The sequence below is a fragment of the Lissotriton vulgaris genome, unplaced genomic scaffold (assembly GCF_964263255.1).
Source record: "Lissotriton vulgaris unplaced genomic scaffold, aLisVul1.2 SCAFFOLD_4724, whole genome shotgun sequence".
NCBI classification, from domain to species: domain Eukaryota; kingdom Metazoa; phylum Chordata; class Amphibia; order Caudata; family Salamandridae; genus Lissotriton; species Lissotriton vulgaris.
Genome location: NW_028248322.1, coordinates 76549 through 148637, shown reverse-complemented (window position 1 = coordinate 148637; position 72089 = coordinate 76549).

The window sequence follows — 72089 nt, the reverse complement described above, 5'->3', positions numbered from 1 at the left end:
GGGAGTGTTTGTTGGGCAATGATGATTTTGAAACTTCAGCTTGGGCTGAGGTGGAACTAAGGACCCATGAAGCAATGCTGGGCATCACTGCAGATGTGTTTGCTGTGACTAAGTCACAGACCAAGCTTGCTAACACTGGACAGGTTTTGGATCCTGAAATACTGGACCAAGGGCCTTCCAAGAGAAGGAGCAGGAGGGGTAAGGCTGTGTCTTCCCCCCAGACTCAGTGTGAGGATTAGTCTCTTGAGGGATGTGATTTTAATCCCTGTAAAGGAACTGTCTCAGATAAACTTGAGCCTGATCAGTTTGAGTTCTTGGAGACAGGGGGCCCTTTCAGGGCAGACTTGAGTTTGAAGCAGCAAACCTGCTATTCGCTTGAACCCCTCAGACAGCAAACTGCTGCGGACACTGCTGGGAGTGTCAGTGGATCCTAATAGATCTATTGGGATGAGGGTCTTCTGTACTCAGAGGGTAGAGACCCCAAGCCTGGTGCCACCAGGAGGTTAGTCAAACCCTGAAGTTTAGGGGCTTCCTACTCACCTTGGCTCATGACATTCCCTTAGCAGGGCACATAGGCCAAAGTAAGACTTGGGACAGGCTTGTCCCTCACTTTTACTGGTCTCACATGTCGGAGGACACAAAGGTTTTTTTTCACTCCTGTACCACCTGTCAAACCAGTGGTAAGTCAGGTAGTACCACAAAGCCCCCCCCTCATACCACTACCTGCAGTGGGGATTCCCTTCCAAAGGGTAGGGATTGATATCACTGGTCTCATGAACTCTCCGAAAGCATCTGGGCACAGATATATCTAGTGGTGGTGGATCATGCCACTAGGTATCCAAAAGCAATACCGCTTAGAACCACCACTGCCCCTGTGGGGGGCAGGGCCCACCTGGGATTTTTTTCCAGAGTGGGTTTCCCTAAGGCGGTCTAAAATGACAGGTACAAACTTCATGTCAAGTTATATCACTGCAATGTGGAAGGAGCTTGGAGTGAACTACAAGTTCACCACACCCTATCACCCACAATGCAATGGGTTAGTTGAAAAGTTCAACAAAACCCTCAAGGGTATTATCATTGGCCTCCCAGAAAAGCTTAGGCGAAAATGGGGTGTCCTGTTGCCCTGCCTTCTCTTTGCTTTTAGGGAGGTCCGACAGAAGGGGGTAGGCTACAGCCCTTTTGAACTTCTGTTTGGTGAAGTAGGGATGGGAGTTACCTCTAAAACATTCTAAACAAGACATAGTGGACTTTGTACACGGTCTTTGCTCCAGGATGGCTACATACATGAAGAAGGCCAGTAAAAACCTTGAGGCAAGTCAAAAAATCTTGGCATGGCCAAAAGACTGTTCTGACTGTTTATCAGGCAGGGCAGAAGGGGTGGGTGTTGGAGTCTGTGGCCCCACCATCTCTCCAGGAGAAGTGTAGTGGACTCCATACCATTGTTGAGCAAAAGGGAGAGGTCACCTACTTGGTACTCCCAGGAGCCCCCGTAGGGTGTTCCATGTGAACAGGCTCAAGCCATACATTGACAAGACTGACATGGGCTTCCTCATTGCGACTGATGAGGGACAGGAGGAAGAGAGTGACCCACTCCCTGACCTCCTCTCACAGAACCCTTATTATGAATCTGTTGATGGTGTTGTCTTGGCAGACAGCCTCATTGGTCAACAGCAGACTGATTGTAGTAGAGTCCTCAATCAGTAAATGCATTTGTTTTCTCTGACACCCAGTCAAACCACCTGGTGTACCCATGAACTGGACACAGGTGAGAGTCTACTGGTCTAGAGAGCAATTTACAGGCAGCCTGACCATGTCAGAGATTACATCAGGGCAGAGGTCCAAAAGATGCCAGATGTGGGAGTAAGTGAACCCTTAGATAGGCATTGGGCTAGTCCGTAGTCCTGGTACCTAAACCTCACTCCCAGGGCCATATTCTCAAGAACGTGTGATAACCATCGCAAAAGTAACTTAACGCAACTCCCAACATTGCAGTTTATTGCGGGAAAATTATGTGGTGTTAACAAAGCATTCTCAACACGGTGGCACCATGCGATAGTCACCAGATATTGCATCAAATGTCCATGTTATAACCAATGTCACGCCCCCAAAATGCAAAATGCAAACGCAAAAATTCCTGCAATGAGGCCAATTGCGATACAAAAATCAGCGAAAACTAGCGACAGGCCTGCAATTCATGTGCGTCATGTGGGAAAATCACCATAAAAGTAGAAAAAAAACTGACAAACAAATGCCAAACAACAGCGAATCACAATGGATGGTGCTGGAGCAACTATGGTGGAGAACCAGAACCGCACAAGCCCCCCGGAGGACCTGACTGGGACCTCGGGGTCAGGGAAGGCCAAGGAGAAGATGAGTAGGAAGAAGTGCTTCAGTCCGCAAGAAACAGGATCCTGATAACGGAGGTGGTCGACCACATCAACAACTGTTTGTCACCTCCACTGTGTCATGGCAACAAAAAAATGTACTACGGCAGTCCATCGTGGACAAGGTGAATGCAGTGGGAGTGCTGAAGAGGACAATGGAAGAGGTCAGGAGGCCCTGCAATGACGTCAAGTGCAAAACCAAGCTATAACTCACCAACAACCAGAAGGCGGCAAAGCAGACTGGAGGTGGCAGTCCAGCACCACAGTTGGAGCTGGTAGATATGGAGGAAATGTTGTTCACAGTCATCAGTTGGGAGACGGTGGCAGGAGTCGGGGGACTGACACTGCTCAACACAACCGGACACAACTGCACCAGGGTGAGTAAAGACCAGGGACTGGGGGGACGGGGGGAGATGGGCACAATGGCACACATGCACAATCAAGTAGAGCAAATCTGCAGACAAACCATGACCCATACCCCCAACTCCCACCAAGAGACCAATGTACCCAAGTATGCAACATCCCAGCACTGCATAAGCACAAAAGTCAAAGGCACATCACATGAAATAGAGAAGGGTCAGTACAAACAGAGGTGTAAGGGCAACTTCCCAAATTGCAGCACACACACAGAACAGGCAGAGCACATCAACACTGACAACAATGTGGCACAAACCGCAACACATCCACAACAGAACACAGGACACAACTGGTGCCAACTGGGTGTAGACACTGGCCAATCAGAAGTAAAATTGCAGGGAAATGTGAGTTGATAATGTACAAGTACAAAGACACACACGTCTGTTGTCAAAATGTCCACTGTCCCCCATCAAATAGGCAGCTCCTCCCAAACAGCCATGATGTACACAGTTATGCAGTCTGTATGTAAACATGGACAATGCAACAACATACATGTGAACACAATGTTAAACTGCATCTCCCCTTAACATTGCAGAGGGAGAATCAACATCTTCTGCAGATCATTCCGACCCTCTCTTCTCTGATAACGAAGAGGACCATCATAGCTTCGACTTTGACGCCCTCCAGGAGTTCATTGACAGCCTCCGCAACACACCTCCAAGAGCAGAGCAGCTCAGCAGCAACGAGGACAGCCCACCCCCTGCACAGACAACACAGCATGCAGAACCCACCACCATGGCTGCCTCCCAGGACCCCCACGAAGATCACATGGCCTTCCAATGGCATGTGTTGGGGTGCCAGGAGCAGCTGGCTTAGCAGGTGCGGGTGGGCTTCGACCGCATGGCAGACAAACTGGATGCCATACGTGGGTGTCTAAGACCCATCCGTCACCATTCACAGTCCCTAACAGACACCCACAGTCTGCTCTATGCTCTCCAATGGACCATGGCTGACATCGCTGGAGCCCTGACTCAGAGACTAGAACAACTGTCTAGTCAGAGTGACTCCGCCGATGTCAGCCTGGAGTTGGGACAGATGCGGAGGTTAATGAAGACCATGGAGCAGGCCAATGCGGAAAGAGCAACTGCCACGGCTGCACACCAGCGAGTGGTAGCTGGGTTCTACAATGACATCAAGACCATTCTCATGGCGTTGCTGCCACAAGGCCTGGCTCTGATGCATGCTCCTGTTACTACCACATCCACATCTCTGCCCCCTGAAGTGTCAGTGCCACACAGTGGGGCAGACATTCCACCTCCGGCCTCTGAGGTGTCAATACCACAAAGTGCTGGTAACAGAACACCACTGCCCACACATGAGGCACATGGAACAGCAGAGGATGAAGTGGCGGATGAAACCTCCTTCGTGGTAAGAAGGACGCAGTAGCATTAATCTCTGCAATATGGTCGGTGTCAGATTGGTACTGCCCTCTGCATCATCATCTTCCACTGTCCCCGATGCACCCTGCGACACTCACCTTGGACCTCGACATGGACTGCTATAATCTGTTTGATTGCCAATGACACGGCACTCACACTGCGGACTGAACACTTCCTCTTCCTTTGGACTTGTCATTCCCTCAAGGACTCTGGCTCGCCCTCCGTGGGCTATCAATGTGAAGTGGGGTTTGCATGGCTCTGTGCTGTTCCAGATGCAACACTCCACCGAATGTGCATTAAACATTCTGAATCACACAGATGTGTCATATCCATGGTCTGTCAAGTGTGATATTATGGATGAAAATAGGGTCAGTGAATTACTCTTTCGTCCATTGGGCTCATGTCGTTGGACTGGGGTCACAAGTTGACACATTGTCGAATGCTGTCCGGGTGGCGCCAACGGCACAACAGCGACACGCGCATTTGTTACTTCCTTGTCCAGGCTTGTACGGAAATGCGCCAGGAGCCCCGGGGTCTATGTACAAACCCTTGTGCTGGACTGGCATATGCCAGACCAGCCAACTATACCTACGCTCACAGGGAGGGCCGGCACCCTACTTGGGCCAGGACTTCCCTGTTGTGATCTTCTGGTCACAGGTCACAGCATGCCACAGTCACTCCCTCATGGCTGGTGTACACCACACCACACCCATCCAGCACACGCGTCATAGGACAGGGCAATTAAAAGGGCCGGGCGCACATGCTCGATGCCATTTCTGACCTCTCTCAGGGTGTATCCATGTGGTGTGCATGAGGGAATGGGGGCCCAGGGGACTACGCCATCACATTCCACTTGCCCAGAGGTGACATGATGGTGACATGATGGTGTCTGCACCACGATACCCAATCATAGAGGGTCCATGACTTGTGGGGCACAGACTTGGTGGCACCGGATGCACTGCGGCTGGCACAGGCACACCGCCATGGGACTGTGACTTTCGGTGCAATGAGGTAGGGGCATGACTTGTGAGGCACAGACTTGGTGGCACTGGATGCTCTGCGGCTGGCACAGGCACACCGCCATGGGACTTTGACTTTCGGTGCACTGAGGTAGGAGCACCTTAAGTGTTGAGCGGGTGTGCAGCCTGTGATGAGGTTTTGTGTGCCCTGCTGGACCGCAGTGTAGGCCTGAGCCAGTGGGCAGCGCGGGCCTACCGCCACATGGCGTGGTCTCGCTGGTCACAGAGTTAGTTGCACCACAAGGGCCTGAACGGGTGTGCAGCCAGCGATGATGCCATGTGCACTGATATGTCCTCTGCAATAGCGTAATCATGATCCAGCACCAAATGTGAGACCTGGTGGGCTGCGTGTTGCGTGTTTATCTAGGTTCCTGATCGATACTGTGACCTTATGCCCCTATTCGTCTATAAATCCATTTATTCCCTATATTGGCATAACCGTTCAAGTGCGATATTCAGAAAGTCATCTCTGGCCTCACACGAACAGAGCCACATTCCAGAATAGTTCTCTGCCACTTCCTTTGCAACCAATTAGTGCAATTACAGAGCAGAAGTCACTATCTGATATTCCTAGATTAACACTCCGAGTTTTTCAACAAGATAAAAACTCAGCAAACCTGGAAATCCCCGCTTGCTGTGTTTTGATTAGTAATGGAACTCTAATGAGCAACTGATAGCTATCACTTCCTAGTGACATCTTTCATTGACGTCTTATGTCCAACAAACTTGCGTCAAACCAGGCACCTGTCAGGTATAAATATTACCAATGTTGCCTTAAGCAATTGCCTGTTGCTAGCTGTCTGCTGCTGCCCCCGCTGATAGCTGAAGCTAGCACCCTGTTGCTGCAGCCTGCTGCCCATCGCCCGAAGCTGCTGATACCATTATCACTGCTAAAGCGCGAACGATGGTGTGGTGTAACTAGGAGCTGAACAGCCGTCCCTCTGCGAAGACATCCAGCAGAAGCCAGCTGCCCGCGGACGCTGTCCCCCTCCTTCTCCTCGACGCGCTGAAGAGAGACGCTGCCTTTCTCGTGCAGTGAAATCCAGCTCCAGCATTTCTAGTCTGCCCTCGCGGGTGACTGGGATATCGAGTTTCCCCCTGAAGGAGATACCAGACCTCCATCATTCTATTCAGAGGTATGGTGTTGACTAAACCCTTAGATGAGAATTCTTGAAGCAAACCTTGGCAAAACCAACTTAACTTAAAGCTACTTACTTACTCCCCTTCCACGTGTTAGGCTTAGGTCAAGCACACTGGGGTAGGCTTAGTTAGAAGCACCAGTTGAGTATTTTAGCCTAATGTATATATGAATGTATATATGTTTTATTACTTTTAAACCATTGTATGGCTAAGAAACCATATCAATGCTTTTACAGTATTATTTCGCAATACTTATCTTACTGTATGTACTTTTTATAATAACAAGTCTTGCAATTGTGGCAATACATTTCTCTTGTACGAGAAGAAAGACTGTTCAATAAATGTTAACCCTTTATTGACAAACGCCCGTCTCTCTATTCTCTACATATCGTGAAAGTAAACTGCACTAATCTGATTGAGTGAAATACCTGTCTATTGTTTCACACGACCCTAGAGATTGACTCTTGATCTGAGGAGCAAAGTTGTCATGTTGCACGGTTGTTGGAAAGCTGAATCCCTTCTTGTCTGTGCCAGGGAAGCTGATCACTTCCTATACAGAGAAGAAAGTTTCCAGTGACCTCTGAGCTAGTTGGTAACACACCCAATTAAGTTTAGCATAGTCAGTGGAGGCCTGGAATATCCGCAGTTCCACGTCGATACTACTGTTTATGTTATTCCAATGCGCAGGGCCTAGTGGGAAACTAGGAACTACACTACATGGCGCCCAACGTTTGGTAAGGCGATAAACTAACGCAAGACGTTAGAGTAACTCAGTCGTGCATATTTCACACAGACCCCTTTCTCCCGTAAATACTCCAATAGACGTCTGGAGTGGGTGAAAGGTTAAAATCCGCCCGAACTCAGTAGGAAGAGATTCCTATGTAAAGCTCTGGTTTATTCAACGTTGAAGGATACAGTGTTCCAAAATATTGTGCACCTAATCTTTGTCTCCTTGGAGACCTACTCTGCAAACCTTGCATTTATACAATGCCAGGAGAAAACGGAACCACTGGGGCCGCAGAAGATGCGACTCAGCAGGGTCCCGAACACACTGACCCGGGTGCAATTATCATCCCGGTCCACTTAAGAACATCTATAACTTTAAAACATATAGAGAACGGACTGACACCTCAAGGTGGTAGAGTAATTTTCGTGATAGAGGCTCACGAGTATCGGCAGACAGAGGTATTCTATTCATGGATAAACTTTCCAGCGGCAAACGCTACAACAAAAGAGTTTCACTATTACAAAATAGAGGAACCTCCGGAAGAGTACGCTCCTTTCGAGGAGATTGAAATTCCACTTAAATTTCAAGAGCACCTGCTCTGGTTTAATGGCGCCCTAAAACATAAAGATCACATAACTAGGCTCGGTCCACTAGGTAGACCAGGAGCAACGTGGCCGGTTCTAGCCAGCTACACACCACACCCGGACATTGAAAAAATGTCAAAAGAAGATCTCTTAGTTAACATAGGAGAATTAACAAAAGCTTATAGAGAGTTAGTAAAATTATTTATTAAAAATAATTTAAACACTCCTAAAAAGAGCTGGGATGGAAATAAACAATCCACTCCCAAGGAAAAAGTTTTCCAGTCCAGAGGAAGGTCTCCTCGACGGAGGGAAAGAACTCCGACTCGAGAACGCCAGTCTCCCCAGAGGGAGCCCTCTGAGAAAAGATATAACCTTAGAAATAGGGATAATCTGAAAAAACCTGATAGATATCAAAGTATTGATACACGTCCCTCTCGATCTTTTCCACAGAAATCGGAAAGAAGAGGACGGTCAGACCCAGGAGAGCACACCAAGTCCAAAGACAAGGAACCTGCTCAGAGTAAAAAATCTCAATTTTCGAAAAAGAAGGTAGCCAGTATTAGAGTAATCAACCATGCCGAGAATACTGAGGACACAGTTGAAAAACGGGGAGTGGGCATTGACAAAGTTGGACAGTGCAGCAGAAATCAGTATAAGCGCGCAAGATCTTGATGAGTCATCTGGAGACAGTGGACACGAATGAATACATTCAGGTTGAAACTGCCGACACCAGACTTAGCGAGCCCCATAAAATATACGAAATAACATTGCGTATAGAGGGTGATAAGACTAGGAAAATAAGAGGTCTATTTTGGGATAAACTCTCAAAAGGCTATGATATTCTGTTAGCTGAAAAAGATTGGCCCCCAGAGTTTGTCAGGGAGTGCCCTCGTGGCGAAGAAGTGATTATGCCTGCCTTCTCGAATCACATTCCAATTCACAAAAAATATACATATGCAAGGAAATGGGCAGTAGCCCAGGCACCGGCATTGTATAAAAATCATGTAGGATGGGATGAGGACTCTCCTCCTCACAAAATCCAATTAAAAAGTGAACCAACTGCCCAACGGCAGTATCCCATAAAGCAAGAAGCTAAAAAACAGGTCAGGGAGATCTTAGATCAACTTGAGTACCAGGGGGTGATTGAAACCTGCACCTCTCAAATGAACAATCCTTTGTTTCCCGTCTCCAAGCCAGACAATTCATATCGTCTAGTTTTGGACTATAGACATCTTAATACATGTTGTAAAACATTTGCAGTACAAAACTCGCATAGTGCAGCCCTAATGAATAACATAGTTAGGAAAAAATATAAAACGACATTAGACATATCTAATGGTTTCTTTTATCAAAACATTGCACCGGAAAGCAGATATTTGACCGCTTTCTCAGCATTTGGGTCGCAGAAAAAATTCTGTCGACTCCCACAGGGGTTCAAGAACAGCCCAGGACTATTCTCAGCTAGGGTAACAGAGTTACTACAAATCTATGATGATGAGGCATTATCTTATGTAGATGATATCTATCTCACAGACGACGACTTGGATACTCACTTGAAAAGAGTGAACACCATTATACTTGGGTTCGCAGCAGAGGGTTACAAATTCAACTTTAAAAAGTCTCGAATTGCCCATCTGACAGTACTATTCTTAGGGTACGAATTATCAAGTGAAGGGAAAAGCCTAGCGGACAACTTCTTAGCGAAGTGCGCTGTACTCCAAGCTCCAAAAACGCTGAAGAATTTACAATCCATACTAGGTTTTCTGAATTTCGGAAGAACTTACATTCTAAATTACGCAGAGAGGGTTAAACCTCTCTACGAACTAATTAAACCTGATTTTAAACAAATCAATTGGACTCAAAAACACACAGAAATTTTGAGATCACTGCAAACAGACATGTTAGCAAAAACAAAATTAGATACACGTGACAACACACGTGATCTTGTAATCCGAGTCATCCCAGGAAGATGCGGATTCACATACCTAACCTCTAATGAGGGATAAAAGGTACCTATTTCAATTAAATCTCACTTGTACACACAAGCAGAAAAAACATTCAGTCACACAGAAAGAACTGTGGAAGCAGTGCAAATTGCATTAGCAAATGAACGAGAACTAGCACACGGCAAACGGATAAATATCCTTACAGCGGAATCCGCCTTCAAAGCGCTATTCAGCCCAGTAAACCTGCCTACAGTGTCACTGGATCCGAAATGGATACAGTGTGTAGATTCTCTAGGTGCGGAAGATGTGAAATACTATTTCGCCCCGCAATTCGAAGAACTGAATGATTTAGAATATGAAGAAGAATATCCTCTGCCAATCGAAATTCTACCTCTCCCACAATACGCCTGTATAATCTATACAGATGGATTTGTACAGCATTTCAACGTAGAGAGAAAATCCTACGATGCAGCATGTGCGATTATTAAAGGTCGTTGGCTGTGCGGTAAATTCAGACCGAAAGTAACAAAAACTGAATCTGTAAGAAACTGTTCGGTTCAGAGAACTGAAATCAGATGTTTAAAGATGGCGCACGAAAATGCAGAATTCCCGACACTTATCGTGTGCGATTCTCATTTTTGCGTCAACTCTTACCATAATAAACTGCAGAGTTGGATTGAAAACGACTACAAAGATGACACAGGTGCCACAATAAAGCATAAATTGCTCTGGAAACAGGTAGCTCTTTTACACAAAGAACTACAAAAGACTCACGTGATTCACGCACAGAGTCTTCAACGTGATGGCGTTCACGTTGCAGGGAATTCATTGGCTAATACAGCCACAGCGGAAGCAACTAAACCGGCTTCCGTAGCCACAAAAAAGCATACAGAAAAATATATAGACGGGGAAACCATGCTGGCAGTAAAAACGACCGTAAAAGGCGACTGTGCAGCACTACCCGTAAACTATCCACTCAATTATGCATACGTAATAGATGCAAACTCCGTTCCTTTTGCTCGAATCCCTGGAGTGGGGGACAGAGTAATTCCAAACAGGAGCAGGAGGGGCTTCCTCTTACTGGAAGCACACATGGGGTTGGGTCTGAGACATCAAAAAATTAAGGAGTCTTTGAAAGAATTACAATCAGAGTACTGGTGGCCAGGAATGAGCATAGATATTCAATGTTTTGCTCAAAATTGTGAAGACTGCAACAGAGATCGCAGTAATGAACAGGCCAGTGTAGTTTCAGGATCCCTGCTAGACAGCATAAGGCGGTCTATCTGCGCAATCAAAGAAGAGAAGCGCGTCCCAGTGTACACCATTAAGACAAAAAGCACTTAAAAAATGAGGCCCCCAGCGCTCGGCTGACGCTAGAACGGTTATAAGAGATTTGCGAGTCTTTATCGGCACATACGCAATTACCACGTTCCATTCTGACCAGGGTCCTGCTTTCAGCTCTCGAGCCTATAAGGAGGCCATGGCCAGCATGGGAATTGGGTTGCGGTATTCTTGTCCGTCGCACCCCGAAGGGAATAGTGTGGTAGAAAGAAAAAACCGTGACATAAAGCAATCTATAACAGCGAAGGTATTAGGTTCAGGCGCTGGGTGGGTCAAACATTTAATAAGTGTCCAGTCTAGTCTTAATAACTTGCCAAGAAATTCCCTAAAAGGTTTCAGCCCATACGAACTATTGTTCGGAATTAGAATGAACATTCAGGACCTCGATAGTCAGATGTCAGTGGTACAAGAAAAAACAACAGATTTTGACATCAAAGATCGTTTGGCTGTTTTACAGGAACTGAATGAAACAAGAAAATCCTTAAGCAACATAAAGTTAAAGCAACAGCCAGATACCACTGACGAGGCACCACAAGCAACAGCCCCAGCAAGGCCTGTCTGAATTCCAAAGATTGGGGATCTAGTCAGAGAAAAGATCGCGGTGAAGAAGGAATTTGGGCCTTCTTACAGAAAAGCAGAACCTGTCTTGGCAGTCACCAGAACAAGATCAGTAGTACTACCGCCCCTTGCTGGTAAAAAGGAGAACAGAGTCGTGTCCATCGACCTGGTAAAACCACAAGCATGTGGCCTATAATGAACAGTAGGCCCAGTGGACTCCCAAGAAACAACAGAATACCCAAACTTGCAACAATCCAAGAGGTTCAAACTGAAAGACTAATCACATTCGATCAGCCTGCAGTGCACAGTGAAGGACTATGCAATAATGCCATGGAACTCGTGCCTCTTGAGACACAGATTGAAACAGTTCGTCAAGAAACAACACCAGTCTACACTAATGTGGCATCAGAAAATGCTACGGAGAGACAGATTGAAAGAACAATCCCATCAATTGACAGAACTGCCTCTGGTTATTTCATCAACTTCGACAACTTCTCTGAAGATCAAAACAACCCCGAAGTGATGCCAGAAACAAAAAAGTATTCTAAAGAAAATACAACAGGACTCCTTCAACAAATCAAAGAATTATATCTGGATTTACCGTTGATTGAGCATTGGATTATTTCAGGGGTATTCATACTCCTACTATGCCTAATTTTAGTTTTAATTTTAGGAAAGTTTATTACAATTGAATGGACACAGCAAGTCAGAACATCAACCTAGTCCTGAAACCACACAGATCATCCCACGTGAAGAAAAGAGAACTGTCAACAGTAAATGTCACAGCAATTCCAATACCTGGTGGGGTAGTATGGGAGAAAACTGACTATGAGATATATGGTCCGGTCGAAATCCTGAAGTATCCTCATCAACTGAAGGTTTCCTTGAGTGACTTTGTAAAACCTAGTACATTCTCTGATGATTGGGACTTTAACAGTATTAATGACATGATGTCTGATTTAGTAATGTCAGCTAGATTCACAGATCATGATTATTTACAAGGTTCATCTAGTTATGAGCAGTTATTCTGTTACACACACTATGGTGATCATTACTTGCATAAATCTGCACAGCCTAGAAATGTTTTTATGTATAATCAATGGGAACATTGTGCTACGCCACCTAAAAGCAGTTCGAAAGCATTTTTTGAGAAATTCAAATACTTCTCAGGGTTTAACACCAGTAATGCAGAAACGTTTTATTACAAACTGTTAGATAAAACAGGAATGAAAACAATGCTGACAAATTCTAAATTGATATATTCAGAAGCATTTTATGACAAAATGATGACATTTGGTTTTGATTATTGGAAAAATAACATTGAAACAAAAACAATTTGGAGTACAAAAGATTGGCAGGTACAAGGCATTGAAGCACTATTTAGAACCTGCATGATACCAGAACAAATGTTGTTTTTAAATGACACTATACACCAAACATCCTGTCTTGGCCTAGCTAAGATCAAAGACCTTAAAACACCGTCTATACCAAAGCCAATACCTGAAAATACAACTGCAGATATTGAGTTAGACGTATCACAAATTTTACATTTTAACAGAACACATCCTGATTGGAAAAAGTGGTTAATCTGGCCTACTGACACAAACAGCTGTCAAGATAGATTCCTGAATAAAACACAGGGGTTAAAAATGACCAGACTAGACCCTAGATACTCCCAGAGACAACATCCAGGGATAATAACAACATACAGTGTAGGGAAACTCTGCCTTGAATGGCTAACATCATCCACACTGGCTGAAATTAAGCAACACTTGTCTTTACTAAAAGATGGTGCTGATTTGCGCGATTTCATTCTTGGACCACGCAAACAGCGTCAAAAGCGTTTCATAGCGACCAGTATCTATGCTGCGTACAACGAGGCTTGGAAAGTCAAACAAATTGAAACAGCTGAAAAAATACGAGAAATTGATCGTATTAATTTGGAAAAATCACTTTCTGTAGTAGACAATGGGTTAATGACTCTGTCTTCCAGAATATATTCGTTGGACAATATTGTATCCTCTGCCTTTGATGTGATAGACAGAGACTTGCTAATGTTACAACATGGCCAGTCGCAATTACGTTCTATTATACAATTAGGCTGGACGCTGCAAAATCTTCGTTCAGGCTATGTGCCTTGGCGTTTAATCAACACAACGTCATTATTTTCCATTTTTAACCTTACTGATAAACAGATCAGTTTGGCACAGAAAGGAGCAGACTATACAATCCTGAGCATCGAAAAACTCGAGAGATTACCATTGACAATGTCAGAGAGTCCTGTCATTGAATGGATAATACACGGAATTATCACAATTCCGATAACAACTTTCCGATTTAAAAAGTGCCTTGAGTACATACCTGCTGGCCAGTATGAACAATTGGGTAAAGGATATGTAAAATCTGAATGGAAATTACCATACACACATTCTTGCTATAGTGACAGCGACAAAAATGTATTTCTTAGTGGTGACAATTGTAAACATTCACTAAGCTGTATACTTTTGTGTCAGGGTATTAATTTACACGGAGCATGTGATGGAAATTCTAACAACCTTTCATGCCACCAGCTAGTCACACCTGCAACTCAGATAGAGCCCTTCTTTATGCAACTTGCAAACGGGAGTTACATTCTTAGAACGGATCACAGATGTTGTGGCCTTGTGCCAGGAAAAGTTATCTAGTAAGCGTAACATCCATGGTCAAATGCTGTATGCAGGCATTGTTCCCGAGTGGGCCTGCAGACACAGTGACTCCTATCTGGCCTCGTCTGAATCTCTATTCTATATGAATTGATACTTTAAGCAAAATGAAGTCTGTGCTTTTACAGACAACAGTGCCTATAACGTCATCAAAAGAGACGTATGATCTTCTAGTTGCAAGGACAGCTACTGAAGTTCATGAACTTTTATCAACAAATTGCCCCGTGCATTTCGTAGAAATGCTTAGCCAACTCCTTAACATGTCTAGTGCCACAAGCATCCCAGGCATATTTAAGTCGATTTTTACGGGACTGCTAACACCTTTTCAGGCAATTTTGGGAATCATTCCTAATTTTGTTCACTCTGTTTTTGGCGGCATACCACTATTTTTGGGACTTGTAGCAGGGATTTTATTTTTGACCCTCCTGCTTCGTTATGGCAAGCCGAAACTCAGACATAGCTCCCATGGGAATGGAAGAGACAATCCTAGCAATGCGCTACCGGGACAGGATAACTAACGTCCTTGGATTGGCCAGGCTGAGAGATCTAAACATGACCTGGTTCCTTTCATTCAGACCTATATGGCAGAACTGTATCTTACCGGTACTTCGATGTATGCTATGCGGAGATGAGTGCGTGTTGGACATCTGTCTTTCACTTCCATCAGCAGTACCAATGGACGTCGATACTTTGCTCAGTCCGATAACGGCTCACGCATTGTGTTGTCCCCAGCGGCTACCAATCCTGATGACGGCATTCGTTGAGACTCCTGTGCTACGACTAGGTGGTAACAGTGGAGCAAGTGACAAAAGCAACATCACCCAGGTACGACCATCTGTGAGCATTGCTGATCCAGCCTATGATGACAGCAATCATTCTCACACCTGCCAAGTTACAGCACTATCGAATTTGGTTGAACTGTCACCTGATTTTGTAGACCAATTCTTTGAGAGCCTGTCTGATACGATGTTCTCACCCGTACAGAAACAATAACTTTTGGAGAAGCTTTCCGACACACAGCGTTCCCATGAACTCTGAATTCGGCCTTCAGTTTTGATCAACAAAAACTGCTAACAGCGTTGGAACTCTATTTCCCCGTTCAAACAATAATTCTTTTGAATTGGACATTTTTTAATATTGACCTTTTTTTGGCACGAACAATTCTTTGCTTAACGTAAAAACTATTCTTAGAGAACAGAAGCTTCACAATCTATTTCTAAACACATCTAGAGACATAACAAACTTACACCAGCCTCTAGCACATGTTATTGCAATGCATTTATATGTGATGATTTATCTCGCCCTTCTTCTGTTCAGAGATACTTCATGTGTAATTCTTTTTGCATAATCGTTCATTGATTTCATGTGCAATAATTTTTGAATGATTTCTATGCTTCAAAAACGTGCAGTACCTAAATTTCACGTATTACAATATACGCCTATTTCGAATGCATTATGTATTTTGGGGTGGGCAATGTTACACATGCATCTAATTGCTCTAGTTTTAGTAATTTGATGGACATGAAAACGTGGAGTGGGTGTTGCGTGTTTATCTAGGTTCCTGATCAATACTGTGACCTTATGCCCCTATTCGGCTATAAATCCATTTATTCCCTATATTGGCATAACCGTTCAAGTGCGATATTCAGAAAGTCATCTCTGGCCTCACACGAACAGAGCCACATTCCAGAATAGTTCTCTGCCACTTCCTTTGCAACCAATTAGTGCAATGACAGAGCAGAAGTCACTATCTGATATTCCTAGATTAACACTCCGAGTTCTTCAACAAGATAAAAACTCAGCAAACCTGGAAATCCCCGCTTGCTGTGTTTTGATTAGTAATGGAACTCTAATGAGCAACTGATAGCTATCACTTCCTAGTGACATCTTTAATTGACGTCTTATGTACAACAAACTTGCGTCAAACCAGGCGCCTGTCAGGTATAAATATTACCAACGTTGCCTTACGCAATTTCCTGTTGCTGGCTGTCTGCTGCTGCCCCCGCTGATAGCTGAAGCTAGCACCCTATTGCTGCAGCCTGCTGCCCATCGCCCGAAGCTGCTGATACCATTATCGCTGCTAAAGCGCGAACGATGGTGTGGTGTAACTAGGAGATGAACAGCCGTCCCTCTGCGAAGACATCCAGCAGAAGCCAGCTGCCCGCGGACGCTGTCCCCCTCCTTCTCCTCGACGCGCTGAAGAGAGACGCTGCCTTTCTCGTGAAGAGAAATCCAGCTCCAGCGTTTCTAGTCTGCCCTCGCGGGTGACTGGGATATCGAGTTTCCCCCTGAAGGAGATACCAGACCTCCATCATTCTATTCAGAGGTATGGTGTTGACTAAACCCTTAGATGAGAATTCTTGAAGCAAACCTTGGCAAAACTAACTTAACTTAAAGCTACTTACTTACTCCCCTTCCACGTGTTAGGCTTAGGTCAGGCACACTGGGGTAGGCTTAGTTAGAAGCACCAGTTGAGTATTTTAGCCTAATGTATATATGAATGTATATATGTTTTATTACTTTTAAACCATTGTATGGCTAAGAAACCATATCAATGCTTTTACAGTATTATTTCGCAATACTTATCTTACTGTACGTACTTTTTATAATAACAAGTCTTGCAATTGTGGCAATACATTTCTCTTGTACGAGAAGAAAGACTGTTCAATAAATGTTAACCCTTTATTGACAAACGCCCGTCTCTCTATTCTCTACATATCGTGAAAGTAAACTGCACTAATCTGATTGAGTGAAATACCTGTCTATTGTTTCACACGACCCTAGAGATTGACTCTTGATCTGAGGAGCAAAGTTGTCATGTTGCACGGTTGTTGGAAAGCTGAATCCCTTCTTGTCTGTGCCAGGGAAGCTGATCACTTCCTATACAGAGAAGAAAGTTTCCAGTGACCTCTGAGCTAGTTGGTAACACACCCAATTAAGTTTAGCATAGTCAGTGGAGGCCTGGAATATCCGCAGTTCCACGTCGATACTACTGTTTATGTTATTCCAATGCGCAGGGCCTAGTGGGAAACTAGGAACTACACTACATGCGGAGTGGGGTTACATGATGCAGAGGGTGCCCTATCTGCGGGCCCTGGACTTGGGGCTTGCAGCGGCATGTGGTGGGTCCTCTTTTCTACACGCCGGTGGCAGAAGGTGAGCAGTGAGGCCTGGGTATGCAGGGGCGAGCATGCACCGCTGGGCGGTGGGTGGGGCTGGGGTGCATCTGCTGGGGTGCGCATGTGTGGGGATGCATCGCTGGGCTGCGGGTGGGGCTGTGGTGCAGCTGCCCGGGTGCGCATGGGCAGGCATGCACCGCTGGGGAGCAGGTGGGGCTGGGGTACAGCTGCCAGGGTACGCTGGAGCGGGCATGCATCGCTGGGTGGCGGGTGGGGCTGGGGTGCAGCTGCCTGGGTGCACAGGGGCAGACAGGTGATGATGTGTGCAATCGTATGTACTTTGCCATTCTTGTATCTGGACTTTGTTTCAGGTGATGGATGTTTCAGATGTGAGACCTGGTGAACTGCACTACATACCGGCACGTGGTTGGAGCCACACTGGTGGCAGCAGATTGTCAGTGTTGGCACTCTCTCTCCATGTCCTTCTCTTTTTTCTCTGTGTCTCTCTCACCCTCTCTGTCCATCTATCACTCTCTTCCCCTCTCTGTCCGTCTATCACTCTCTCACCTTCTCTGTCCGTCTATCACTCTCTCCCCCTCTCTGTCTGTCTATCATTCCCTCCCCTCTCTGTCCGTCTATCACTCTCTCTCTCTGTGTCTCCCTCTCTCCTTTGCTCTCTCTCTGTTCCTTGATGTGACCAGGACACACCCTCTTACCATGATTTTTGTGTTGCAGTTTGTGTCCTACGGATTGTCACGAGGGGAGCTGCCATGTGTCTTCTTTTCTGTTCTGTTTATTTGAATAAAGTTTCTGTTGTTGATTTGAAGGTGAATGTGTGATGCTCATTTTTGTAATGACACATGCATGTTACCAGATGTGATTGTGCGACATCAGGTGGATTATTTGGTACATGATTCCTTTTAGTTAATGTGGCATGCTGGGTAGGAGGGCTGCCAGAGAGGGTCCTGGGGGTGGTGGCGGTGGGCTTTGTGGTCCTGTTGGGACTCAGAGGTGCATGATTGTTGTATCCAATGCATCTGTTGGCCTTGAGTTGTGGGACTGGGCTGGGCTCCCTTGTGTGGTGCTGGCTGTGGTCCGACTTGCACCAGGTCAGAGCAGGTGTTAGTTTCCTGCTGCTAACGCACCTTTGTTTATGTTTTGTGATCTTATTGCTGACCTGGCTGGTCGTTGAGAATGTTGTGATGTAGGATGCTTGATTCTGGTCCAGGGAAGACATGGCTTGGTAGTTCGGTCTGGACTGTTCCCATGAGGCACAGGGTCAAGACTGATTTGCATATGGCCAAGTCTGAACTGGGGTGGCTTGGTGAGCAAAATAACGATGGATTAAACCCAGATCTGTGACTGGGGGTGAATGTTTTGCCATTGTGCAACATTTCGTCCATCATTTTGTGTGTTTTGCTGTTCACCCTATGTGGGAAGGGTATGCCAAGATGTGGTTACCGTGCTCACAACACCACTGGAGTCAAGCTATCCTGGCTGATGAAGGCTGATAGCCAGAAACCGGTCCTAGGATGCTTGATTCTGGTCCAGGGAAGACATGGATTGGTAGTTCGGTCTGGACTGTTCCTATGAGGCACAGGGTCAAGACCGATTTGCATATGGCCATGTCTGAACTGGGGTGGCTTGGTGAGCAAAATAACGATGGATTAAACCCAGATCTGTGACTGGGGGTGAATGTTTTGCCATTGTGCAACATTCCGTCCATCATTTTGTGTGTTTTTCTGTTCTCCCTTGAATGATCTCCCATCAAAGAGAATGCCCAAGAAGGTTCATCTCATCTAGGTGTCAGAAGGCATTTGATGATCTCAAGCAGACCATGTGCCCTGCTCCCATTCCTGACTACTCCAAACAGATGCATCTATGTTGGAGGTAGGGGCTGTGTTGTCACAACTTAATGCAGAGGGTCAGGATCAAACAATAGCAGAAATCAGCAGAAATGTTTGTCAGCTATAGAGAGGGAACCCTTTGCTGTAGTCTGGGCCCTGAAGAAGTTGAGGCCATACTTGTTTGGCACTCACTTCATTGTTCAGACTTAGTGGAATTGCCTAACAGTGGATGACTAGCTTCCTGTCCTCCTGCACTCAGACCGTCAATCTAGGACCCTTTCGGTCTAAGACGATGGACCTGACCAAGGGTGTCCCCCAGGGCTCTTGTTTGAGCCCTACTTTGTTCCACATCTATATTGCCCCCTTGGCCAACCTTCTAAGGTCCCATGGTTTCCTTCCCATTTCCTATTCTGATGACACCCAGCTTCTTTTCTCCTTCAATAAATCGTCCTCATCAGCTTTGTCCATTTTCTCTGAAGGAATGACTCCTATTGCAGATTGGATATAAAGTCGTTTTCTACAACTTAACGCAGGAAAAACTGAGATAATGCTTTTTGGGGATGCCTCTCTTCTCTGGTCACCGGATTGATGGCCAGTAGCCCTTGGCCCTTCCCCTAACCCCAAAACCCTAGTCAAAAACTTGGGCATTCACCTTGATCGTGCCTTAACATTAAAGGATCATGCTGGCCATACTGCAAGCACTTGCTTCTATGTGCTGGGCCTACTACGATGAGTCTTAGCGCTCTTGCCAGAATATACCCGGAAAACTCTCATTCAGACCATGGTAATGAGCCATCTTTATTATTGCAATGCTCTCCTGGTCTCTGCGAATGAGTCATCCCTTAGCAGGTTACAGGTGGTTCAGAACACTGCTGCTCAACTCATCACAAATTCTCTGTTCAAAACTCCGTCCCCTCCCTTGCTACAAAAACTTCACTGGCTTCCAATTTGCAAGCATGTCCAGTTCAAGGTTTGCTGCACAGTCTATAAAGCCTTGCACACAAAAGGTCCTTCCTACATCTCTAGGAAGCTCAATAACCCCTCAAGGACTCTAAAGTCATGCAGCAAATCACTTCTCAAAGTACCCAGGGTTAGGAAAGCCAGGCTAGGTAGGAAATCATTTTCCTACCTCGCTCCCCTGTACTGGAACCAGCTCCCCATACACCTGAGGCAATGCCCAGATTATCTGTGCTTCACGAAACTTCCCAAGGCCTCCCTGTTTTAACATCTTCCTCTGCCCGCCAGCTGCTTCACGCAAAAGTGTTGAGATACCGTTCCGGGGATGATTCAGGCACTCTACAAAACCAAGAAATAAAATAAATAAATAAACCCCTTTAATGCCTAAAACAGATGAAGGGTGAAAACCCTAAACTTTTAAGGTGGTCCATTTCCCTACAGGGGATGGATTATACAGAGGTACACAAACAAATGATGGATGGAATGCTGAGTAAATCATAAATTCACCATCAGTCAAGAGATCTGTGTTAAATCCATCATTCTTTTGCTCACCATGCCACCCCAGTTTAGACAACACAGTGGAACATAGACCTGGGAGTAACCATGCCAATGCAGATGGAATCTCCAGATATTTCCACTTAGAAAATGAAGACTCGACTGGGCAAAGTTAGTCTCATCTCCTTAAGATTGGGGGGGGGGGGTGCTGCGTACGAAAGTAGGATCTCCTTCTTATGGTTCCCCCCTCTTTTTGCTTCATGTGACACTGTTTTTGACTAGTGTGAGTGGGATCCTGGTAATCAGGACCCCAGTCTCTCTGCTTTCTCCCTAAACTGTATGATATGTACTTAGGCACACTCCAGATCGGATACTGGGGTACCCTTGTTAGACCCTAGTATATGGTACACATGTAGAACAAGCATTTCAGATATTGAAAAAAGCTTTTCCTGAAGCCCCCATCTTACGTCATCCAGACTCGTCCCAACCTTTTTATGTAGAGACAGAGGCTTCCCAAACGGATTTCGGGGGACTCCCTTCTCAAAGAGATCCTGATTCAGGACACCTGCATCCTGTAGCTTACTTTTCTAAAACAGTCTTGCCTGCTGAGCGAAATTACACAATGGTTGAACGTGAGCGATTAGCCATAAAGTTAGCATTTCAGGAGTGGCAACACTATTTGTTAGGGGCTCGTCACACAGTCACCATATATTCAGACCACCACAATCTTCAATTCTACTAAAATATGGAGGAGTGTGGCTCAATGGTTAGAGTGGCAGACCTTGATGCAGAGCTCTGGCCAGGGACCAGGGTTCGATTCCCGCCTCGGCTGGTCTTGGGCTCATAAATTCCTCTGACCGGATATTCTCGCCTCATTGCCTATTCTAATCATGGGTCCCACACGGCAACTCTGGGCAATAGCTTGCTTAATCTCCACAACGGCCCCAACAGTGTGAGGGATGCGTGGTTTAACCATGGAGCTGCCCAGGAGTGGACACGTCACTAGGACAGCCAGGAAGGGTTCCTGAGCAGTATGAGTACAAGTGCCGGGACACCCCGGTCTGGGGTAGCTGTGCGCTATACAAGTACAACACATTTACAATTTACGTCAAGGCCTTGACACCACGTCAACTCCGTTGGCTCTTGTTTTTCAATGAATTTGAATTTGTCATCACCTACAGACCAGAGAAAGAGCAATAGAAAGCTGACACTCTGTCCCGGTTAACTTATCCCACCATGGAAACTAAGTTAACCATGTTAAATCCCATAATTCCTCAACATAAAATAGTAGCTCTACTTACTCCTCAAGATTTCTTAAAACAAGTACAACAAGCACTATATACTGAATCATTGCCCTCTGAAGTCATAATAACAAAAGAACAATCATATTATGAAAACCGTTTATATATCCCTACGCAACCTTTACGTAATCTTGTTCTAAATTGGAATCATGACACATTTCTTGTTGGTCATCCTAGCTACAAAAAAACATTAGAACTGTGCCAGCGAGACTTCTGGTGGCCAACAATAATCAATGATGTTAAAGATTATGTTTAATCACTTTCCACCTGTACACATTTAAAGACTTCTAACGTTGCTCCCGCTGGGTTATTGCATCCCATTCCCATACCACTCATGCCCTGGCATACCATAAGCATGGATTTCATCACAGATCTACCTATATCAAATGGGTATTCTATCATATGGGTGGTGGTGGATTATTTAACCAAAATAGCACATTTTCATCCAAAAAAACATATGCCAACAGCAAAAGAATTAACCACTTTATTTATTCGGCATATAGAAGCAAACAGACTCCCGACCGCCATTGTTTCAGATGGAGGTCCCAATTTATCTCCAGATTCTGGTGTACTTTTTGTTTATGCTTGAATATTGATGTCCGTCTGTCCTCTGCTTACAATCCTCAAACTGACGGACAGATGGAAAGGATAAACCAAACAATGGAACAGACTCTGTGTTGCTTTCTTTCTACATGGACTAGTGAGTGGGATAAAGCGCTGCCTTTGGTGAAATTTGTGCAGAATAACACCATGTATTCCGTTACTGGGGTATCCCACTTCTTTTGTCTATTAGGCTATCATCCCTGAATGCTCTCAATTGGACAAACACGTAGTGTAGTAACACAACTCCCAGCAGTACGAGAATATCACAAAGACTTAATACGCATTCAGACACAAGCGCAGCAACATCTAGCAGAATATCAAAGGCAAATGAAAAGTCAGGCATATAAACATAGGTAACTAACTCCATTATATGCTATTGGGGATCAGGTATGGCTCTCAACCAAGAATCTATGGCTATGCGGGTCTCGCAAGCTACATCCACGATATCTGGGCCCATTTCCAATTACAAAACTGATCAATCCAGTCACAGTAAAACTGGATGTTCCTGCGGATTTCCAGATTCATCTAGTATTTCATGATTCCCTACATAGACCGTACATCCCCACCACTCGTGTTGGGCCACCACCACCCCCTATCAATATTAAAAGTGAATGGGAATTTGAGGTGGCTAAAGTTCTGGACTCTGAATGTGTGAGATGAGTTTTATACTACCTTATGGCATGGAAAGGGAATGGTTCCGAAGAAAATTCATGGGAACCCGCATCCTCTGTTCATGCTGGTAGGATTGTTTCACCTACAGTCACCCACTAAACAACGATCAGTGTTAGGATCTTTGAGGGGGAGGACTGTTAGGTCTGTCAGGGATACTTAATGCTAGGCTTGCGTGATATGTCAACATCCCCGTGGCCTGTTCACCAATAATGTTCTTTTCTGCTTTTAGTCAACAGTCTGTAATGTTTGTTCTTTATTTTGTCACATTTAACTGTTGCATTAACCAATGATTGATTTAGTTTTTTCCCCATTAATTGTATGAACAAATGCTTGTTAACTGATGTCCTCTACAAGAAACATTGGTTCTTTTATGAACCAAAGCGCTTCTATGAACTAGCGCTCATCGGCTTAATTTTCAGGAAGTCCTTCGAGAAGGAAACGTGACTTGCGGAGTCACATACATAAACACATGTTGCTAGGTTACGAGTGACAACACCCTAGTATTGACTATAGCCACACCCAACGCAACATGGCGCTTGGCTTTTTGCCTTCACCCTGTTGACCGTCTCTTTGGCGGCACGTCCTCTCTTTGTGGGATTCCTGAAGCGCATCAGGAACATTCCGGTGTTGTGTAATATCAGGTATCCCCTCGGGATCGTGTATCCCCTTCGCTTCGGCAGATTCCGGACGTCCTGCCTATTGGACAGCTCGGGCGAGCCCCCAGTAGCCCCGCCCACCCCAGGAGAGGAGAACCTCGGCTCAAGAAGACAGAACGAGCAGCGCGTCGAGCAGAGCTGCTCATAGACGGGTGATTCTTATACAGCCATTGAATCCCTTACGTCTTGGAGGAAGAAGAGGAAATAATTCACGGAGCAAATAATTCCCGGAGCTGAAATTAGCTCATATTTCGATTCTTTTCTGGGCCAAGTCCAACTGCTGGCTAAGGTTATTATTACGTTCCTGGATGCAGAGTTCTTTTAGGACGCAAGATTACAAAGTGATATACAGTAAAATCTTTATTGAAATGTTTTTCATGTTTATGTGCGCTAATATGTCTGTGGTATGTGAGCATATATTTGTGTATCTGGGAAAAATCATGTATGCCTTTGTGTTACTTTCATCGTGAGCTGTGGAGGGCACACATGTTTGTATATCTACTTACTTTAGTTCAAGCACATAGCTGGCAAGGTTTCAGAGTGCTATGTGTGACATTTTCATAATGTTAGTGTAATTAATGAGCGACACTTCAATGACAATGAGGGACACGTTCTCACGCGCAAAGTTAAGTAATGAAGACATGAAAAACATGTAAATATCAGAAATTACTCCCATTTAAGCAGCGAGAACCTCTACGGGCGACTGACAGATATTAAATTATGACGCCCAGTGACAATACCCGACTATCACAATTTCAGTGATAGTAGCATAGTAATGCAAGCAAAAATACACATGTCAATGAACAGACGCAAAGAAGAACTTACATACAACAAGAGGGAATTATAAACTTGTATAGTGGGAGAAACAGTACCAGAGTGATAAGCACAGTCGTGCACAATTGTATAAAAGGTTAATTTGTATGCCAGCTTTTGTTGGAATGTTGAGTGGAAGCTATTATGCAAAGGATCTACGGCATGTCACCCTAAATGCATTACAATTAAACACAACATATTCATTGTGCCTGTGTTCACTTACATTCTTACTCAAACCCAAAGGTTTTGTGCCCTTTAAATTAATTTTTACCTAATTCGTGAACATTTTTATTCCGACCCTAGTTCAAGAAGTCCACTTTTTGCTTAGATTTAGTTTCCATCACTTTGTAAGCTATCACAAATATTGCACTATATTAGTGTCAACTCAATTATTACATTCAGGCCACTTAGCAAAAGTAATATTTTGCACAACACAAGTGATACATGCGAAATACACAAGAACAAACACACAGCTCATACAGCTTAGCAGCTCGTAGGAGGCTGCTCTATTACAGAGAGAAGGTGATTGGAGGAGGAAATGCTGCCTGCACGTCCAAAGCTGGGAGAAGTGGCTCTGATTTACATGCACTCACACAAAGCAGACATTTTTTGCTGCAACAGGCAGGCAAGATATGCAAACGGAACTTGTAACATATTAAAGATTGTGGTCGCCAACAAATAATACTTTGCTTTTCTCTGGGGTGCCAGGGTGGGGCAGACTTATAGGGCAGTACGGCAGCTCCAGAAGGGCATTGGTGCACATGTTTTTTGTCAGTGGTGGAAATGGATATGCTGCATGTGAGAAGTTGGCCTGGCATATGCTGTCCACTATTCTAGTGGGCACCTTGCACCAGTCCAAACAACCCTTATTGATGGTAGGTTTAAAGACAACCTATATAGAAAGCTATCCTAATGGTAGCTGTGGAGAGCAGTCTTCAGGCTAAGTCTTGAAGGAATGTCAAGCAGCTTGTTTTACCAGTCTATAATCTCATGAATGACCAAATGAAAGGAGAACCACACCAGGTATATATATCAAATATATGTATTTATTCTAAACACATACCCCTAGTCTCTTATGAGGCTAGAAGCAAAAGCACATTCAGTAAAATTATTTAGCATACAGTAAATTAGTACAATATATGTGGATCCCTAGGGGCGTACCAAACCATATAGTAAGAAAGTGTTATAAGAACCACGACTGACATAGATACAAGGCCTAGAGCCTTTAGAACCGCAGGGGCCACCGTGAACCACACAGGGTAGCGACACAGGGGACCCACGGAAGACGTGCGCAGTGTCTAAACACAGCCGCAAATCATCCCTTAAATTCTAGGGGGAAAGTCGCGGTTGGAATATTATAGATTAAAGACACTTAGAAGAGGACTTGGAGCAAACCCCTTTAGAACTAGGAGGTTCTAGAGCCAACACCCACAGGAGCACCAGAGTACTCGAGTTACCTCACCCAGGGAAGCCGGGTGCAGAGGTGACTTTTCGTGTCGGGTTTCGTCGTCTATTTCAATGGTGAGCTGCTGAAGAATGCTGCAGGCGACCAAGTGGAACATGTCCGGGTGGATCCAAGGGTGGATCGGAGATCTGAAGAACCTGAAAGCAGAGGGGACAGCGTTTGGATCACTAGCCAGTGACCAGGAAGGCGATGAACAGATGCCCACCAATGTCGGGTGATTTCAGGTGAGAAAGGTGAAGCTTGACTCTTCAGCGACGAGGACCAGGAGGCGTCAAGGATGACCAGGAACTGAATTCGAGCTGTCCCACTAAGGATGTTGAGTGCTGCGGTGTCGGTTTCCGAATCGGACCCAACAAGCCTTGGCAACAGCAACCCACGCAGGAAGCAAAGATTGGCTTTGGTGGAGACCAGCAAGGTCTGAGGGACTCACCCTTTGGAGGGTAGTCAGGGAACGTCTTGCGCAACCAGGGAAGCCCAGGAAACAGAAGAGTTACCTTCATGGGGCCCACCAGTAGACAGACCAGAGATCGCGAAGGGCCCTCTAGCAGAAATGCTAGAAGCAGGCTCGCGGAAAACTCGTGGAATGTAGGCCCACAATCTTTGGTGCAAATGGTGCTCGGGCGTGGACTACAAGCAGCCCAATGCGCAGCTTCTGGAAAGCTCGGGAAGTCGATGCACGTGCAAATATGACGTGTCCAGGAGTTCCGGTCCCACGTCACTCGTGAGAGCAGCGGGTCTCAGCTTTGCTGGGAACTCGTGTCGGCCTCTGAGAAGTCTGAAAGTCTGTTTCCTGAGTCCCAAATCCATCGGGTTCCAGTGGGAGCCTTGGAAATGCAGACAGGAAAGATGCTTCTTTGGTGCCTGTTTGAACAGGGGAGTCGCTCCTTAACCCCAAGGGAGATTCTTCTGTCTTCTAGTCGATGTAGAATGTCAAAATGTCAAGGATATATGTTGCAGAGATTCGTCCAGGTGTAATCTGAAGTCCTAAGAGTGTAAGAGGGGGCCCATGCTCATGCATGGGCCCCCTCTTACACAAAACCAAGCACTCTGCCTTCAGGAATGATAAGGCCTGCCATAGGAGTGACTTATAGGTTTATATGTGTCAGTGATTAAAGGTAAATATAGGTAACCTATATCTTAGTAAGGGGTGCATGCACCACCTTACCCAGGCTGTAGTAGCAGACCTGTGGTGCCATTTTTGAAGGCTTCCCAGATGTTGCATAATACATGCTTCAGCCCCTGGTGGCCTCTGGGGTACCTATGCCCTTCGTACCTAAGGTACCATATACTAGGTACTCACAAGGGTAACCCAGTAACCATTCTGGAGTGTACCTAATGTACATGCAATCTTTTTAGAGAGGAAGCAGCTAGGCTGGGGTCCTGGTTAGCAAGGCCCTAGCCAGACTAAAGTAAAAAAAACTGTGAAACACCAGCAAAAATTGGGGCTAACCATAGTAAGCAGATCCTACTCTCCTACACTGGTGTTGTTTTTGCACTGGTGTAAAGTTATCACAATACAGCCCTCGATAACCTAAACAAGAACCTTCTCATTGGTTAAATGCCAACCTTACGTGTAATAGTGACATAATTCATTGTTCCTTCAGTCGTGTTTGTTGGGATAAATAAAATAATAAACACTGTAGGAACTGAGGATCACTAGCCTCGTTCCCATATTTACACTCTCGCGCCTCATCTCCCCTCGACTGATGCTTGCTTGAGTTTGTCATTACTCTTTTCTATAATTTAGTGTAATTTATTAGAGCTTTCGGGAATGGGCGGTAATATTCCTTTTGTATAAAGGTAATGTCAATTTAAGTGCCAGACTGGAGCCCAGGCCATGTGTGGAATGGTGAAAGCTGCTGTCCGCATTCAAGGTAATACAATATTTAGGTAAACGTGAAATGTAAACAGAACTGTCCCTGACACTGATTACCTCAAGGGCTACACTGAACCACAGTCCCTGCTGCATAGTTATTTGTTGTGCGGGCTCGGCTGGCGCTGCGTCACTGCTCGCAGTCAGAACAGTCATCCGACCTGAAGGAAAGAGGACTGAGCAAAGAACAGTGAGCACCTCGAACTCCTCAAGCCAGTTCTCCCAGCTTGCCCGTGGCTTCCGCCTTTACATGTCCCCTCTTGGCTGCACAGTCATTGGACAGATCCTTACAGTCTCTCTCATGACGTTGGGTCACGTGAATCAGAATGTTGGCAACAGGTAAAATGTGTCCAGAGGGGAGCGCAGCTGAGTCTTCCCCCAAGCCGCGAGCACCGCAAACAAGCGCTGCCAGCTTTGCTCAGACAGACACTGCGAATTAATATATTGCAGTGCTCCTGTTGGACACTGAGGAAGCGCTATAATGCGTTATGATTATTTTTAATGCGGTGATGCGAGAACTTGTCTTCAAATGCGTTAGGATCACAGGTGATGCGTGGCACTTGGCAGGGCTGCAAATACCTGCCTTTGCTTGTTTCAATAAGCTTTGTTGCTTGTGCCTTTGTCTTTCATGGCACGTTTCTGTGTGTTTGCATGTGTGCGTGTTTGTGGGTGCATTTGTGAGGGAATGCATTATGTGTATGTGCATGTGTTTGGGCACCTGTATGCTTTTGTTTTGTTTGTTTGAGTGTATGTGTGTGTGCCCTTATCTTCCATGGCAGTGCGCTGTGCTCATGTTTTCATTTGTGTGGGCATGCAATGTGAGTGCGTGTGTGGTTGCATGTATGCCTCCTGTATAAACTTGATTACTGCAATGTATCTTTCAAAGTTAAGGTATAAGATACTAAATTACATCCTGAACTGTCATGTTCTGGTAAAAAAGAGCAAATATAACAGTCTAAACGGTTTGAGTCTTATTTAAAGTTTTGAAACGGATGGAGACATGCAGGTTCCTTCTCTCCTGAAAATGAGCCGTTCTGCACATAACCAAATGAGATGCATATTAAATGTATCATATGGAAATTATTTAGATGATTAGTATGAAAAGAGTTGGAAAAGATAGCTTCCTGTTTTTTATCAAGTATGTTAGTGGCTCTAGGTGTTGTGCTCAGAGTTTCTTGTGAAGTGATTGGGATTTTGCCATTAACTTGTAATACGGGTCTTTCTTGTCTGTTGCAAAGATAAACTTGTTTGTTCCGATTTTCATTCTCTGTCTTAAGTTTCTCTGGGAAAGCCCTGCTCCCGTCACACCTTAAGTGCCCCTCCACATGTGGCCCATAGAAGAGGGCCACATGGCAGCAAAGCCCAGCTATTTACAATATGCAAGAGGAATTAGTGAGAAAACCCTCATGCTGCGCAAAGCTTTCTAATATTTCAGAATGGCGGGGCATGTGCAGAGCCAAGGAGTTGGGTGCTTTATGTGAAACTAGATATTCAAAGGTAGTGCTACCTGTTGCAATCTGATATGGTGGGCTAATGCACAAGCAAAAGTAACTTGTGCATAATAAACAAATAATAAATTAGAAACATGTTGGAACTACTAAACTTCGTGTCGTCGTGTCTGCACTATGAGAAGGCATTGTCCAAGTCAATTAGTCTGGCTTACTAAAGAAGGTACCTCTATGCAGTCACTCATCCACACTCACATGAAAGTAGTCGCTCTTTATCATACCGTCAAGCATCTGGCCTCACCTTAGCAACCTATGAAAACCTCATGATCGGACAGTGCTGCACAGCTCAAAAGCCCGGAACACTGGCAAATGAGGAAGGTGCTTGAAGTGCGTGAAAGCTCACTTTAGGAACAACCTGGACCCTTTTTATGAGAAACCAGGTAAAGTGCCTTCAGTTCAGAAACCACCTTAGAACCTGCCTTTTCAGGGATGCATTCGATGTTCCCCCTTTAAAACTTAGTCAATATAAGAACCAGACAAAAATGTCCTTCAAGACCTTTTTCTAGGATGACCATTTACGTGTCTCCTAATGTGTACCATATCCAGGTGGTCCAATTGCTTTTCATCACCATGTAATTCTATTCCTTTTTTTTATTTTTTTATTTTTTTATTTATTTATCAGAAAACAGCACATTACAATGCACACGGAGCCGTTCGCCTACATCCCATCACGGGCCGGCGGTAGGCCCGATCGTCATATCAATGAGGTAGGAGTATGTCAGGTGGAAACCACAAAGAATGAGTACCAACATAGGAACAGTCCAGTGTACAGGTCAGTCGGCTGCGACTCCAGAATGGTGATACCATCAATAATGTAACGTGCACTGTGCATATTTTGACATATCCATAAATTTTACTTTTTTCCCCCAACTCGTCCCCCCACCCCCAACTCCCATCCCCCCACAACTGGTCCCTAGTCTATGTGTTCCCCAGGAAGTTACACGTGGTCTAATGGAGTGACATGGCGTGTGGTGCTTAGTACGTCCTGCCGAATGCGCGGGCGCTCGCGCGGGGCTGCTGGGCTGGGAGAGGTAGAAAGCCTACAGGGCTTGGTGACGCTGGCTACGGAAGGGTGGCGCTGCTGGAGTCAAGGCGGATCAAAGGTCGCTGCGCCCCCCTGTTCCTCACCCACCCTCGATGCTGTGTCATCCTCGTCCACCCTGGAAGTGAGATAGGTCCGATAAAGTTCCCAGAAGTTCTTGGGGCGACTTCGGGGAGGGAGTAGTTCGCTATACGCCTCCGCTTGCGTGTTACAGTACAGCATGTCGCTGGCCCAACGCTTCAGAGTCGGGAGCGGGCCCCGCATCCAGCAAGACGCGACAACCCGTTTGGCTAGTAGCATGCCCATGCTGACCATTTTACGCACCGGCGCTGGGATATTCCTCGTATAGCCCAGGAGGGCGAGAGCGGGGTCTATGTCCAAATCCAGGTCCACTATTCTACTCAGTTCTGCAAATATGTCGGTCCAGAATCTCCGAACCCCCGGGCACACCCAGGCAACGTGTATAAAGTCCGCCACCGGGGCTCGACATCTCTCGCAACGGGGTGAGTCGCGGAGGCGATATCGGTGCAGCCTTTCCGGCGTGTAGTACACCCGTTGTAGAAATTTAAAGTGAACCAGGCGGTGTCTCCCGTTCAGCGAAATTCGCCTGGAGGCCGCGCAACAATACGTCCACATTCCGTCATCGATGTGTGTATCTAAATCGGTCTGCCAGGCCAGTCGCGCCCTTGTGTACCGCAGTGCCGTGTGTACGTGTCCCATGCTATAGAGTTTCGAAATAAGCTTCTTCGGAGATTCAGTGTGTATGACATATTCTAGTTCTGGGATCGTAGGGGGTTCCTCCATGTCAGGGCCTAAGTAGTCTAGGAAGGCGCTGTGGACCCTGTGATATTGGAAGCGGTGTAGCAGGGAGGGGGAGTCGCGCCCCCGCGCAAGCTGTTCCCACGTCTTCACCGTACCATTTTCGAATAGATCACCCAGCGTGCGTACACCCAAAGCACCGAGAGCTCTGTGAACACCCGGTTCCGTCAGTGTGGGAAGCCAAAGCGCCCAGTGTGTCAGTATACTAGGGGCGTACAACAGTACCTTATCTTGCCTCTGCACTATGGTATGCCATGCGTGGTTAGTAGATCGGATGGAGTCCAGGACTCCCACTCTACGGTCGCCAGGGCTACAGATAGTCGCCGGTAGCGGAGTAGGGGCAGCGAATAGTCGTTCCAGGATCACATGTGGTATGTGCGGGTTGCCATGTATCCAGGTATGTAGATGGGAAGCCTGCGCGATTCTATAGTAACGTTCAAAGTCCGGGGCTGCCAACCCCCCCTGCTCGTATGGGAGCTGAAGTACCGTCCAGCTAACTCTAGGCTGTTTTCCGGCCCAGGCGAGTCTGACAAGGAGTTTGTTTAAGGTCGTAAAGAAAGCTTTAGAGAGGACGATCGGGAGGTTATTAAAGAGGAACAAAAATCTCGGGAGGACCACCATTTTCATCAAGGCGATGCGGCCCATCAATGAAAGTGGGAGCTTAATCCAGAGCTCAACATCATCTGCTAGTTTGCTATAGGCAACCCCGTAGTTTTCCCTTAACACGACATCAGGGTCCGTGTGTATCCGTATGCCCAGATATCTGACCGGGTCTGCGGACCACTGGAGTGGATATTCCATCTCGAAGGGTTCAGTAACAGGGGTCAGGGGGAATGCCACAGACTTTGGCCAGTTGACTTTCAGCCCCGAAAGGGCCCCAAACCGTACCACCTCCCTCAAGACCGATGAGAGGTTGTTCACTGGATCTCTGATGTACAACAGCGTGTCGTCCGCGTATGTGGAAATGCCGATCTTGTAGGTAGGGTAGCTGATTGCCTCGTAGGAGTGGTATTCCCGCATCGCGCAGGCCAACGGCTCTGCCACCAGTGCGTATAGTAGCGGCGAGAGGGGGCAGCCCTGTCTCGTGCCCCTGCTTACAGTAAAGGCCTCAGAGACTACATCGCCCAGTCGAACTCTCGCAGTAGGCCGGTGATAGAGCGCGCCCAGCAGTTGGAGGAAAAGGTCTCCCAGCCCCAGCTTTCTGAGGACTTTGCGCATGAAAGGCCACTCCACGGAGTCGAACGCCTTCTCCATATCCAAGAAGACTGCAACGGCCTTGGTGTCATGTTTGGTGTGTTGCATGGCTCCCATAACCGTTCTAATGTTGTACGTAAGGTTCCTGGCAGGAATAAAGCCTGCCTGCTCTGGGGCCACCAATTCGGGGGCTACGAGCGCCAGTCTGGTTGCCAGAACCTTAGCATAGAGCTTCGCGTCTACGTTGATAAGAGACAAGGGGCGGTACGACCCCGGGAGATCGTGTGGCTTGCCTGGTTTTAAGATCGTCACAATTAGTGCTTCCCTCATAGACGGGGGCATGGCACCGTATTCACAGATTTCGTCGAAGAGGGTGGAAAGATAGGGCAACAGCTTGTCTTTGTACGCCTTATAAAAGGTCACAGTTAGGCCTTCGATTCCAGGCGCGCTTTCAGACCTCATGCTGTCTAGGGCGTCCGCTATCTCCTCCCGGAGTATGGGAGTCGCCAGGAATTCCCTCTGCCAATTCTCTAAGAACGGCATTTTGATGTAATCTAGGTAATTGTCAATTTGCCCCTCTACTCCCGAGATTTTACTGGAGAACAGCTCCTGATAGAATCCCTTGAATTCCGCCAGGATATCCTCTTCGGCCGTTAGCGTCGCCCCGTCCGCTGACTGCAATTCTGTGACTGCCTGTCGCCGCCTGGCGCCCTTCATAATTCTGGCTAGCAGCGCACCCGGCCGGTCTCCCTCACCGTACGTGCGGGCCGTCGCGTATTTTCCCAGATGCCTAACCTCCCTGTCTGCCTCCTCGTGGAACTCTGTCAGGAGCTCCTGCAGTGTCCCATCCCCAGCCGGAGACGGGTCTGCCAGCCGTAGGCGCTCACATTCCGCAATCCGCCCCTCAAGATATGACAGTCTGTTCCTGATGGCTTTTAGGACACTGGAGTGCTTGGCCATGACCACTCCTCTAACGTAGACCTTGAATGTTTCCCACACCGTCCCGAAGCTGTCCACTGTGCCTATATTATTAGAAAAAAACGTATCCATGTCCTCCCCTAGTTCTGCCCGAAATGACTCATCCAGCAGGGAGTACGGTGGAAAGCGCCAAGTGAAAGGGGGTATTCTCGGTTGTGGAGTGTTTAGGACTAACAGTATGGGGGAGTGGTCTGATAGTGTCCGCGGGAGTACCCTACAGTCTCTCACCATCGGCAGCAGGGGAAGTGCGGACAGCCAGTAATCAATCCTGGTATGGATGTTGTGATACGCAGAGTAGTGTGTGAAACCCCCCCGCGCACTGTGCCTCTCTCTCCAGACGTCCACCAGCCCCAGTCTCACCATTTCCGCCTGCATTCTCTGCGCAGCCGCTGCCGGGCGCCTGAGGGGCCCTCCCGACCTATCCAGTTCTGGGCTAAAAGTGAAGTTAAAGTCCCAAATCATGCTATCTGTGGGCCAGTCGACACAGTGTCCCGCTACTGCTGCATAAAAGTCAGGGGTGTCGTAATTCGGTCCATACACATTCATGACCAGGAGATTATGTCCCTTACCCGTGCATTTGCTCAGCACGAAACGACCCTCCGGGTCCGCTTTCAGTAGTGTGAGGGATAGCTTGGATTTAGGGTTTACCCACGTGAGGACACCCCTGGCATGTGATGTGAAGCCGGCATATGTGGAGTGACCCTGGAGGCCTCTATGTGCATGCATTCTACTGGTATTGGGTAGGTGTGTCTCCTGCAGCAAGGCCAGGTCTATGTGATGTCTTTGGAGGTAGTGCAGTACTTTACGGAGTTTCCGGTAATCATTCAACCCCCGAACGTTCCATGTCAGTGCTGTAAGGGTCTCAGTGTTATTCAGCGACTCGCCAGGGAGTGTGTCAGCCATTGGGGAAGTAGCAACATCTTATGATCACCAACAGTACTTGTCGCGCTCTGCGGCGCGTGCCATCATCACCAGTCCTCTCCAAGATACGTAACATTGCAGAACACATTGTGGACCCCCCCCCAAACTCCCCTAAACTCAGAAAAAGTATCCCATCCCGCCTCCCACAGCCCACCAACCCCAACCTGGTGCGACCGAGACCCCTACGTCCCTCCCCCCCACCCTTCAGCAAACCCATTCAATAACACCCCAAACAAGCTCTATCCGAGCTGTGACAGCTAGAAGCGCCAGGGCAGAGGTAGCCTACTCAATCCTTTCGTTGTCCACCGTCCCTTCCGGACCACCACACTATGATTGTAAGCTGCTTCCGCGGCAGCGCCCTGGGGAAGTAGCCCAGCAAGCAAAAATAAACAGTAGGGTCCGGCCCATTGCCCGGGCCCCCGCCCCCCGCCCCCCAAACCGCATCTGACCTGTCTCGTGTCTGGCCCCAGGGTGGGGGATCCCACCCAGGGCAGCACCGTGCCGCAAGAGCGTGGACCCAAGGGCTCCAGCCCAGAACGTTCGGATCTCACCCACTCGACGGCGTCCAGTAGATCAAAAAGACCCGCAATAAGGGCCAAGCGGGAGTCTGCCTCGTGTCCGGGCGGAGAGGCGCCCTGGACGCCCCCGCGGGAGCGGTTCACCGTTGTGGCCCCGACCATGCTCTCCTTCTCAGTCCTGTTCCTCCAGGTCCTCGGCGCCAGATTGGTCCGGTGCGCGCGTCTCCGAGTTTCCTCTGCTCTCCCTTATCCACACCTTCAAGGATTTTTGCAGTTCTTTGGGATCTGTGAAAAAGTGCGAGTGGCCCCGTCTGTTAATGCGCAGCCGCGCCGGGTATAACATTGCATAGTCCAATCCAAGGTCCCGCAACTGTTGTTTGTACGGGAGAAAGCGCCGCCGTTCCTCCTGCACTTTAGTGGTGAAATCAGGGTATAAGGATATGTTCATTCCTTCGTACTGGAGTGAGCCCTTCTCACGGGCCACGCGGAGCGCAGTGTCCCTGTCCCTGTAGTTCAACAGTTTCGCTATTAGCGGCCTAGGGTTTGCGCCCGGTGGAGGTCTTGGTCCGAGGGTACGGTGGGCGCGCTCCACAATGAACATTGGGGAAAAGGTGTCGTCACCCAAAAGCGACTTCAGCAGTTTTTCAACAAAAAGTTCCATCTTACCCGTTTGGGTCGATTCGGCCACTCCCGTTATGCGAATGTTGGAGCGCCTGGAGCGCGCCTCCAAGTCCTCCGACTTCTCCTGGATCACTTGGAGCAGGCGGCCAAATTGTTTTCGGTCAGTGTCCCACTCCGTCTGCGCCTCTTCAGCCTCCGTCAGTCTGCGCTCGGCCATATCAAGTCTCTCCGCATGCTTATCCACTCTCTCCGTCATGCGGTCCATTCGATACGCCAGCGCGTCGATCTTGTTGCCTATGGCCGACATGCCTTCCTGTAGGCCCTTCTCCATAGTTGTGAGCATTCCTTTTATTTCCGCGCAGAGTGAGGAGCCCGGGTCATTGGTAGCCCCTGGAGCCTGGGGGGACGGAGGGTCCGGTTCCTTATGTCTGCGTTGGTCGAACGACAGTTTCGACTGGGTCCTGTCCCCCTTGACCATCTTTGCTGCCCTCCTACAGCCTGGGGGCCTCGTGGCCTCGATGAGTGCAAGGTGCTAGCGTTCTGTGGTCCGCCCCCGCCGAGTGTCGGCCGCTACAGTGGGTCCAAGGGTCTGCTACCGTGGCCAGTAGGACGTGACAGGTTCCGCTCGAGGCGCCGGTAGGGCTAGTCTTCCGCCGGGCGTCCGCTCCCCTGACTCAGCGGCACTGACCGAGTTCCCTGAAAAGTGCGGCACATACGGAGGGGGGGCCCTCGACTTGCTCCCAACTGTTCTGCGGGCCCTAATGCTGAGGGGGCTCGATCGTGGAAGGGCCTTGGGTGATCGTGTCTCTCCGGGATCCGACTGGCGCCATGAGGTGCGTCACCTCTCCCACAGCTGGGCCGGCGTACCTCCGATCCTCGTGCCTCCGGGAGCCCCCACCAGGTGTCTATCGAGGCTCCCCTGCGTGGCGGTGTGGCGTTGGGGAATCAGAGGGTCTGACTTCGTTGGGACCTGGAAGGGGCCGGGTCGTTCTGTCCGTGCGGCCGCACGTCGGGTCACGCAGCCCGGCCTCGGTGCCCAGGGGAGGTCGGGGATCCTGGCCTGGTCCCGCGCCACCTCGTAAACGAGGAAAAGTGGTGTTTCCGAGCGCGGACCGCTCCCAAACTTCGGTCGGAGGTGCAGCAGGGGCTGGGTCGGCAATTTCTGCCTTTTTCGGCTGGATTTCGTCGCTGGGTGAGGATAGTTGACGAATATTCGATGGCGCCGCCGCGGAGCTCTGCTCTTACGCGTCCACCATCGACGCCGGCTAGCTCCGCCCCCATGTAATTCTATTCCTTTCACGTTCTTTATTTCCATATTGGTCCAAAGTAGTCATAGGGCAACACCTAAGAGCTTTGTAAAACTATTAAATGCATAAACACATCTGCTCTTTAGTTGCGTTTCCATACCTTAATAAAATGATATATGTCCTATTTGTCTTACTTGCAGTGGAGCTCATACTCAGTAATTCAGTACTTTGCTTGATTGGCCAACAAGTGTGGAACCTGCTTTGTCCATGTACAATTCCTTGCTGTCAGCCTGGTTAATAGAGCTGGAACTGCGCTACCCACAGTCATCCATTCATGGTGGTCATGTAATGACTGCTGGTGTCGCTTACATAGGCTGGGCCATTGCAGGAACAAGGAAAGTACAGGTATTCCTGCTGACCCTCCTCAAGCACTATAACATGTGACGCCAATGGTGCCTATTAGGATGACGGGCGTACTTTGTCCGCCCACCATCCTGTCGGAGAACGGGACCGTCCGCCATAAGGACGGGGTTCCCGTCCTCGGAATTAGGATGCACCCGCCACAGTGGCGGGTGCATCCCGCATTTTTAACATTGCGGCGGGCGGCGCTGACAGCACCGCCCGCCGCAATGCTATAAAAGCATGTTGTGCGTTTCAAAGCACAACATGACAGGCACCACGCGGTGCCTGCCTTGTTGTACTTTGAAACGCAGGAGGGTACCATAGGTACCCCCCATGTGCACCCCCATCCCAATTTCACTCTGGGGGCCCACAACCGGCCCCCAAAGCAAAGACCGTATGCCTTTCCACGAAAGGCATAGGACCGCAGGCATGGCAATATGGTTAGCGGTGTCTTGCAGTCACCGCCACCATATGTACGCACTTTTTCCGCTGGTTGCGAAGGCGACCGGCAGAAAAGTGGAGGACGGTCTTCCCGTCTGCCGTGGACCCCCCCCAGCCATCATAATGTGGTGGTGGGCCATTTCACTGAGGATGGTGGCGGATTGCCCAAGCCAGGCCGGCGGTGGCTACCGCCAGCCCGGTGGGGGCAATCCGTCCGCCATCCTAATCGGCCCCGAATGTGTGCTGCCTCAGCCTTCCCAGAAGGCACAAGTAACTTACCGTCATTGACGCTTGTCATCGTCCCTAACGAGTGCTACCATCCATCATAACATTCACTCAGCAAATCAAGGCTGAGCCCAAGTGCATGTCTGTGCAGCACCTGGTGAATGCGATGACTGGTCTGTTGGTGTTGAATGGATAGGAAGCAAACTGGCACACAGGCACCTAAGGATTGACAGCACAGCAGAGCAGTACAAAACTAAAATCATCATTTTAAATTGGTGCTGATTTTACTACTGAACTTGTAGGCTGCATTTCCTGAGCCTTATGCACAATGACAGTGCTCGGACAGGAAGAACAGAGGCGTCCCAATGATCACCAGCCTCACCCTCGTCCATGGTGACCTGTGACCCCTGCTGATGGTATAGCACTGGTGTGTCATCAGCGCAAGACATAGTCATGCCACACCTGCAGCAAGTGGTGCACCTGTTCAAGGCAGATTACATCAATCATAGTGGAGATGCAGATGCCCCATCTAAATCACGCAAAATTAACCTCAGGAAGAACGGCCCAGCATATTGTTTTTACTTTCCAAATGTGTCTTTAGACATGTCCAGCTTCTTCTACGGCTGCACTGTTCTGTTAAATAGCATCCTCTGTTAGCATGTTCATTTCCAATGAGTGTTAATGTTAACCCATTTGCAGTGAGTAGCTCATATTTGCCTTTGAAAGGCTATCTCTGTCCTCTCACCTACTTGGCGGTTGATGCCCTGCAAGAAAAAAGTCAGTCAGGATGTAATTTTCCTTTTTGAATTGTACAAGCCTGCCAATTAGCACTATGACATATGATACTATCAGCCATTCTTGGCTTTTCAGACCACAGCATTGCGGGCCATGTAGTTTTCCTTTTTACACTTTCATTAAGGGCTCAAAATAATAGCATTGCTGCTGACTAAAATGCCAGAATTGGCCTGGCGATTTTATACATGACCTTGAGACACTTGTCAGCTATGTTTAAAAATAACATCAAAGCAATTTATTTTGTATTTTTTGTATTTATTACTTTTTATATAGCGCTGGCTAGACCCCTAGGTATCAAAGCGCTTTACATAAGGAACAACAGTGAGTTACAAGAATAATAATCTTAAAAATTTTACACGTAATTTAAAAGTGAATTACAAATCATAAAACGGGAGAAAGGGAAACGGGGACAGGAGTATGAGTAAAAGGATAGGTGGGGGAGGGAACCTAAGGGAGGAGGGAGTAAAGGCAGACGGGCGAAAAGAGAAATATGTTAGACTCAAGAGTTAAGGAATCATAGCAATTAACATAAGGTCAATGTACAGTAAATTAAAGACAGAGTTATGTTACAAGTTACATCAGTTACAAGAGCATAGCAAAGTACAGTATAAAATCAATGTTGTGAGAGTTTGTGGGAGGGAGGGAGAGGAGGAAGGAGTCAAAAGCAGAGAGATGAGGAGGAACTGTGTCCATAGTCCGGCTGGGTAGGTGACGATCGAGGGGGCTACCAGGGCCAATCTCCTTTTTAGCTGTCTAGCAGCTCCACCGGGTATCAGCCATGTTGCTCAGGTCTCAACATTCAGGTATAAAACCAGATTAGACCCGAAGGTATCAGAGCGCTTTGCATGAATTCCACATTGTTCCAAAATAACATCAGTTACTGGAAACATATAAATATCTTTGAGGACAATGTCAAAGGAGCGTAGTGTGTAAGGGGTAGGGTAACAGGGTTGGGGGAGATATAACGGAAAGATGAAGGGAAAAATCTGCCCCCGGTCCGACTTGGTAGGTGAAGGCTGAGGGGGAAGTCAACAGCCCACAGAACAATATTTAAAAATCGTAGAAGACAGGATGAAAGGGTGGTAGGGTGAAGGGGAAGGCGGGAGGTATGACAGAGAGACAAAGTAATGTTTGACCAAGGACCAGCTGGGTAGGTGATGGCTGAAGGGGAAGTCCACAACCCATCACCTCTTTAGCTATCTAGTAGCTCCACCAGGTCTCAGCTAGAAGGCTAGGTCTCCACTGTCAGAGGAAAGATCAACAAGGTAAAAGTCCTGTCGGGTATTCATGATGCGGGATAGGTTTAAGGTCAGGTCAAAGTTCGGTTTATGTCCCGGGGCACCTCCTATATTCCTCTTACTCTACTCTTAAGGATAAATTAGCCTCAACAAGAATGAGGAAAAGTCTTGAGGCACTGTTGGTTAAAAGTAGGTGGAAGGCAGGGTAACAGCAGGATATAAAAATGCTAATGATCCCGGCTGTGGGAGCTGCTTGTCCAGCTTCAGTTCGTCGGCCATCTTTGTACTGTCTGCCTTAGTGCTGAAGTCCTTTGGTGTTCAATGAACCAACTTTAACTCTAAGTTGCAGTAGAGAAGAGTCTCCAGAACCATATAGTAGCAATCTAACAGTGGATCATGATCATGGCTATCATTCTCCCATGCAGCATTGACACAAAATACCTTGCTTGGTCCTCGAAATAGGTAGGGACGCTTCTCATTGCCTCTCAATTTGTTGTCCTGTGCTGCACTATATAATGAGGCCCAGCACTCTCGAATCCATTTCCGCCTTGTCATGGGCGTCCGCAGAAATTTTTCCAGGGGGGGGGCAAAATGTTAACGTCATCACCATCCTCCGACATGATGTGTGCAAGGTGGGGCACAAGAAACACTGGGGCGCAAGAGGAGCCATGGGGGGCAGGAAGCAGGTCGCATATGATCTCATACACCATAGGGTTGTTGTGCCACAGCCATCTCTTTCTTTTGTGGCACCCCAAAATCCATACCTGCCCTGGTCCCTAAAATTACGCCCCCAACACCCAAAAACCCATACCCACCCTGAACCTTAAAATTACCCCTGCCCCTAAAACTCATACCTGACCTGAACCCTAAAATTACCCCCCTGGCACCCATAACCCATACCCACCCTGACCCCTAAAATTGTCCCCCTGGCACCCCAAAACTCATACCCACCCTGAACCCTAAAATTACCCCCCTGGCACCCCATAACTTATACCGTCTTGACCCCTAAAATAGTCCCCATGCATCCCAAAACCCATACCTGCCCTGAACCCAAATATTTCCCCCTTGCACCCCAAAACCCGTACCTGCCCTGAACCCTAAAATTAACCCCCTGGTACTCCAAAACCCATACCCACCCTGAACCCTAAACTTATCTCCTGGCACCTCAATCCCTAACTCACGTGAACCTTAAAATTACTCCCTGGCACCTAAAACCCACACCCACCCTGAACTCTCAAGTTATCCCCTGGCACCACAAAAGCTGAATAAGCATGGGCGGAAAATCCGTTCCGCTCGCGGATTTTGCAGATTTTCGGTAAATTCGCAATCCGCGAACTCTCGCGAATTTACCGAAAATCCGCAAATTCGCACGCAGCCGTTTTTTTTGCTTGGTGATACAATATTGCGGCGTGCGCGTTCACTTACCGCCATTCAGCGTTTGCCGAGTTGTTTTTCTCGATATTTTGCGAGTGCTGCGCCATTTTGGATCTTGCTGCGGGAGTTTGTCGCCGCATCGCGAGAGCTCGCAATTGCGAACATGTAGATGCGGCGGGCAGCAACAATCTCGCACTCGCGAAATTACAAAATTTGCAATTCTGCACAAAAAATCCACCAGCAAGCAGCATAAACCTTCGGAAAATGGTGATTTTTATCAGAATAACTCCGCAGGTTGACATTTGCCTGCACTTTTTTGGATTTGAGGCCTTTTTGACTTTCTTTGGATCACTTTTGGATTAGAAATCAATTTTCACAAGTAAGTTTGTTTGGGGCATTACAGTTGCTGTTCTGCAGAAAAACGAGTTTTGCAAAACTGAAAGCACTCAGCAAGCGCAAAAGTTCACTCATCAATAGTAACCATTCCCTGTAGTGCTTCCTGAGGGGCCCCTCCAGAGTTCAGTTGCCTACGTTTGTTTGGGGCATTACAGTTGCTGTTCTGCAGAAAAACGAGTTTTGCAAAACTGAAAGCACTCAGCAGGTGGAAAAAGTTCAAAGTCATCATTAGTAACCATTCCCTGTAGTGCTTCCTGAGGGGCCCCTCGAGAGTTCAGTTGCCTACTTGCAACTATTCTATGAACCTGCTCTGACCCTCACAGCAGGCTCATAGAATAGCTACAAGTAGGCCACAAAGGTCCTGGGAAAAAAAATTGCACTGCAACAGAAAGCAAATTACAGATAAGGAAGCAGGTGCCAGACAGGAAGTTTAAATTCAGTGACACATTAATCAACCCCAAATTAATTCATGTCAGTTGAAGCAGAGCAGGTGTGCTTGCTTTCCCCCCCCCCATAATCTACAGTGATGAATCAGAGGGTGGCAGTGATGCACCAGAGGGTGGCATGGGTGAATCAGAGGGTGGCAGTGGTGAAACAGAGGGTGCTGTGAACCTGTGATGATGAACCAGATGTAGAAACAACAAAGTCACGACCGTTGCGAGCCGACAAGTAAGTTCGCAATTGTGAACTGGTACAAAACCCTCGCGAACTGGCAGAAACCCTTGCGAACACAAAAAAAATCTGCAAATTCGCGGATTTTGCAGATTGCGAGTTCGCAAATACGCAAATTCGCGAACGCCAGTTTCGCAAAATTCGCCCATGCTTAAAGCTGAACACTACATTCTGATTGTGTATCTGGGAGGATATGCTGGTCCGGATCGGCTCGCCATGAAACGCAGAGAAGCTTCAGAATAGAACAGAGAGTGCGAGCTGGAGAGGAACCGTGGCTGGAGCACCATGTGTAATGCATAGTGGCATGGGCGTCCGCAGGGGGCAGGGCCAGCTTTAGAGCTGGTGGCACCCAGTGCGACAATGTTAGTTGGCGCCCCCAATGACCACCTCCACCACGGATTCTCTCAATAGCACCCTCTAACAGTGACCAAGACTCCATAATCACTCTCTCTCCGATGCATTGAATTTGTTATATAGAGCTACTCATACCATTAAAGTATATCAGAGCACTTTGCATCACACACACATTACACAGACAATCAATCATGAATGTGTAAATCAGTGTATAGGAAATGTTACATAAGTCAAAGGACAAAGGGGCATATTATCAAGGCCTAGCGATATTTGTATCTCCGCATTTGCGTCTATATTCGGACAAAATGCAACGATAAAAATATTGCTTTATTTATAAGAGCACGCTAACGCGTGTTCAATAGGATTGGCGCTGGTTTCAACATTGCATTGCCTTGCATCGCTAATTAGATGCAAGGGAGGCGTGTACCGTGAAACAACATGGGATATCATCACCAACCCTGATTCTCTTTATTTTCAAGTGTATCGCTAACACACATAGCGATATTATAATCAGCGCTAAACGGGTTTTTCGCCGGTTTGTAATGCCTGCTATTTTCCTTACTAAGCCATATCTATAATGGGAGATGGATTGTTATGCTGAGTCCACGTCTCCCATTATAGATTAGGTTTTCCCTAACGCGGTTTTCTATCGCTGGAATTCCGGCGATTTCAACTCTTTCCGCCGCGTTTGCCTGGATTTCTATCGCCTGGGCGATGCACCTTGCTGATAGTGCGCTCACCAGATAGAATCCGGTGATATGTGGCGTTATTTTTTGAACGCTCACACGGCCAGCGATAAATATCGCTGGCCGTTGATGACATTCCCCTAAAAGTGTAGGAGTCACATGTCATCCATACTAGTAGGCAGTATAGTTTAGGAGTGCTTGGTGTGGAGAAGCACAAACTCAGAGACGGACAAGAAACAGCATAGTTGGGAGTTTTCTTTAATAATAAGACTCAATTTCTACCCAAATTAACCCTTTTTGCAACATTAATCAATGTTCTATACTTAGAAGACTGTATGCACTTCTATGATGAAAGTTAAAACCTCACAAATATATATTAGGACTTTAAGTTATAAATTACAAGTAAGAAAAGGATGGCTCTTTTAAAAGCAGTAACCTGCTGATCTGTTTACATTAAATGCACTCTTTAATCTTCTTGGCACACGTTCTTTGCAGCAGGCATAATAACCCACTGTACTACCTTCACATATGTCAAAAATCTCAACTACACAAAACTCTGATCTCTGGCCAGGATATTTTTGTGAGGCCCTGTAATTGCAGGACGAAAGGAACGTGCAGCAGGTGTTTTTAAAATCATGATTAAATTGTAAACACGGCGCCCCCAGGAAGCCAGGACCCGGTGCGATGGCACCGGTCACACCGCCGTAGAGCTGGCCCTGGCAGGGGGGCAAGGAGGGGCGCTCTGGGTGGGGCAAGTGCCCCTCCTTGCCCCCCCCTGCGGACGCCCATGTAGAACAAATGAAGTGTGTTGTCTCTGGCTCTTCGTTGCTGTCCCCAGGGCCACAATCTTAAGGACAGGCAACCGGGTATTCCTGTTGCTGTCCCTGAGGGCCACCATCTTAAGGTCAGGCAACCGTGTATTCCTGCACACCGTGTAGCTGTTCCAGAGGTCAGCACTTTGGCTGCCGCTAGACCTGGGACCCAGTGAGTAGGCCGTTTGCTTTCCGTCGGAGGTACTCTTATCTTAGATTCGAACACCAGCGCCGGACAAGCGAGAGGAGGCCTCGCTCTCTGTCGCCCCAGAATCTATCCCTGAATATATATATATTGCACCATTGACATTACACAACAGAATCAAGAGTGCATGGTTAGCAGTGGAGAGTCTCACACATGATGCAGGAAGTAGAGGCAGAGGCACGACCTTGGAGGGCACAGTTTGAGTGTGAAGCTAATGTTGTTTACAGCCGCTGAGGTGAGGCTGAGGAGAACGGTGCCACGAGAAGCAAGTGGCAGCACAAGAGACATCTGCCGCTCACAGGTGGTCAACCCGGGGCTCCCAGTGCACAAAGGAGCACATTAGTTTCCACAGTATTTGATGGTTGCTAATGCCAGTGATCAGTATATCTGCCAAATAACACTGCTTCACCCAACAGCACTTAGCATTCTCTGGCTTTTGTCCCCCTGCATTACCACTGAACATTAGCCACCATGCCAGCTGGTGTGGTGCTTGTCGCTCCTTGCAGCACGGAGGTGCGATGTCAAACAGAGACACATACTGTGCTGCAGCCAGTTCCCAGGAAGGGGAGGTTAGTGGCAGAACTACCAGGACCTCCAGCATAGCTCGCAGGCCTGCGTCTGCCTTGAAGGTCAGCAGATCATGCATTGGAGATTCTGAGCCTGCAAGACAACAGGGCTGTAAGTGGTGAAGGTGGCGAATCCCACATGGAGAGCGATGCAAGCCAAGGTCTAGAGAAGCTCAAAGGAAGAAGGAAATGAGGCTGGCAGAGATTGCTGAGCTCTGGTGTGGAGGGTGGTGTATGAGCTAAGGTAAGGTAAGGCCATAGAGGAAAAAAGGAAATGTCACGCGCTCAGGACTGGGAATGGGATCCCATAACAACTGTTCAACTCCACCTAGTCGTGCTGTAGCTGCGACTATCCCCCCCCCCGCCACTGTGCTGAGCCCTCAGGAAACAGCTGACAATTGAGCTGGTACTGACAATGAGGACAAACAACTCAAGCCTAAACACAAAAGGAAGCAAGAACTCACAAGGGGTCTTATGGTCAACCAAGTTAAGGATTCTGCTGGGCTCACAAGAAGTACTCAGTTTTCAAGCAAACAAAATGGACATACAAATTAGCCTCCTGAACACTCTAGCAATTTATGTATGAGGCATTGATGAGACAATTGTCAATCAAAAACTGCAAACCAAAAGAGAGCACAAGCTGACATGCAGGGAATAGGGCAGAGGTGCGGGTGCTTCCCTGTCGTAGACAAGCTGTCAACACCTCCGGTGACGATGTCGAATCTACTGATTGACCTCAAAGACGTGAAAATAAACAGGCCCCAAACGAGCATAGGACCCCTGAACACTAAGGCAGGCCCCTCAGAGGCACCACTTCCAGTAGAGTCAGAAAGGCTGAGGTGTGGCTACCTTTCTGGCTGCAACAATGAATGCCTGGGGACTGCTGGATCCAACACTGGGGTGGCACCTTTACCAATGGCAGGCTCACCAGATTTAGACAGGACCCAATAAAGCAAGGATGAACCACCAAAACAGCAGAAAGCAAGGAAAATAAAGGGTTGCAACAAAAAGCTCCAACAGCCTAGCAGGCTGGCAGCCTACCCAGTCTTCATTACAAGACTCAGGCCACACTCTGCACCCAGGGATGCAGACCTCTATGAGAAACTGACGGCTCAGGAAAGGGAAGAGGTTGCAACATTAATGACCACTTTTAAACAAACCAGCCCTGCGAACAGATAGAGGTAACATCCTCAAGCTCATTCGGACAATAGATGAGATGGGGAGGCCGCCTCACATAATTTAGTATCAACTGAATGTATTGACCAGGTGCTGGTCAGTGAAATCAATCAACTAAAGTAGTGTGTGGCTCTATTGAGAATATCCTGAGTGAAGCCAATATATTCCAAGGAGTTTGGGGGGGGGGGTAGCATTACACCATTCAAGGGAACAGGATATCCCCATGTCCTGAGTCACAAAAAAATGGTTGACTTAACAGCGACCAGACCGAGAACTGTTTACTCGGTCCTGAGAAGCGCAAGAAGCAAATTGAATGGGCTGAACAGCCCTGTGGTGGGTCTGCCAGAGAACCAGACGTTGCACAGAGTGGGGTTGGCTGTCTGGTGCCTTGAACACAACCAGAATTTTACAATGACAAGACACTGCTCTTACTACCGATATTGACAAAGCCCCTGGGATCTGCTCTTGGAATTTTAATGGCCTGGCTAAGAAGCTTGAAGGACTAGACACCAACCAATACCTGCGCATCTTCAATGTAATTCTCCTCCAAGAAACCTGGGGTCAGGTCGCATCTCATCTAGAGGGCTTTATAAGCTTTTATACTTGCAGTCAAAGCACACAAACATGGCTGCAGTAAGGATGGTCTGGCAATATAAGTCTGAGCTTCAAGCAATATTGAAAGCCTAGAGCAAGAAACTGATGAAGCTGGCCTGCAAATCGTAGTAATGAAAGTCAAGACTACAAATAGCCCGCCAAAGAAAATTATAATGGTGAACATCTACATTAACCCCAACGCCGCAAACAAGGCTTGGCTAACAGAGAAGCTGACTGAGACAATCCTGGTTTTAAGTCTAAATGAACAAGACTGAAATTATAGTTACAGGCCACTTCTACATGTGGCTAATGAGCAAACTACCGAAAAATGAGGTCACAGAGGCCCAAGAAGCACTTTGGATGATACCAACTCAGGTGGCATAAGAAGATAGGAGAAGTCAAAGCCTACAAGGAAACCTAGATCATTTAGACAGTAGAGCATTGAATGGTCGGTACAACCCGGCAAACCACCTAAGCCTTCTTTTCTGTCCAGATCTGGTGCATCACTTATTGACTACACATTTGTAAGTTTCTCACTACTGCAAGCTGTTAGTGCTTATGAGTTTGGCAAGAGATTGGAAAGTGACCTCCGGTCTCAAGAAATAATTCCAGACTTAGGCTTAGAAGCATTTGTACCCGCAAAGGATAATGGAACTCCAGGTTACGCAATCAACGTCAAACGCATAAATTGCACAGTCGCCTCCCTAACGGCACTGGCACACATTGCCAAACTATTGGTGATTCATTCTAATTGTAAGACAACTAGTGAAAACCCACTAATCAGCTGGAAAAGATTCATTATAAAACTTGCAGATCCGACTGCAAAACCAGTCAATTTAGTCTCAATAAACAGGCAACATCAAGATAATAAGGTCAACTCCCTGAAGAGGAGGGAGTGTAACCCCATGATCTTGATGACCAAAAAGGAAGCCAACCGCATTTGCCGAGCTCTCAAAAGGTCACATTTGGATTCTGTCATTCTGAAAGATCTCAGGGCTTTTAGGAAACAATTAAAAAGGGCAAAATGGCAGCTTCAAAGGGTGTTTCAGGATTCATTCTGGGCTTTGCTCCTGAATGACAGAAGAGAAAACAACTCCACCTTCTTTTGGCAAACAGTAAACGAATCAAGAGGCTACTCACAAGAGTGGCAGCATCCAAGAACTCTGAGACAATCTGGTATAATTTCTTGAGCTGTCACTATAATCAAGAGGCACTGGAGGAACAACAAATGTGCAAATTAGATGACCCGGACCCAGCGAGCACATCTCAACCCTCACAAAGAAAGAGGGCCCCAGAATTAGCCAGGTGCACATTCAGCCCTTGCACTGTGCGGGGCGTATTGCAAGGGGACGTAGAAAAGGGGCACTGGGCCCAAATGCCATTCCACCAGCCATTTACAGGGAGGACCCACTTTTCTGGACAGCTCAACTAGCCCCATTCAGCTCCATAGTATTCCTTCCTCATGAAGAAGTTAAATTCTTGCCCCAAAATACAAGGGGAGACTAGGGCAACCTCAGAAATTACTGTTTAAAAGCCTTAATTGACAATAATGTAGAATACTGTGCAGGTGTTCTATTGGAGGAATTTCAACATTGGGCTGAGGCATACCTAATTGTTCCTATAAATCACACCGGCTTTACTAAACAAACAAGGACCACAACAAACATTATGGTGCTTTTGTTGTTGATTGATTCTACAAAAATCAATACAGCACCTATCCACCTTGGTTTCATTGATTTTCAATCTGCTTTTGATACAGTGGATCAGGGTAGGCTCTGGAGGAAATTGGCAAACCTAAAAATGCCAAATGGTTTGTTAAGAGCCCTGGAAATACTGCACACAGACACCTGGGGCATGATCAAGGTAGGGGATGGCTCCCATTCATCAATGAAAATAAAAACCATGCAAGGGTTAAAATGGATGTGTTTTGGCCTCAAACTTGTTTAACCTGTTCTTGCAGACCTCACACCTTCACTAAATGAAGTGAACTTACACTCACCAAATTGGTGGTCTTCCAGTTATCGAACCTATTGTATGCAGATTATTTAGTCCTTGCAAACAGAACCAAGGTCGGCCTACAGCGCTTGTTGAATGAAACCCTCGCCTACCATGAATAACAGAAAAAAACTAAAATATTACCAGTGCAAAGAAAAATGGAATGGATGCATACCTGGCATCTGGGGGATGATAGAATTGAATCAGTAAAAAGCTTCAAGTACCATGGAGTTTATTTCAATGGGAATTGAAGCTATAGCGTCCAACTGGAGGAAATCAGGAAGAAGGGCAAAGCGTTGGCCCTCGATTTGAGGTCTCTTTGCACCAACCTTAAAGACCCCACGCTTATCCCCATCTTACAGGTAGCACAAGCTAAGATCCTTCCCACCTTCATATATGGGAGGGAGGCTATAGGCTCTCAGGGGCAGGGACAGTGCAAATCTGGAAAGAATGACTCTTAAAACATATGGGTGAATCTTCCAACTACCTCTGAACACATTGCCTGCTCAAATAAGGTTGGAATTTGGTATCCCCAAACAGTCAATGGCTCGGAAGGCAGCCTTTGTGTCCTGTTGCCATAATTTTAGGAAGGCTCCAGAGGACTCCCTGGGCAGCCACCTCTGGCAGGAACTGGAACTCAGGCGGAGCGCCCCGCACATGTCTATGTAAACCAGGCACTGAGTTCAAAAAGCTTAACAAATGTTTGGGGTTTATCTCTAGGCCTTAGCAAACTAATCAAATCTAGTGCACAGTTGTTATCAATGTTTGAGGATAAAGATAAACTGTCTAAACGTAGTTATAGGTGGAAGACACTTCAAAACTACACCAGGCTAAAATCACAGGGCTACCTTGGCGAAACCTATTGCAATTGGGCCAAGGTGCATTTCCTGAAGTACAGATTGGGTTTATACCCATTATTAAAGCTCTCCTCTCATGGAGAAGGCGGTCAGGGCAAGCAATTTGCCGGTTATGCCTGCAAGAACTGGAGAACATCGTCCACGTTGTATGCCTGTGCCACACCAGTATGGGGGATCTACGTGAGCATTTGTGCAGGAACGGGAGAAACCTGTCATAAGGTAATGAAGGGAGGCGGTGCAAGCCTGTTTTGATCCTACAGATATCAGTCTGAACTGTGCCATAATCAATTTCCTTCAGAGATTTGAAAAGAGGGCTGTGAGTAAGGAGTAAGTAGCTGGTGGAGATGCAAGAGCTACTAGAGAAGTCACCACTTAGGCATTAACACTCTTAAACCCTTGCAATTTCCCATAGCTAGGCTTAAACCAAAGGCCCAATATTGAAAGGAGGGAACAATCGCACTTCAACTTTGAACTTCCCCACCTCAACCCCTTTGACAACTGCTCTATCGGTTTACTTACTCCTTTTCCAGCAATTAACATTTGTCTTAATTTTTAGAAAAGGGGTTTTTATGAACTGATATCTTGTACTTTAATGTTTTATTGATTACTAATGCCCACACTGGTCCAGATCTTATATTTTACTTTTTGAAGTAACATTAAATGCTTTTAAAATGGATTACTGCTATGAAATTAGTCGTTTTATGTGCTTTGTATCAGTGTTTTATCATGCATTTTATTGCAAAGATTTTAACAGATCATGAATTAAAGATTTACTTACTTAAAATAGTTCATGAGCTTTTCTTTAACTTCCAAAAAAGCTTCAAAATCCACAGAATCATGTAATCAGCTTGCTGTTTGGTCACAGAGAGGAAAAGGTGGTTAGGTGCAGAAGGATGGGCGTTAATAGGACATGAGAGTTATATTCCTATGATCTGGACGGACCACTTGTTAGTGATCATGACACTAACTATTCGCGGTGCACCCAACACGAGGTATGTCCAACGAGTGCTGAAACACACTTGGAGGAAACTCCATCTCGAAGAATTTCACACGCTACTTAAAACTAACCCCCCCAAAGTTAGCAAAGACCCTGACCTGAGCTATGAGGATTTCTGTAACTGGATCACCCAGGCTCTGGATACTTTGATTCCGGCGGGCTGGATTAGGGCATGTTCCCCAGGAATCTAGTCCTTGGTACAATGCAGCGCTCACTTCCCTCAGAAAAGAATGTAAAGTCGCTGAGCGAAAATGGAGAAAGACTTATGACTCTGTACTTAAGGCTCAATATGTCCAGGTACAAAAAAACTACCACAGAAACATCTGTAGGACACGAGCGGCATACTTGCTTATGGTATTGGGATTAGTCAGAATCCCTCCAAAACCATTTTTAAAATACTAAAATATCTCAGCGCAAAAAAAGCTGTTGAGGAGTCACATACCTTTCCTACACACTGTGAGAACCTGGCATCCTTCTTCATTGATAAAATTCAGAAAATGTATAACTCCTTCCCAACCACTCTATGTTTCAATGCTTCTACCACTAAGACTAACTCTAAAATCACTAATATACCTGTGATGAGTCAAGAGGATTTTCTCTAACTTTGTGAAAAAGTCAAATCAGGCTCGCCTGCAGACCCACTAAAACCACCGCAATTTAGAGCAGCTGACATGACGGTTCTTAACCCCCTTCGAGACATTATAAATTCCTTGTTCACCACTGCCATCCTACCCACTAGATGGAAGCAGGCTTGGGTTTCCCCAATCATAAAAAACCAACGTTAGACCCCACTCTGCCCGAGAACTATCGGCCTATCTCGCTGCTCCCCTGGCCAGCTAAGGTGGCCGAGTCCCACGTCAATACCATTCTAACGAAATTCCTTACGTCCAATACCACTCTGGACGCATCCCAGCATGGCTTCCGTGCACAGGCCACAGCACCGAAACGGCACTCTTGAGTGTGACTGAACACCTCCGGACCATTTTGGACTCCGGCAAGACAGCAGCACTGTTACTATTAGACCTCAGTGCTGCCTTCGATACGGTCTCACACGAGGTGCTGTTACTTTGGCTAGAGGAGGTAGTAATATCGGGACAGGCCCGGACTGGTTTAAGGCATTTCTGTCTGGAAGATCATTCCGGGTCTCCACTCCTTCGTTCCTTTTCAAAGAGCAGTCGATCAAACAGGGAGTGCCCCAGGGATCTGTACTCAGTCCAACACTATTTAACATATACGTCCTACCACTGACTGAGATAGCCAAGAGATGGGGACTATCGTTAGTATCGTACGCTGACAATACTCAGTTATTGGTGACTCTGAGAGACAAAGCTGGACTGAGTGCACAAAATTTCAAACAGGCCCTTACAGCCATAACCAGCTGGATGACAGCGAACTACCTACAACTAAATGCGGGCAAGACCGAGGTCTTACTTGTAGGTAAAGAGGCGGCGGCTTGGGGAGACAAATGGTGGCCTGAGACTGTTGGCAAGCTCCCTGATCCTAAAAGCCAGGTGAAAAACCTTGGAGTTTGGATTGACTCCTTTCTCAACTTCACCCACCATACAAAAAAGGTTGCTGCCTTGTGCTTCGGGATCCTCCGGAACCTTAAGCAGATCCTAAAGTTTTTCGATCCCCAGACGCGCCAGCTCGTGATACAGTCTGCCATCCTTTCGCGGCTGGATTATGCGAATTCCCTACTCCTAGGGGTTAACCAGGTTGGGAAAGCAAGGCTGCAACGAGTTCAGAATGCTGCAGCGAGAGCCTTGACAGGTCTCCCCCGTCATCACTTGGTGGCAAGTACACTTACCAAACTCCACGGGCTCTCGGTGGAGAAAAGAATTAATTTCAAGACCTTATGCCTCGCATTCAGAATTCTGAAAACCGCCTCCCCACCCATGTTATGCCCACTCTTAACCACATACACGCCTCAACGCACTCTCCGCTCGGGGGGCCAGAACCTGGCAGTGGTCCCCCGTATTAAACAAGCCCAGATGGGAGGCCGCTCCTTCCGGTACCTTGCAGCTAAGCTTTGGAATGCCCTACCCCTCCAGATTCGTGGAATAACTGATCTCTTACCATTCATAAAAACCCATCTCTTCTGCTAGACGGTTACGTTATGTGATTACCACTGTTCCATCAATTGTGGCGTACTCTCTTCCTTTCTGGAAAGCGATGGGGCGCCCCTTTGCTGGGGCAGCCATGCGCTATAGAAGACCATATAACATAATATAACATAACAAGAGGTGGCCAAGGACACATCGCCGACAGAATGAGTTGGCTGAGTGATGGGGACACAAATGCCATACATCAGCACTGGTCCGGGGAGGAGGGGGCGGACGGAGGGCTGAAGGGGTCGCCTCGGCTACACGCTCTACACCGAATTTTTACCACCGGTCCACGATATGAGTTTTCTAGCCTGGGACTATGACACAATGTAGGTGTTTTTGTGTTGGGGTTAGGGTGGTGGGTGGAGTGGTGCATTTCAAAAGTTGGTTTGTTGGGGAGGAGGGGATGGGGGTGGTATGTTGGGGGGTCGGGCTGGGGGGGGGCTGGGGAGGCTGGGGGGGCGAGGGTCCCAGTGTGTCGCACAACTGAGGGGTTTACATGTCTCGCCTGATCCAGGCAACCCCCCACGAGGAGTAACACCTCCTACATACACGGATAACATGTCTGTTAACGCCCTTAAAGTAATTACCCTGAAGTAAAGGGGCTCAACAATCCTGTCAAGCGACGTGTGGTGCTTTCCTACCTGGAGAACTCAGGCGCCTCAATCTGCTTGCTACAGGAAACACATCTCTCCAGGGATTGGCCCAGAATGCGCTCCAGAGCTTTCCCTTGCCAATTTTACTCTTCCCCTAATGAGAAAAAAGCGGGAGTTGCTATTCTCTTTGCTAGTCACTTTCAGGGAAAGGTGGGGGACAAGGTTGCAGAAATTAAAGGCAGACTTCTCGCTTGCAATGTGCGGGTGGGGTACATGTCCTTAGTCATCAGATCTATATATGTCCCTAACTCCGGGTAAGAGTCGTTACTCAAGGGGGCCCTATTTGACGCCCTTACACATCAGACACGCTACACACTTGTGGGTGGCGATCTCAACCTGGTAGTGGACCAAGCCATAGATAGATCAGGTCATCAATTTGGCGCCACAGGCGCGATTTCCACAGAGGGAAGGAACTGGTTGGCTAGTCGCGGCATCTCAGACATCTGGCGGGAGGCACATCCCTCACTAGTCAATACACCTTCTACTCTCATGTCCATCACACTTATCATTTCATGGGGTCCTCATGATATTGCCGCAACGATGAAGGATGTAGACATAATCCCCGCGGCCCTCTCTGACCATGATGCGGTTACACTCACGATCACTGTCCCACGCTTGCCCACTCAGAGAGGCCATTGGCGCCTATGGGAGGACCACCTACAGAGACAAGGTGTTACACAACAACTGCACAAAAACATAAAAGAATACTTAGCACATAACGATACACCTGACGTACCGGTGACAGCGGTATGGGGAACGCTTAAGGCGGTGGTGCTTGGTGATCTCATCACGATATCAGCGGCCAATGCTAAGGAACGAAGGGATAAAAGGGAGGCGCTTTCGGCGCTGGTGGCGGAACTGGAGAGAGTGCACAGTCGCACTGGGGCCCCCAGGATTTGGGGACAACTAAAAGCGGCCAGAGCGCAACTGGCAGGACTGGATCTCAATCGCGCGGAATATGCGCCCTTAGGTTGCAACATTCTTACTGTGTCAGAGGCGAAAAAACCGCACAACTGCTGGCAAGCAAACTTGGGGCGCGGGTTCAGAGGTCTAAGATCACCACTATCCAGGACAACTAAGAACGGGAGCTCCAAGAGGACGTTAAAATTGTGAAAGACTTTCGGGCCTTCTATGCTGAGTTATACAGCGCAGATCTCTCTCTGAATAAAGGGGAGGCGGAATATTTGAACGAGGCGGCGGTAACAGCGCTCAATGAAGCTGGTGCTACTTCATTAGATGCATCTATCAGGATGGAGGAAGTGATAGCGGCGATTTCACACCTAAAGCCTCTGAAAGCGCCGGGGCCGGACGGCTTCACAGCTTGCTTCTATAAAGCATTTTGTTCCCTACTGGTGCCCCTCTTGAATAAGTTATTTAATTCCTTCTAAGGGCCGGGCCCCCCCCCGACATGCTTGTGGCCGATGTCATAGTACTGCCGAAGCCGGGCAAAGATGCTACGCAAATGCGCCTCTTACAGGCCCATATCTCTGCTCAATCTCAATCTCAAACTCTTTACAGGGATTTTAGCAGCTAGATTAGGACCGTGCTTACCTTACATCATAGAGCCAGACCAATTGGGATTTATCCTAAATAGGCAATGCAGCGACAAGAGCAAACTACTTCTACATGTCATAGACAAAGCCCACTACAACGACTCTGATGTGGTGTTCCTCTCTGTCGACGTTGAGAAAGCGTTTGAAAGGGTGGGCTGGGGCTTCCTGGACAAGACGCTCATACGATTCGGTATAGGTGATCGCTTCAGAGCCTGGGTTGCCAGCTGTTATGATGTGCCCCGGGCATCTGTCTGTTTCAACGGCATCAGTTCACAACCGTTTGACATCAGACGGGGAACTAGGCAGGGGTACCCCCTCTCGCCTTTACTGTTTGCGCAATATATAGAGCCGCTTCCGCAAAGAATCAGGGACAACCCGGATATAACTGGCATCACATTCGGGGGCGAACCGCAAACCATAAGCCTTTACCCCGATGACATCTTGGCTGCCCTGGATAACCCCAAACAGTCCGTGCCAGCCTTCCTGATAGAAATGGAGGCTTTTGGGAAGGTATAGAGGTTCAAAATGAATACGGGTAAGTCCACGATCCTTCTTCTGGGCCGCAATGCTCGCAAGTCCACTAGCAAAACATTGACGTATGGGTGCTTGGCTTCTCGCACCTCAATCACTTACCTGGGAATCACCCTGACACCAAGTACAACGCAGACTGTTGCCTGGAACTACTCAGATCTCTACTCCCAAATCCAGGGAGACCTAAGAAAATGGAGACAACAACCACTCTCACTGCTGGGTCGCGTAGCGGCGATCAAAATGTCCCTGCTGTCAAAAGTCCAATACATATTCCAGACCATCCCCATGACTCCACCGTTAGGAATGCTAAAGAAACTGCAGGACGCAATACTGCAGTTTGTATGGGTGGGGAAACGTCCGCGAATGCACAGGGATCTCGCTCAACGGGCGCCGCAGGAGGGGAACCCAGGGATTCCAAACCTTTTGAGGTATTTCCAGGTGACACAGCTACGATATTTCTTAGAATGGAATCGACCTTAGTCAGAAAAGAGATGGCTGTTCCAGGACAGAGCGATGGCCCAGATGTATCTTTGGAAGATCCCATTCCTGAAATGCTCGGATAGACCAGCACACCTCAAGAGATCTCCCATTACTCACACAATTCTCGGGGTGTGGGACGCTGTAGGAATCACAGGGGACTTACCACCTTCCCCTCACCTTTCACACCACTGTTTGACAACCCTGCATTCCCACCGGGGATGGAGCCCTACGCCTTTGAGCAATGGAGGGCTTCCGATTGCAGGTCAGCGGGACATCTTTTTGACCTAGATGGCCTTAATCCAACTCGATGACCTAAAAGGAATCTACAATCTTACTGCCCCATGGTGCTTTCAATATTTTCAGATCAGACACTGGCTGACTCAACCTGACACTCGGCACCTTGTGGTAGGCGACTCATGGCCTTCGAGAAATGGCTATTTACGAAAAAGACTGATAGTAAGGCGATTACGGATCTTTATTAAATGATCGGTCCTGAGCCACTTCCACACCGATCAGCTGGCCAAAGAGGGTGGGAATCCAAGCTAGGGAGAAACCTCTCGGATGAGTAGTGGGGGGATGTCTTCCATAGAGCGTACCACACAGCCAGAAACACTGCGAGTAAAGAAACAGCGGTTAATTTTGCTTGCTATTGGTACCTGACGCCTGCCCGACTAAACAAAAGCAATCCACCCCGGAGCCCTACATGTTGGAGGGGTTGTGACGAAACGGGGACTCTAACACACCTACTGTAGGATTGTGTAGAAGTGAGAGACTAATGGACACAGGTTCTTGATGCTATAAACACACATTTTGACACTGACATTCCTCGCTTTCGGGCATACACTCTCTTGGGTCTCCCAAATGCACTCACCTTCAACTTACCCATCAGAGGAAAGCAAATGAGGTTGACACTAGGGGTGGCAGGCAGTCCAGCACATCCTCTCGCTATGGGGTTCTCCGAGGCATCCCTCACACACGGGATGGCTCCATAGACTCTGGTATATATTGGGTATGGAACGAATCCAGGCAACCCACACACAATCATCAGAGTCATTTACTACTGTTTGGCAGCCTTTCCTATACCTATTAGCCACAGAATTCAATGAAATCACATGCCCGAAGTACCAGCGCCTGCTGAGGCTCACCGACATACCCACAACCAAGAGCGTCTGTGGTTGATGGGTAAGGACAGACGTCATGTTCCAGCAGCTACACAGTGCAGTTTAGCGACACACCGGGAGGGGGGGGGCGAAGAGGGTGGTGGGGGAAGGGGGGATATGGGGGTTTTGGTTTGGGAGGGGAGGGGGTGTTGTTACTTCATGGGGCGGTAGGTTACACCGACTGCTAAAGCTTGCCTCATGCTAACTCTCAAGGACACTATACTTCCATACGACTTTGGGGCCTGTACAATCTGTGCTCCGGAGGAGGCGGGTTATTAGAACGACATCTGTACAACAAGGGGAATGTGATTATTGTGTTGTACTGTACCTATTGCACCAGAAATTTTATAAAACAAAGTTTAAAAAAAAACAAATATGTGTTTTTACACTCTGAGTCCAGGCATACTAAACTCCATTTCCCTATCTTTTCCTAATGGGAAGTTATGCTTATAGGATGTTATATGTAAAACTCCCATTCTTTCCTGAGGGACAGATAGCCTTGCAGTGGGGAAAAATGAAATACACTGTAATCCACCACCAGGACATGTCACACACACCAGTACATGTCCGACCTTTAACATACACAGCACCCTGCTCACAGGAGTAACTTGAGCCTACCTTAGGGGTGACATACATGTATGAAAAGGGAAAATTAGGGCCTGGCAAGTGGGTACATTTGCCATGTCGACATGGCAGTTGAAAACAGCGCACAGATACTTGAGTGGCAGGTCTGAGACTCCCTTTCAGGGCTGCTTCGGTGGGTGGCACAATCAGTGCTACAGGCCCACTAGCAGCATTTGATATACAGGCCCTCGCACACTAAACAAAATATGCCAATCATGGAAACACCAGTATATAACACAATTTACAACAGGAGCACTTGCACTTTAACACTGAACAGAAGGGAGAAAGTGCCCAGAGACATAAAACCAGCAAAAACAGAGTCAAAACCGGGAGGGCAGAAAGCAAAAAGCCAGGGGAAACACGACAAAAGATGCAAGGTCTAACACAGTGACTTTTTGGATCTCTAGTTACCTCAGCATCCAACCACAGTACAATATAATTATTAACCTACAGTGCACAATGCAAACTGAAGAATAGACTATCGACTGGTGTCTATTGGCCTGAAATCCTAGATTAGTCACGCTTGCATTCTACTCAGATCATTATCAGACAACTCCCCAATAGTTCTGGTACAGGACCTTATGCAAGGTACCTGACATACCGGATCTTGGAGATCTAAACCAGAATTCTAATTAGATGTCTCTTTCAGGAATGAGCAGTGTAAAGCAATCACTGAACACTTGGACCTCAACCTGGTCTCTGTGCTGCGGTTAACTACATTTTGGCAGGCCTTTAAAGTGTATGTTGTAGGTAAGGGCATAGCAAAGGAAGCAAAGACATTGAAATTGCTGTGATAATTATTAACATGACTTAAAAATTATCTTAGGTAGCTAGAAAAGATTAAACATGGGATTATAATCATGCCACACTTTCCTGAACAAATGAACTATTAAGCAATTACATGGAGGTTGCAGAGCACGAAAGGAGATTCTTAGAAAGAAAGCTGAGGAATTGTGTATTAATAAATAATTGTGCATTATTAGCAATCTGCATAATCTTAATACGCACTCAAATTCACACATTTATACTGACCTGATGCTATTTCATTTGAACCAATTTGATATGACCTGTTAAAGTGTGGTATCCTGGCTAACTAGGCCTCAATTGATTTTCAATACCATCTTGTAAAAAATGTATGTCACATTCACTGTTTATTTCTGCTGCACATAGTCAAGCAAGTCATGTTTGTTTATTTCTGAATGACACTGATCTTGAAGAAGACTCTTTTCATGGACTTAGAATGTAACATTTTTCCAAGGGTCTCACATGAGGTATTGCATTTATTCACAATGGTTTACTGTTGTTTCTGTAACTAGTTTGTTCTGATACCTCCGGATGACATTAGGCAGGGTTAGGGAGTATTCATTATTCACATAGTAGGTTAGTGCTTAGGTAGTAAGGCTGTACGATGTTTTTAAAGTCTGTATTCTGATTTGTTGAACATGTATTGCCCTCCTCGCACCATGATTCAGCAGTTTTTATACTGTTCCATGAGGCGATTTCATACATAAATGCCCAATTTTTGGGGTGAGCTGTCTGAGTTCTTACTGATTTTCCTGCATATTTGGAACTTGTTCTTTTATGGATTTTGCCTATCACTATGTATTGTTCTATTAAAGATAGCCTTTACTGCAATGACGTTAGGCATATAAATGAGAATAGCTGCATTTGAACAGCATTCCCAATCCACGCAACCAGTGGGAGTGTTTTTGTAGTGGAAGGTTTTAGGATACAGCACACTCCCAAAACTCAGGGCAATAGACTGGAGAAAGGTAGAACACCCAGTTGAGTGCTGTCCAGTACACTTTGAAATATTGCATGCGCTCACACCACAGTGGGATCGGTCTACAGTGCAGTAGAGACTATCTTATTGATATCACACATGGGCCATACTCCTATCCCCATCCTATTATAGGTGGACAACGCAGTTCAAATATAACAAACTACAAATAGTCTTCGGCACTTCTTAGACTTGTTTTGTAATGTAAATGGAGGACCTATACCTCAAAGTTAATTTTTCAAAGTCCTACATCATGACCGATGGTAGCCCTTGCACCAAATGAAAGTCTTCTAAGATGGGCAAATGTGCCTTATCAACGGTTAAAAATTGTAGTCATCTAGGGATTTTGTTTAGGCACCTTGAAGCTGGTCATCACTCATAACATTGAGAGGACATATTGAAGCCATTTTTGGATTTGCCGGCAAGCTTCAAAATAAACCAATTAAGGCAATGCTGAATATTTGCAAGAGTGTATGTCAGCATGCATTTAAGGTACTTGCCTCTGGGGGCATAATAGCATAGAAAGTTTACAACGCATAGATAATCAAATTATGCGTAGACTTTTATGAGTCCTGGGAAGCACTCCCCCTCTAATTTGTCACGAAGAGCTTGGCATGTTGTCTCTGAAAGATGTGAAAGGGCTAGCACCCCTATTACTCTGGACAAAAATGTGCCCATCACAAGAGGCTGGAATAACAAGATCTTGTATCTGCTATTGACTGCTATTAGATGGGGCAGAACCAATACCACCACTTAAGTACGTGAGGTTTCTTTTGCATGCTTGTGTCTGTCCGATTTTTACAGGTCCCCCTTTTTAATTGGTCCAAATTTTAAGCAACGTGTTAAAAAAGCATACCTTGAGCACTGCAAAAATACCTCTTGTATGCACCCCAAAACATGCAAAGTATTGTAAGTTAAGCACAAGTTACAACAACCTCTAGTCTAGAGCCTTACCTGGGATGAATTATATACCCTACTTATTGTTAATAGCTTACCCTTTTTAAATTAAGGACTTTGCACTTTAAATTTGACTCTTCCACAATGGGCCCCTGGCATCCAGACCTACCCACCTGCAGGTGCGACAATATTGCAACTCGAAGTATCAGCCACTTATTTTTGTTTTTCCACTTGTACCAGGAGCCAAGACTTTGATCCTTGGCATCCTTTTTATGGAAGGCCAATGTGAGACAGTACTAGGAAGGGCTACTGATTATGCAGGCACTAGGTTCTTCGAGGTTTGGTGTGCGGGACTCAATTGTATCAAATCAGCATTACACATTAGGAGGGCTTATGAACCTTAAAATATGCAATTTCTGTATGAATCAGTGGCAGTCAACTCTTTTTAATCTTATGGAATGTTATGAATTGTACTGAATATCTTTGATTTTATGTGACTCAGTGATATGTTTTTATTTACCATATTTTTTATAACTATGTGATCTGCCTTTTGTGTGCCTCTCGCCTAATACCATTTATCTTAACTTGATATCGCACTTTCATGATTGGAAAGGTTCACATGTCTGCCTTGAGGATATACTTGAGGTAATAAAGTAGCTGCAGAGTGGTGATGTATCTGGGCCTGTATGGATTTTAATTAGATTTTATGAAACTTATGCTGATTTAAAAAGCCCCCTCCTACTTAAGGAATATGAAGAAGCCATTCTGGTAGGGTGACTTCCCACATTGACATTAGAGGACATGTGGACAGCACGTCTCAAACCCGACAGATCAGAAGAACGATGGGCATCATAAAGACAACTGTAATTGCTTTACATTAACAATATGGCATTTGCAAAAGTCCTAGTTAGTAGGTTAAAACCACTTATGTCAGGTCTGGTACTTCCAGACCAGACTGATTTTATACCCAGCCACCTAACATTGTTACATTAAATATTCTCCTAGCAGTGGTACATCATTTAGACCCTCAATTACTGGCATAGTCACTTCTTCTTGGCATTAAAAAATATTTGTCTCTCTGGAATAGCAATATATGTTTTAGGTATTAACTAAAATGGGCCTGTAATGGCATTTTATTAAAATTAACGTGTTCCGTAGGAACCCCATGACCAGAGTGTTTATCAATGGGCAGGGGCACCACACAGTGTTGCCCTCTATCACCACTCTTATTTGCCATTTCTCTGGAACCCTTGAGCTTTGTTTACAGACAGATGCATGCACATAGAGGAATTTATATAGGTGGCAGGCCATTGGTTGTATACCTGTTAATGGACAATGTCCTTCTGTATATACAGAACACAACCGGAAACATGAATCCAATTGTTCAAGAAACTGACTGATTCAGTGTTATCTCTGGACTAAAAACTAATTGTGCAAAACGAAGTAGACAGAGGGTCATGTTTTCTTTACTTTTGGCAAAGTGTGAAACTGCAGTGTGACGGATAAAAGGTTCAACACCTACATCTACACCTAAAAAACGGAAAGAAGACTTAAGTTATTGAAGCGATTTGGTGGTCCTCTTTAAGGACTAATCCACCCAGTGGCAGTATCGTGGGACTTCAAGGAATCCCTCAAAACATAACCTTTTTTTTGTTTTCACAAATTTCTTTATTGGTTTTAGCAAAAGTAGAAAAAAAAACACATAATAATGACAATTCCGAAGTGCCACTCACAAACGATATCACATCAAACAAAATTAACAATTGTGAACGGTGGAGTCACAATAGCCTAAAGCAAATATAAGGAGATGATGGACTGAGCGCTGAACCTTTTCAGACACTCAGCCCCAATCACAGATCTGGGTTGAATCTATCATCATTCTTTCGCTAACTTCGCCGCCCCAGGTTCATACCACAAAACCAGTCCCAGGATGCTTGTTTCTGGTCCAGGGAAGACCCGGCTTGGCAGTTCGGGCTGGACTGTTCCCAGGAGGAACAGGGTCAAGACTGATTTGCACATGGCTGGGTCTGAACTGAAGTGGGAAATTGAGCTAAAGAACGATGATTGATTCAACCCAGATATGTGACTGCGAGTGAGTGTGTGAAAAGTTTCTGTGCAGTCATCTCCTTGTGTTTGTCATAATAGTCTAGACATGTCACTCCTTCAACCTCAGGTGTGGTAGCATGTCATAATGAAGAAGGCCCCTGCATTGACATGGGTGGCAGTATGGTGTATCGTGGCAATAGTTTCTGGGGGTACAATATGATTTGGAAGGACACAGAGGAACGTATACGCCCCAGTACAGGCTAATCCACGCATGGAGATGTAAGAAGATCCTGCAGGCCAGTGCCAGTGGTCACTAAAAGCCAGGACAACAATTCTGAGGTGCCTGAGATCCACACCCACAGTTGTAAGGGTCAGTGTTGGTGTGGCTGTATTACCTATGTGGAGTCCTCATAGGGGCATGGTCCCGCTATCTCACGTGCTGGCATGGCTCATTGTATGAGTTGCAGAATGGGACAGAAGGACCTAGGGTAGTGGTCAGGGTTCAGGGTGGACGTGCATACCTTTTTTCCTCAAAGTTTATGGTATAGGTATCCCAGGACCTGTCTCTAGCATTCCCTCCTCCTTGTCTACGTGCCACTGCGAGGACATCCAGGTCAGCTTTTGCCCATTTGAGCAATGTGGAGAGCCAACAGGGTGTATCGGTGGCTGTATGAGCCTTCCAGGACATGAAGATTTGCTGTTGGAAGAGTATTATGGCTAGGTAAAGGAATCCATGAAAGTACTTAGGTCTTGGGTCTAGGACCGAGTAGGCATGATTCCAGGATCGGCAGGACCAAGTGCTCTAGCAAAGTGGAAGTAATTCTGTGACTTCTCCCCAGGGCCACTCCAACACCCTGTGCTCCCAGACCATGTGGTCAAAAACCTTCCTCATCTGCTCTACATCTGGGGCATGCACAGGATGCTGTAGGAAACAGGTGCTTGATGCGTTTCAGTGTGAGATGTCCCTGATGCAAATAGTTAAATTGCATGTAATAGAAGTGTGGATTACGTGAAACCTCCTTTACATGGGTCCAGAGACTGTCTGTGAATTGCATCTCGGGGTCCGCCATTCATTGGTCTTTAGCCCTGTCATAATGGTACGAGTGCAATGCAACATTAAGGGCCATAATACTTTTCTTTGGGACAGGATTGCATGCAGTGGTGGTGTACTGTAGTAATCGCATGCTGTCCGGCATGATATATCAGGAAATGGCCTGCCACAATGCCATACATGTCCATAATCTTAAAAAGGGGATTTGTGCAGCCACCATGAAAAAGTTACCCATTTGGTCAATCTCGGCATCTCTCCAAGGCAACATGTTATTGTGTTGTTGGGTCACCTCCTGGTGCCGAGTGCCAGCAACTGTCAAACTGGGATCAGTGGGGAGTATGGAGGATGGGACCCGTTGCCTTGCTCGTATGCATACCATAACACATATCCTATCTTTAATTGATGCGTCTCATATGGTTGACGAGCCCTGGGGTCCAACAGTCGCATATATATATGTGTCCACCTAATGAATGGTTGCTCTCTCCGGTCAAGGGGCTGTGCCCAGCCAGTGCATCGACCACTGCATCTGAGCTGCTGCATAGTACAACTCCTAATTTGGACCACCCTCATGAAGCAGGCACTAGAGCATGAAGAACACCACCCGTCTCCTGCCTGAGCCCCATATCAGCTCCAGCAGGAGACCATGGAGGTCCTAAATGAGTCGCTTGGTGAGGGAAAGTGGTAACGCTGCAAAGAATACAGGAGTCATGGCAAGATAAGCATTTTGAAGATTACCTGCCAGCCCAGCGGGGACAGCTGTAAGGACAACAATAAGGGAGGGATTTACAGATGTAGTTTGGGGCCCTACCCATGTTAACGTTGCCCTCAAAAAGTCCTTGCAGAGTGGTAGATCTGTACACCCAAGTACTTCAGCATGTCACGGTGCTATACCATCCCAAACCGTGGCAGGGCCCTCCTGTTATGCTCATGAACTGGAGAGAGGGGGAAAAAGCAAGACTGAGACCAATGCAATCTGAAGCCTGATACTATTCCAAATTCCTCCAGTGTCTCCATCAAGGCTGGAAGTGTGGCAGTGGCATCATACAGATAGATAGGGTCATCATGTGCTTATAAAGAGATGATATGGCCCTTGTCATGTACTTGGAGACCCCAAAGCTGCACTTGCAAGCTCTGGCAGCAGGCCAGGGGCTCCATGGTCAGGATACAAATCAATCAACAGGGATAGGGGGCAACCCTCACTGGTGCAGCTATGTATGTCAAAGCTGTTGGTTATCAACTGTACCATCCTGACTCTTGCTTTCGAGTTCTTATAGAGGGTGCATATCTAATTAAGGTACCCCGGCCTGAGGCCGGTTTCCTCCAGAGTTGCCAGAAGGTAATCCCACCCCAGTATGTCATACTCTAAGCCAAGCGACACCACCAACTATTCCCCCATCTCACTCGAGGCAGGTTTCATCGGATGAAGTGGTCGTCGAATGTTGAGAAAAGAATTGCATTCTGGAATAAAACAACATTGATCTACTTGTGCTAGGGTGTTAGCAACAGCCAATTAGCCAGGGCCTTCCCTAATATCTTATTGTCTACATTTAATAGGGAGAACGGCCAATATGAGGGGACTTCGGGGGGAGGGGATCCCGGCCTGGTTTTGACAACTCTATCAGCACCTCGCAGAGCGAGTATGGGAGCTGACCCTTCTTTCTTGCTTACTTAAAACTTCCAAGAGAATCTGGGAAGGGTGTGCACTGAAGGTGGCATACTATTCTAGCGTGACCCCATCCGTACATAGAGTTTTATTTCATGCAATTTGGGTGATAGCCACCCGTATCACATCGATTTGAAGGGGTTTATCCAGTTCAGCTCATTAGAGTGGAATCAATCAGGGTAACAGTAGCCCGTGAAGAAACCCTTTGATTCAGTTAATGGGGACTGTCTACAGCTGCATACCGGGAGTGATAGTACTTTTCAAAAGCGGCAATAATGGCAACTTGTGTATTAACCACCATGCCATCCCCCAACTTGATTGCTCCTACTGATGGGTATGCCTGACAGTCTTTAACGAGCCATGCCAATAGCCTGTCCAAACGCTCCCCTCCACATGGAGAAGGGCAAGGCAGTGACTATAGTCATGTTTCCGCTACGGCGCTACGGCGCATGACTCTTTCTCAGCTGCTTGTTTCTTTCCGTCCCATTGGCCCACTATGACACCTTGGTCTCAAGTAGTGTCAACTCCCGTTCCATGTCCAGCAGCTTCGTGTGCAGGGCCTTATGTACCCCCTGACGTAGTGGCAATGCATTGCTTTCTGAAGACCACATTGTGGAAATCCCACTTCAGCACCCTGGAGAGGGTGGTGCCTGTGTTAAGTTGGAAATATTGAGTAATTTGTATTAAAAGGGTATCCCTGAAGGAGGCTTCCGAAGTACCTTGGTCTGGAACCTCCAGGGCTGTAATGTCATCAGCAGTGGCCAGTGATCCGAGAGGGTGCGCTCCAAGGACTCTGTCACAGTTATCTACGTGCCCAATGGTTCATTGCAGAGAAAAATATCAAGTTTAGCTTGGAGGTCATGGACCAGGCAATAAAACAAGCCACTGGTGTCCAGATGGTGCAAGCGCCACATATTGAACACGTTCTTGTTAACCATCGAGTCCTGAAAGTATTTTGAACACAATTAAAGTTGCTGCCTGATGTGCTTGGATTGTGAGGGTCCCAGAAAATAGCTGGGATGAAGAGCCCTAAAAAAGTAGAGTGAATATTGTTGGGGGCATAAACAACCACCAGCATGAGGGAGCACCATCCATTTGTCCTTCCACTACCTATCCTCAGTGTAAACTCTGTGCATGTCTTTCACAATTGGTACCCCCGGGGCAATCTATCTCATGACCCTTTTGCATATGGGATGCTGTAGTGCTATACACCTGCCCCCTTCATTTTGCATGAACTTTTTATAAGTCTACCTGTGTCAAATGCATCTCCGGCAAAAGGCTATGTGTGTGCAACGCTGCTTAAGATATTTATGAACCCAGTACATCTCTGTGGTAGTGCCCATGCCCTTCACATTCCAGTTCAGCAAGTTATAGTGTGTGGTCATATTGCCTGTAGGTGATCCTATGGTAAGTAGTGATGCATCACAATACACAATTGCCATTCCCCAAAACTCCATTGTGAAGGCAACCCCAAACGTTCAATCAATGATAAAGAGATCAGTGGAGTACAGAGCCATGTCACAGAATTATATGTAGAAAACTTCATCTGTGCCTCAAAAGAAAACACAAGATTTGTAACCCCCTGATCAATACACCCCTGAGTGACTAGCCATAACAATCCAACAAATGTACATCAACCAAAGAGAAATGTGTAATAAAATACATGTCCTGTTTGGAGAGGTTAGGGCTCATGGATACAAGGGTCGTCTTTGACGATCTGGGCGTCCAATCCTCTCTCATGAGGTTCCAAGGTGTTTCCAAAAGTTACTGGTGAGCAGTCCACACCACTTCTCACACAGTAAAGACCAAACCCCCACACTCCATAGCAGATTATCCACCAGTCATAGTGTCAACTCCTGACCCTGGGAGTACTCCCAAGCAGAGGTCATTGTCGTGTAGTTCCTACAAACCTATATAGGATCTGTGCATTTAGATAACATAAACTAAGGGACTGGTGTCCAGACTGATTCTAGGAACCCCCAAAGGGTAAGTTAGTCTGTAGACCAGCTAGCTCACAGTGCCACTATGAGCCCTCTTACTAAGGATCGAATATTTCTGGCAACTATTGAACATGACAACCCTAACCCCTCAGGGATCGTGGAAACAGTACAATACTTTTCACTCAGTCACTCATGCTTACTTTGTCTCAGAGAGATACACAGAATAAACGGTGGGGACGTTTTCAATAAGTGTTTTTTGAACCAGCATATTATTCTAGTATAGAACCATGAGACAGAAACTGATATATACGATTATGAGCGCCAGTAGAGTAAAGAAAATGTAGAATTCTACCATACTGCTAAAGCAATGACTATATGCAGGCATATAGATACATAACAGTAAAAATGCGTACTCCAACAATGTAAATCCTAACTAGATGTACCTACATTTACCTAGCATGTATGTAGGTGTATAGCCAAGAACCCCCTTAGGGTAGAGCCAATCTCATTACCTGCTGTAGGAGAGCGAAGGACCCCATCTAGGTCTCCAGATGGACACCCCGCAAGGGATGTCAGACCACTGTGTGCTGCAGTGTTTGCATGCAGGGACCTCAGCGTCTCACGTCAGCATGTCAGAATGGGAGTCTTTCTCCTCTGGTTTGCCCAGTGATGTAGTGCTTATATACCTGAAAGGTACCCTCAGGGGTTCTATCTAGAAATATACAATGGGCATGTTGAGCAAGGATGACCTTAGAGATGGGCCTTGTACAGAGTTATTATACAGAAGATGGTAATCCTGAGTTGATACTGAGAAAATTCATGCATAATACATGAGGCTAGTTTTCAGAGAAAAAAACACAACAGTCATGTAGCACCTAACTAGGTAAATGGTTAGCGCTAGACCCGTTATGTAGAACAGTGGTAGGACAGATGTAGGTAAAAGGTCATGTAACTACTTAGGCCTATATTTTTGGGGTACATTGGGGTTCATAACACCATGGAGCCATTAGTATCCAACTGTCAGAGGCATGGTTCAACAGCAACGCCTCAAAAGAGTTCTGGTTATATTTCAGCACCACTTGCCCTACCTCTGCTCGCTCCCTGGCTGTCTGTGCCATGAAGGGGCAGCTATGGGTCTCCCCCATTCCCCCTACCCCTCAGTTGCAATGTCAGCCATTTACTAACATTCCAGTCATCTGATGTGGGATTTGCAATTCCCTTGGCATGAAACCAGACTTATGCATCTTCAGGAGTCAAGAAAGAATGGGTTCACTCACCATCCATCACCTCAAGTTTAGCAGGATAGAGAAGAGCATACTTTAGGCTTAGCTCGTGGCGGAGTTGCTTGACCACACTATGCAACTTGAGAAGATGCTGCATGTCCACAGTAAAATCTGCCCTCAAAGTGCCAAGGACTTTTCATCCAGAACAACTGCAGAATCAAGTCTCTGTCTCTATCATTAAGTTACAGGACACGTATTGGCCCCCGATGGTGGTGACCTCCCTGGTAGACAATATGCCAGAAGAATTTAGGTACATTACCTGTCAGTACTGTTGGCATCAGCCACTGTTTGAGGAAGAGCTCTGTACTCTGGCTCCCACAAGCATTCCAGAAAGCTCGAAAAATGAACATTATTATGCTTTGAGAAGCCCTCTGCATCCTCCGATGTGGAGAGGTCATCTCCGCCCTCATGTCCTTCAGATGGGTTTGGAGTTTCTGCAATGTGGATCGCATTGTGGTTAATGTGGATTCAACATTGTCCATACAGTCCACCAGTTTCCTGTGGTCCGTACGAAGCAGGTTCACATCCAGGGAGACTGCCTTGATCTTGGACTTCAGCGTGGCTTTTGTGTCCAGAATTACCTGCAATATCTTTTCAAACTGTAAAGAGTGACTGCGGAGAGTGGCCCAGAGTGCCGACTCCATTATCGGGAGGGGCGGAAGGCCCTCTGCATCCCCAATGCCTGAGGTAGAGTTCTTAGCAGATTTAGGCTTTCGGCTTCACCATCAAACCCACATTGGTATCAACCCAAGTGGATGCTCCAGTAGGTTTTAAACAGTGGGCCATCACACCTGACTCTCCACAGGTTTGAGTCGTGGGTAAGTGTAGTGCATTTCTGGAGCTGCACATGTGTTAGAATAGAAATATTCATGTTTGCGCATTGCCCAATGTAAGCTACTATTTGCGGCATCATTTTCTATTCAGGCACCATTTTGAATCATGATCAAAACTAATCCTTTGCTACTTCTGAGAAAAGGCCTCTGTTAGGTTTTGTTTCTGCAGTTTTGGGGGTTTAGCTTCACTAATGAATAGACTGTTCATATGAGTGCATACCTTGCTTACTAGATAGAGGCCTCTCCCACTTGTCTGGTGGCGGGTGCAGGGTGAAACGACCTTGGCTTGTATTAGGTGGTGTGAGATATGACAACCATTACCTATTTTTTGTATTTCACTGTCCAACTGCACCTGCCTGGAAAATGTAATTGTGGGTATGCCTTTGACTAGTCATGAAACTTACATAATGTACCTTTATGCTTGTTGATTTCAGTCCCTCTGCAGTACTCCTAGTGACTGGGCAGGCTGGGCTCCACTCTGGGTATATATAAATAAACAGTTATTGGTTTGTATTCTCTACTGTCTGACAGACTCTTCTGTAGTGTAGTTCCTATATTCCCAATAGGCTCTGCGCATTGGAATAATATATCCTATAAATGTGACGTAGGACTTATGTCTACTAGGTCTCTATCGAATATATTAGGCTTAATTGTTAGTGCCAGCTAGCTAAGAGGTCACTCTAAACTTTCTTGAATGAACAAGAAGGGATTCGTTTTCTGACAACCACATAAACATGACAACTTTGTTTCCCCAAGATATCTTCAGAGTCGTGGAAATAATAGATAGATATTTTACTCAGTCAATCGTGCATGCTTCGTTTCACCAGAGGTGCAGAGAAATAGAGAGACGGCCTTTTCAATGAAAGTATTTATTGAACAGTCTTCTTTCTCATGCAGAGGAAATGAACTGCTACAATCATAAGACTGGCTGTTAAGTATAATGCGTACAGCAAGAAGAGTATTATAAAATAATACTGTAAAAGCATGGTATGGTTTCTAAGCCATAAAATACATACATAAATAAATAAAGACTAAAAGTACTCAACTGGTGCTTCTAACATACGCCTAGCCCGATGTACCTAACCTACGTCTAGTACGAGGGAAGAAGTAAGTGTGGTGTAGCATAAATGTAATATTCTTTATGCCAAGAATCTATCCAAGATTTCTCTTAGGGTCTAATCAACTCTGTAACTTGGTTTAGAATGAAGGAGGTCTGGTATCTCTCTGTCTCAGGACTCGACTTCCCAACACCCCGCAAGGGGAGCCTGGAAACACTGGAGCTGGATTTATCGGCAAGAGAAAAGACAGTGTCTCTCTCAGTGCGTCTGCTGGAGGGTCGGCTTTCTTCGGCGCTTGCTGTAGCGAGATGTGTCGGGCAAGTAGATAGTCAAACTACTCCAAAACCACTGTGTGTTGGCTAGGGCAAGTGTAGGCATATTTATACCTTGAAGATGCCGAGTTTGACGTAAAGGTGGACATAATAACGTCATCAAAGAATCTCAGTTCTTTGAAAACTCAATGAGTTCTTGGACAAATCAATATTCAATCAAAGGGAAGTCCCTAACTGCTGTGGATTTTCGGAACTAGTGGAAGTAGCCCTGCCGTATTTGGACTGCATGAGCTATGTCTAAATATGGTTATGATTTCTATGCCTATATAAGGACATGGTGATTTATATCTATATAAGGGCATGAATCAGGAAAATTACACTAGGGTCCTAAATGCTATACAACACTTCATTTAGTATAGAAGTGTGGCTCAGTGGTTAGAGGTGGCAGACCCGGAGGCTGAGAGCGGCCGTGGACCAGGGTTCGATTCCCGACGCGGCAGGGTCTCGGGCTCAAAAATTCCACGGACTCGATAATTCTCGCGCCGGTGCCTACTCAACTCACGGGGTCACACTCTGCGACTCTGGGCAATAGCTTGCTTAATCTCCACTACGGCCCCTCGCGGCGGGATGCCTGGCTTTCACCTTGTGGATACCCTGCCGGGGTATCTCACAGGGGAATACCAGGACGGGTTCCCTAAGCAAGCGCCCTGAGACCTTCGGGTGATTTGTGCGCTATATAAGTCAAATACATTACATTACATTACATTATAGAAGGCTGAGAGGACACGGGTGACCCTATTTGGGCCACTTCCTTCATGTGGTGTCTGTCAGACCCCCCTCATAGGAACTGAATGTGAAAGCTTGTGGAATATTATCAAAAATGCAAACAAATAATATAATCTGCTATCAATTAAAAGGCAACTATAGGTGGTCAATGGCTAAAGGGTAACCCATGAAGAGTAGGGGATTCAAGCTACTACAGCCCATGCAAAAGCTGTAATATTTGGTATCTCCATAGTAAGAGATGTAAGAAAACTCAAGAAAAGGTGCCAATTGGCATAAAAAACTGTGCTCACCAATCCAACATAAGGCTATGTCCAGTTGAACCCAGGTAATTTATAAACCTTGATGATATAAAATATTATAGTCGGTATGGGCCATTAAATCTGCTATTTTCCAAAGGAACCAGATGTGAAAGTTTGCGGAATCAAATAAAAATGTGAAAAGAGACTGCAATCTGGTATCAAGCCAAAAGGCATCTACAGTTGGTCATTGGCTAAAAGGTAACCCTTGAAAAGTAGGGGATACAAGATATTACAGCAATGCATGAGCCATAATATATGGTTTCCCCATGGTAAAAGTTGTTGCAAAACTCAAGAAGGGTGCCAAATTAAATCCTAGTAAGTTCTGAGCCAAGAAACACTCGGATACCAAATATTATAGGCTACTATATTTGGTATTCCCTAAAGGAACCGGATTTAAAACCTTGTGGAATGTTGTGAAAAATGTGAATAAATACTGTAGTA